We start from the raw sequence: 72,089 nt of genomic DNA on the forward strand, positions 1-72,089 counted from the left end.
AGTGCCATTTCTGGCCTTTTCTGTGTATGTGGTACTCAGGAATCGAAATGCATGCTAGGCAAGCACTCTACAAATGAGCCACATTCCCAGCCTCCAAATACTCTTAAAGATCCATTTTCTCCTTACTTTCCTATTCAAAATATTAGGAAAGACCACTGGCTGTAAGATCGTATTGTGTGAGTAAAGAGATGAAGACCTACTTGAAGTTACCTGTTTCTTATAGCAAAGAAACCAAGACAGAGGAGTAGAAATAGAATGAAAACAAGGATGAGTCAACTGCTTTCTAACACCCAAGGTTAGCCACTTGATATTAGTCAGCAAAGAGCACTTCAGCCAGCTTCAGACAGAAGACACTTCCCTTCTATTGGCCAGCCCACAGACAGAGGCAGAGGGCTGGGGTACTGGCCGCTTTTAAGGGTCATCTGGCTGGAACTGGCAGAATTCATGACTAGGCAAATCAACTGATTTAACAGCTGCAATGTGTTTGGGATATCATAGAAAAAAGGCAGCTACTGACCTCTTAGAAGCACATGTCAGGGACATGAAAAGGTATCAAGTCTCCTTACTAGGTAGTAATTAAGGCAAAGAACCATACACAGTGCAGACTAAGTGAAAAGTAGAATCGCCTCCTTCCACACGCTTCAAGCATTTGTGAGGCTTAACTAATGCATGCACATGATTGATGAGGCCATATTTAGCAGGAGTTCTTGTAAATCAGCAAGTGAAGAGGTTGTATAAGATAATCTGAGGCCTGGGGTAGAGCGCAGCAGTGCACCATCCCCAGTACTGGAGCCACAGTCACTGACTGACAGTGTCTATCCTTTATTTGTGTGGGTAGATGTGAATCCTGAGACTTGAACTCAGAACCTGGGGGTGCTGTCCTTGAGCTTTTTTGCTCAAAGCTAGGGCTCTACCACTTGATCCACAATTCCACTTCTGGGACTTTTACTTGTTAATTGGAGATATAGAGTTTCATAGGTTCCTACCTAGGCTAGCTTGATCTGTAGATCTCAGACTCCTGAGTTACAGGTACCCAGCTTGAAAGTGTTTCTTCTTTAAGATCACAGAACCTAGGCCAAAATAGCTAACAGATCTTTTGTTTTGGACAGGACTTTACAATGTAGCTAAGCCTGTGGATGAAATCTGAGGATCATGGTTCAAAGCCAGCCCAACAGACAACCTAACAAAACAAAAACAGCAAAAAAATCCTAGAGGGAGGTATGGCTCAAGGCATACAGCACCAGCTGTGAGCTAATCTTAGGACCAACTCAAAAAATACTGAAATTGGAATTTTGCAATAATAAATGGGGTGATTTGACAAAAATACCTAGAGAAGTTCTATAAACAACTAACAACAAGACATCACACAGGTGCTGCCCCGAGCTACATCACACGGCTGAGATGACCTGGGAAGACCATGGTTTGAGGCCAGCCAAGCAACAAACACAGAATTGGGCATTCCACGCCTGTCATCCCAATTCTGAGAAAGGCTAAGATCTGGAACAGTAGGGCTCCAAATCAAGACAGCCAAAGGAAAAAAATCCTGGGACTTCTTATCTCGGCAGAAAATGCTAGCCCTAAATGCAGTGAGAAGACAACTTATAAGAAGCTAAATCTGGAAAAATCGCTAAAAGAAAGCATGTGAAAATGATCCTTTTGTAGTATCACTGATTTCGCACACAGGAAAAAAAATGTGAAATATATAGGAAAAAATACATTACATTGACCTGAACTAAATGAAACTTTTTTTGGAGGGAGGGAGGTCATGGGGCTTTAACTCAAGAGACTGGGCACTGTCCCTGGGGTCTTTCACTCAAGGCTAGCACTCTAAGCTAGCTCTCTATCACTTGGAGCCACAAAGCCTCTTTTGGTTTTCTGGTAGTTAACTGGAGAGATGAGTCTGAGGACTTGCCTGCCGGAGCTGGCTTTGAACCACAACCCTCAGATCTCAGCCTCCTGAGTAGCTTGGATTACAGGTGTGAGCCATCAGTGCCCAGCTAAATAAAAACTCTTGTTCTTTAAAAACATAAATGGAAAATACACACTAGGAGCAAATATTTACACTTTGACTTTGTATGTCTAACAAGGGACTTACATCCAGACTGCATAAAAAATCTAAACAGTTCCATCTACAAACTAGTAAATACCCCTAACTGAACATAAGTAATGAAAAGATGTGAGTAAACGTTTCACCAAGAAGAGATGTACAAATGAACAAGAACGATGTCCAACATTCCTGGTCATCGGGAAAATACAAATTAAAATGACAGTGAGTTACTACCTTAAAGACAGAGAATCGGTGAAATTAAAAGAGCAAATGTTGGTAAAGATATAGAGCAAGCAACTAGACTTCTCCTATTTCACTACTAGAAATATAAATGTCACAACCACTTTGGAAAAAGAGTTTGGCAGTTTCTTGCCTTTAAATATACCATTACCATAAGATTCAGAAATTCTCAAAATAAATGAAAACACATTTACAGCAACATTTGCATGCAAATACTCACAGTAGCTTTATCATAACAACCTCAAAAGCAACACACATCCCTATCAACACATGGAAAGGATAAACAGCTTGCAATTTATTTTTCACTAGATACTATTTAATCCTTCACTTGGCCAAAATGAACAAATTGATACAAACAGCAATCCCAAAGAATTCTGCAGACATTGCACTGAATGAAAGAAGCTGGACTTGACAGTGTGTTGTCCCATTAGCACAAATTCTACAACACTACCACAAGGTATCTTAGTAAAACTGAGGCCGCTGACAGCCAGACCAGTTTACATGGGAGAGCAACTACAAAGACAACTTTCTGGGAAGATGGAAATGTTCTATGTTTCTGAGCAGAATGATGACTACATGGCACATTCATTTGCTCAAATCCATTGGCCTGCCAGGTGCCAGTGGCTCACATCTGTAATCCTAGCTACTCAGGAGGCTGAGATATGAGGCTCCTAGTTCAAAGCCAGCCCTGGCAGAAAAAGTCTATGAGACTCCTATCTCCAATTAATCACCAGATAGCCAGATGTGGAGCTGTGGTTCAAATGATAGGCAGCTTTGAGCAAAAAAAGCCAAAGGACAGTACCCAGGCCTTAGTTCAAGCCCCCAAACCAGTACGCAGACCCAGTCATGCGCACACACAGAAGTGGCCTGTATGCTGAAGATATGTGATTTTACTGCATGATGTCACAAGTTCAAATAAACACATTTAGCAGGAGCACTGTAATTTCCAAAGAGATAATGTTTAAAAGACAAACTTTCAGTACTAGATTTTGTTTTTGAAAGCAAAGCAAAACAAAACAAAGAAAGTGTGGTTGGGAATGTGGTTCAATGGTACAGTGCTTGCCTAGCATGAATAAAGCCCTGGGTTCAATTCCTCAGTACCACACACACAGTAAAAGCTAGAAGTGGCATCATGGCTCAGTGATAGAGTGCTAGCCTTGAGCAAAAGAAGCTCAGGGACAGTGCCCAGGCCCTGAGTTCAAGCCCCAGGACTGGCAAAACAAAAACAACAAAAACATCCCTGTGTATACTAGAGAAGAAAATGGAAAAAGAAACCCCAGCAAGAGTGAACAGAAGAACCCAGGTGCTTATCATCAACCTTGGGGAACAGAAGATAGGCAATATTCTACTACAAGCAGAACTTGGGCGTGCTCCAGAGCCATTGGCTCCTACGACTCTGAAAGCATGTAACCTCAGACTCCTGCTCTACAAGTGCAAGTGCTTGGACCCACACAGTGCAGATAACCCCAATCACCCATCAATGTGAACACTGACACTCTCCTTGCCCAAGAGACAGAACAGCGCTCCTGAATTGTGTGAGGCAGCCTGTCAACTGCTTTTTACATTTTGTCCATTTACATGTATCCTCAGTTTTCCTTCTTTTGTACTTATAAAAATACATCTCTGATAATGCTTTTGCAACTTGTGCTGATTGCTCGACCTTTTCACCTGTCGTGTGTAACGGCAGGGCGGGTCTGCTCCCGGTTCTCAGGGCCACAGGCCTCAGGACATGGGCAAAGCCAAGGAGCTTCGGAGAGTCCACAAGGGCCCAGAGAACCATGAGACCCTCCTCAGAATCCAGCATCTCTACTTTGGGGAGTGTTTATTTGTGCATCAAGAGAAATAAACAGACCCAGGGCCTCATGCATGCTAGGCAGGGGCTCTACAAAAGGGAAGGCTAACAAATGTCAGGGCTCTTTTCCAAAAATAAGGGAAAGGTGAGGTGCAGTGGCACATACTTGTAGTCCAACTATCCAGAAGGGTGAGAACTTCAAGGAGAACCCCTTGAACCCAGGAGTTCTAGACTAGCCTGTACAACACAGCCCATCCCAGGCTCCAAAGACAACCACCACCAAGAAAACAGATCTCAGCACAAAACAGTTTTGTCAACATTGATCAAATTTACTTGCTAGTGCCTTCACAGACACTAGAGAGCTATTTATTTGGCAGTTATAACGGCATCAGAGAGCCCAGAGGCACCAAGTAAATTATGCTACTGCTACCAGGTTATGTGGACAACAGAAGACACAAGTGCAAGAAATATAGAAAACTATCATTTTGTTAGGCGGTATTTCACCAATATTTCAAACAAAAATCAAAAAATGGCACAAACAAGAGACAAAAATTCTACACTTGAGTGGCAGCTGGTGTAGCTACGAGTAAATGATAACAGATTTGTGAAAAGCAAACTCAACCATCACAGTAAAGAATGAGCAGGGGCTGGGAAGGTGGCTCAGTGGTAGAGCGCTTGCTTTGCATGCACCACATAAGCAAAAAGAAAAAAGCCAGAAGTGGTGCTGTGGCTCAAGTGGTAGAGCGCTAGCCTTGAGCTGAAGAGCTGAGGGATAGCGCCCAGGCCTGGAGTTCAGGCCCCATGACCGGACCTCCCCCCCCCCCAAAAAAAAAGAAATTGCAGACACAGAGCCTGGGAGCTCATTTGCATATTATGCATTAGGGTATACTGTCTTATATGGACTAGGGGTAGATGCTATGATTGGCTAGCTATCCCTGTGCGATAAATATGTGCTAAGAGCACAGTTAGTAGTTACTCACTTGATATCCCTTCGCTGATGGCAGCCCTGAAGCAAGCAGGCAATCAGATCGTTGATAAACTCCACATCATCTCTGTGAAGAGCTGCCTCTAACTCCTGAGAGAGAAGAGGAAAGAGAGAGATTAAATACTGAGACTTCTTAAAATCTACACTACCACCAAAAGCACAGAGCCCAAGCAACAGAAAATGGCTGGTCAATGAAGCAAAGGGCTTGCTGCCATTTTCCATCTTCCCCCAGTTACTGCTGCAAGAGGAGCAATGAGAGCTTTCAGGTTTTTCCTAGAGTTTCTCTTATTGCCCCTACCATCCCCCCCATTCCTTTTGTCTACACTCTGGAAGACATACCCACAGTTCTTGGGGAGGGTTGGGGAAGACAGTAATGGGGGGCAGGGACTGAACTCAGGGTATTGCACCTGCTAGACCTGTATTCTAACACTTGAGCCCCAGTGTGTGTGGGGGGAAGGGAGGAGGTTGGGGAAGACAGTAATGGGAGGCAGGGACTGAACTCAGGGTCTTGCACCTGCTAGACCTGTATTCTAACACTTGAGGCCCTCTGTGTGTGTGTGTGTGTGTGTGTGTGTGTGTGTGTGTGTGTGTGTGTGTGTGTGTGTCGATCCTAGGGCTTGAACTCAGGGACTGAGAGCTGTCCTGAGCTTAATCTGCTCAAAGCTAGCATTCTGTCACTTGAACTCAGCACCACCTCCAGCTTTTTATGAGTAATTTACTGGAGTTGAGTATTAGGGACTCCCCCGCCCAGGCTGGCTTGGCAGCACAATCCTCAGCTCTCAGCCCCTTTTGCAGCTAGGGTTACAAGTGTGAGCCACGGTCGCCCGGCTCAGCCTGCTTTTTTGTTGGCTATTTTGGAGATGGAGCTTGGAAACGGTTCCCGGCTGACTATTTACTAACGGCAATCCTCCAGATCTCATCCCAGCCCCATGGCTGTGATACAGGTGCGTATTTCTTTTTTGCAAAGCCATGCTAGCTGTATAATCAACTAGATTGCATATTGTATAGTTTTCTAATTTAGTGGCAAAACAAAGTACAGGAGCATTAAAGCTTTATAATCAATTACAAGTACTCTTTGTTATATAACGGTTTCAAAAATAAACCAACTGCAACACTGTATGTTGAACTTAACAGAACTGGGAGGAAGAAATTTGGCAACTTTTACTTTAATGATGCTACTCCTACATGTCTAGAGGAGATTGCTGTTATAGGACGGCTCTTACATCATCTGGAGAGTAATGCCTTGGTGAGATGCATTTGTTTTGCTTACGTTTGCAAGCACTCATGTGTACAGTCTAGGGCCTGGAAATCCCTTTTCTGGGCCAACTGTATATCACACAGACTTTTTTTTTTTTTGGTCGGTCATGGGGCTTAAACTCTGGGCCTGGGTGCTGTCCCTCAGCTCTTCAGCTCAAGGTGAACGTTCTACCACTTAAGCCACAGTGCCACTTCCAGTTTTCTGAGTGGTTTACTGGAGCTAAGAGTGTCATGGACTACTCTCCTGCCTGGGCTGGCTTTGAACCGCAATCCTCAGATCTCAGCCTGCTGAGTAATTAGGAGTAAAGGCGTGAGCCACCAGCACCAGGAACAAAGACTTTTCTCTACGGCTTTCCCAGGTGAATTTCACTTTGCCAATCCTTCAATTTCGATGCCTGAACTACAGTAGCTATGTACTCTGCAACACATCTGCCTACGAGTCCCTCCTCTCCCAGAGTACATCAAAAGCGCAACTTGCTTGCTCTTAAGTGTGGCTTCCAACTCTGAAGAATAGTAGAGATGGGACCCAGGCCTTTGCACACGCCAAGTACTATTCCACTGATGTAAAGTCCCAGCCCAAAAATGCTCATTTTTCCTTAGAGGTGCTTAGACTGAAATATGTAATGTCTCCTAGAGTTTATATTATTACTAAATATATTACTGGCTCTGCCAAGTAATTCTAACTACCTAGGAGGCCGAGATCTGAGGACTGAACTTCAAAGCCAGCCCCAGACAGGAGTCCATGAGACTCTAATTAACCACCAAAAAGCCAGGACTGGAGCTATGGCTCAAGTGGCAGAGCACTACACTAGCCTTGAGCAAAAAAATCTCAATGACAATGCCCAGACTCTGAGTTCAAATCCTAGGCAAACGTGCACTCGTGCATGTGTGTCTACATACACACACACAGAGGACATACCAAATTAAGTTGTTTTAACAGCCACACTTGAGTACATAAGGCAAGAACCAGGAGGGTATTGCTCAAGACAGGACTGCCAGAAGTCTAACATAGGATATGCGTGATCTCTTAGAGACCAGACTTGGAAAACATTTAATGGTGATTTTATTTTTAAAAAATAATCATGATTTGGAGTAGAATGTAAGATGTGCATTAACTTTTTTGGCTGAGGACAGCTCCTGGGCCTGGCACCTGTAGAGAAGGCTTCAACCACTGAGCTCGCCCCCAGGTTCCCTAAATCAATATGAAGGGGGAAGAAAATCATAAATGATCTTCAATCAACTATTAAGTGAGACAAGAGGCTTCTCAGGCTTCTCTCTGGGAGAAAAGTTTACTTTCTTATAGGATAAGTACAATAGAAGGATACAGAGTCCGGACTGTTGGATTAGGAGAAACCAACAGGCCCATGCTGTCTTTCAAACAATATTCCAGCCCCTTTCCTTGCTTCCCATTTCCCCCCCACACCATAGGTCCTAGAATATGGTAAATAACTCAGTACAGTCTGTAGACAAACAGGTTCAAATACAAGACTGCCTTTTAAAACGTAATTCTACAATACTATGTTTAATATAACAGAATACCACCTGGAAATATACTAGGATGGGGGAGAGGCATGCAGGCATGGATGCACAAATGCAGACCTGAGTTATGAAGATGGTTAAATCATTAGGAGTGACATTGTCCAAAAAGAGATGTACTGTACTCATTACCTGACTTATGTAAATGTGACCAGTCACCCTTGTAACAACAATTTTTTTAAGTTATCATTAAAAATTAGAACCAAACCGGGCCTAGGTGGCTCACACCTGTAATCCTAGCTATTCAGGAGGTTGAGATCTGAGGATCAGGGTTCAAAGCCCACCTGGGCAGGAAAGCCCATGAGATTTTTATCGCCAGTTTAACCACTAGAAAAACAGGAAGTGGCACTGTGGCTCAAGTGGTAGAGTGCTCACCTGGAGCTGAGGGACAGTGCCCAGGCCCAGAGTTCAAGTCCCATGACCAACCAAAAAAAAGAAAGAAACTTTTGCAAAGGTGGAGAAATATTTTCCTGCCAAAGGTCATATGGCCTTTTATAACATCATTATGGGCCATACAAAGTTATCAGTACAATCAGAGCAGATACATTCCTGTCTCTCTGTCCCCTCATTTACCAACTGACTTCCTAGGCCTTCAATGGGCCACAGGCCAGACTTTCCCCATCTCTGTTTAAAGAGTAGTTTGAGTTGTGCAAGATGAAAAGCTCTGAGATGTGTTTGTTTCACAACCATAAAAATACACTACTGAATATAACAATGAAAATAATACTACGGAAACACACTGGTGGCTAATGGTAATTAATTACTGTACAATGAAAACTTGTTAACAGGAAAAAAGTCATTTTCATGATTTTTCTTTTTTCTTTTGGCTTTTGCTCTACCACTTTAAGCAACAGCTCCACTTTCTGGTTTTTGAGTGGTTCACTAGTGATAAGAATCTCATAGGGGGCTGTGAATGTGGCTTAGTGGTAGAGTGCTTGCCTAGCATGCACGAAGTCCTGTGTTTGATTCCTCAGTACCACATACACAGAAAGAGCCAGCAGCAGAGGTGTGGCTCAAGTGGTATAGCACCAGTCTTGAGCAAAAGAAGCTCAGGGACAGCACCCAGGCCCTGAGTTCAAGCTCCAGGACTGGCAAAAAAAAAAAAAAATTATAGGGATTTTTCTGCCCGGGCTGGCTTTGAACTGTGATCCACAAATCTCAGCCTCCTGAGTAGTTAGTGTTACAGGTGTGAGCCACCAGCACCAGACTAATGGGTTAACTTTTAATTGTAGCAATGATATAAATGTTTTAAAATTGTTACCACAATTAAAAAATACTTTTCACAGCAAGATGCTGTGTGTTCCTCACACGAAGTATGTGGTCTCCAAGGGGTGGTATGGACAAAGAAGGAAGGTAAATACCACCCGTGATACACAAAACAAATGCCGCACAAAGTAATATTACATTTATCTCATCTTCCTCTATGGAAAGAGAGCAAAGACTGAGGAGATACCAGTATCCCGTTTTTTGATATAAGGAATTTGAATTCTCTTCATACATAACCCACTGCTTTAAGTACGGATAAAACTGTCTCCAAAGAGAGTCCAGAGATCCAGGTTATTCAAAGCTTTACTACTTAAGGTTTCAACCCAGAGCTTAAGTCTTAGACTAAGGCACAAGGGACCCTCCTCCTAAAGACATCCACCCCAAACTTTTTTTTTTCCTCTTCTCACTTTCTCTCCTTGGGCCTTTTGTATTCTTTCACTGTGCACATTGAACTGTGAGCACAGAAATCTGAACTTTGCCAAGATGCTCAGGGACAGCAGAGGACAGGGAAAGAAAACAGCAGAAAGGGGTGAAAGAAGACTCCATTCCTACCACCGCTCTGTGGCTTCAGAGGAGCTGCGGAGAGTAACAGGATTTGCCTCTCTTGCAGCTGGCGCCACAGCTCATTAGGGAAAAGCCTGTTTAACGTGTGCACATGTACACACATACACACACACACACACACACACACACGCACACGAAAACAAATCTCTCCGGACTGAGCAAGGGGCACCCAGACTACCTCTGGGGGAAGGGGAAGAAGACAGCGGTTAGAAAACATGCCCACTAAGGATGAACAACTGCTCACTTTAAAAAGTCCTGCCCGCCTTACAGCTGGATTCCAGACCAAGGGCAGTCTAATGACATATGGAACATGAAATTTCCTTAATATAGCCAGTCACTCGACTATAGCTTTTCTTAAATAACACTCCAGACACTTTCCTTTTGTAACTCGTACCTAATCCCTCTGTAAGTTTTCTTTAACCTTTTACCAATTTGTTTCTTTTCTTCATCTTCCAAGAATCAATATACAGATTTATATTGCTGCCATTTAGTCACAATAATTCCTTTGAGTTTATTTAGAGGAGCGGGGGAGGGGGGAAGGAGTGGCTAAGGAATAAAGTCATGTTGGTTGTATTTGCTTTTGGAGTTGCAAATCTTCCTGATTTGCCCAGGACCGAGTACAATGTACATCTAGATGAAAGCCCCGTGTGGGACCAGAACCCCTCATGCACAAAGGCGGGGCAGCGGGCCCCTGAGGGACTCTGGCAGCTGCCGGCCACAGAGACTGCCTGGAGTGCCGGCTCAGGACATGGGAGGAAAGGCACACCAGCCTCCAGAAGGCACCCAGACTAGCAGCTGATGCTTTCTAACTTGGTACCCGTTAATTTAACCTCAAAGGCATGTGGCATGCCAATTTAGCAGGAATGTATAAATCAGCCGGAGCAACTGCACTGCCGAGGGGCCTGAAAGCAGCTACATGGGCAAACCTTTATCTGCGCAGCCCCCAAAGGCTAGCAAGTCTGTTCTGCTGCTTTGTATGCAGTGACCAGACTCAGCTATGTCACGGGCTACAATGCTGTGGAAACCAAACAGCTCCTTCCCGCAGTGTTGACTCAAAATCATCAACTGGAAAAATGTTAATTACACAATAAATGTGTGAAAGTAGAATGACTTTTCTGCAAAGGTTTAAATTAGGAATAGTGGCTACAAAGGCTGTTTAAAAAAGGTATTCAAAATTGCCTAATCTTACACACACACACACACACACACAAAATACCATGACACAAACAATGCCCAATGACTGAAAAAGCAGGGAGTGTGGTGCCTACCAGGCTGGGGTGGGAGGCACTAAGCTGGACAAGCATGGCTACACAGACGGAAAGGCAGATCCTAGCCAGGACACACATGCTCTGTGCGGGTCCAGTCAGACGTCTGCCTTCACCAGCCTTCACCAGCCGGCAAAGGTCTCCCATCGGGGCTGATGACTTTCCTGGGTTCCACATCTAAGACAGGAGGTAAAAATGGCACAGCTTCCTGGAGTCATTTGCCTTTTTGTTTTATTGTTGGTGCTTGTTGCTCAGAAACACATTTTCATTTTTTTCCTGCAGTTCTGGGAGGTAGCACCAGCACCCATAGTAGGTAGATGCTCTAAGATTATTTATCTGTTTAGCCAGTCCTGGGGCTTGAACTCAGGGCCTGGGCACTGTCCCTGAGCTTCTTTTGCTCAAGGCTAGCACTCTACCACTTGAGCCACAGCGCCACTTCTGGCTTTTTCTGTGTATGTGGTACTGAGGAGTTGAACTCAGGGCTTCAAGCATGCTAGGCAAGCTCTCTATCACTGAGCCACATTCCCAGAGTCATCCTCTCAAATTTTTGACTTTTAAAACAAAGATTGGGGCTGGGTGTTAGGGCCTCAAGCTACTCAGGAGGCTGAGTTCTGAGGGTCGTGGTTCAAAGCCAGCCTGGGCAGAAAACTTCCTATGACATATCTCCCACTAACCACTCAAACACTGGAAGTGGAGCTGTGGCTCAAAGCGTTAGAGTGCTACCTTTGGGGGGGGTAGGGTAGGGAACCACCTCAGAGACAGCACCCAAGCCCTGAGTTCAAGCCCCACAAATGAGAAAACAAACAAAGCAAAATAAAAAAAGGCTGACCAAACCCCAAACGTTTATCTATGTTTGGTCTGCATCTGCACCTACATTTGGTATGCACAGGATATTGTGAGGGACGGCAGGAAGGTGAAGAGAGAGCCCCAGTCCAGTTGTGAGAAGTGATAGGTTGGTTACTACTGGAGGGATGACAGTGGAATAAGCAATGAGAGATGAAAGGGAAGCATTTCAGAAGCACAGTCAATAGCTTGGCACCTACTTGTAGGTAAAGAAAAAAAAAAGACAAGAAAATTTATGTTGAGTTTTAATTCCGTCTAAAAACAGAGCTAGATAAGTGTAAACAAGGAAAAGGCTAGATTGGGGTGGCAGTGATAACAAAGAATTACACTGGAGATAAAAGTCCTCTCAGTGTATACAGTGAGATGTAATCGTGTAGTGTTGTACAGACAGCTGTTCACACCCAACTGAACCTCAGCTGTTCATGTCCCAGACTCTTGTGTAAGAATGAAAACATACGCAATCAGACGTGCTTCCCTAAACTGTGGAAAGGCACCTACGGTGCCTGGCACGCACGTGCACACACACATACGCATGCACACACACACACACACACACTGTGTGTATGTGAAGGATAAAAAGAGAACCTATTCTCACACAACGCTGATCAAGAATGAAAGGTTGGGATGGGATTCGGCTCAGTGGAAAAACACTTGCCTGGCAAATGTAAGGCCCTGAGTTCAGTCCTCAGCAATGGGGAGAGAGGGAGGGAGGGAGGGAGGGAGGGGGGAGGGAGGGGAAGAAAGGAAGAAAGAAAGAAAGAAGGAAGGAAGGAAGAAAGGGAGGGAGGGAGGGAGGGAGGGAAAAGAAAAGAAAGGCAAGGTAAGGCTGGCAATTCAATGGAAGGACACTAAAATGTTGGTTCTGTCAGAATGTCACTGTGGGGGTGAACAAGGAGCCGGCAGTGGACACAGGCTGACAACAGAAAGGCACTTAGTGACACACAAGTCACCTCCAAGAATGAAATATTAAAAGTGTTTTTGTTTGCATTTGTTATGTGCAGGTCCTGGGGCTTAAATTCAAAAGTCTGGGCACTGTCCCCAACTTTTTTGCTTAAGGCTAGCACTCTACCACTTGAACCACAGCACCACTTAAAGTCGTTTTTGATGGTTAATAGATCTCATGAACTTTTCTTTCCAAACTGGCGTCACACTGCGATCCTGAGATCTTAGTCTCCTGAGTAGCTAAGGATTATAGGCAAGAGCCACCAGCACCCAGACAAACCATGTTTTAAACTAATAAAATCCTATGCTTAGCTAGGTGCCACTGGCTCACACACCTGTCATCCTACCTATCCAGGAGGCTGAGATCCTCAGACCTCAGTCTGAAGTCGGCCAGAGGCAAGAAAGTCAATGAGACTCTTGTCTCCAATAAACCACTCAGCAAAAGCCTGAAGCATCGCTGTGGCTCAAGTGGTAGAACACCAGCCTTGAGCACAAAGAGGCTCAGGGACCACGCCCAGGTCCTGAGTTCAAGCCCCAAGACCAGCCCAAAAATACATAAATAAATACTTTTTTTTTAATCCTGTGCTTAAATTCTGGTACTGACCAGTCCCTTCACAGAACAATTGGTCACAGATGTTCACCAAGCAAACAAACTGGACATTAGTAGCAACCATTCTGAAAAGATGTGTGTGACTGGAGATTCTCAGGAATGCCTGAACTCCAACCAAGAGAAGAGATATGGAATGGTAATGTGAACTAGGAATCACCAGGATATGATTCTAACAAGAAAATGGTGCTATAGCCGGACGCCAGTGGCTCACGCCTATAATCCTAGCTTCTGAGGAGGCTGAGATCTGAGGATCACGGTTCAAAGCCAGCCCAAGCAGAAAAGTCCATGAGACTCTTTTTTTTTTGGGGGGGGGGTCCGGTCGTGGGGCCTGAACTCTGGGCCTGGGCGCTGTCCCTCAGCTCTTCAGCTCAAGGCTAGCGCTCTACCACTTGAGCCACAGCGCCACTACCGGCTTTTTGCTTTTTGCTTATGTGGTGCTGAGGAATGGAACCCAGGGCCTCGGACATGCAAGGCTCTACCACTGAGCCACCTTCCCAGCCCCATGAGACTCTTATCTCCAATTAATCTCCAGAAAACCAGAAGTGGTGCTGTGTCTCAAGCATTAGAGTGCTCTCCTTAAGCTGAAGAACGCAGGGACAGCACCCAAGACCAGAGTTCAAGCCCACAACCGACAAAAGAAAAAAGAAAACGGTGCTATAGTTTGAATCTGCAGTGTGTTCAAGGCCTAGCCCCCCCCCCCCCCGCACTGCAGTAGTGGAAGACGGCGGAGACTTTAAGGAGGGAGGCTAGTGAGAAGGAAAGTAGATGGGCAGGACTCCAGTCCTTTCTTCTCTCTCTCTCATCCTCTGCTGGGTAGGTAGGTAGTCCTGCCATGATGGACTGTTACACTACAGGCCCAAAGCAACAAGGCCACATGACTATAAACTGAACTCAAAAGCAAAAACAAATATTTTCCTCTTTTTTAAGTTTATCTCAGGTCTGGGACAGAATGCTAACTAATAACACAGATAGTATTGAAAATGTTAATATTAATGTCAGGTGTTGGTGGCTCAAACTTGGAATCCTAGCTACTCAGTACGCTGAGATCTGAGGGTAGCGGTTCAAAGCAAGCCAGACCAAGCAGGAAAGTCCACGAGACTCATATCTCAAACTCAAAGAAAAACAAACTTGAGCTGTGGCTTTCATGGTAGAGCACTAACCTCAAGTGAAAAAGCTTAGGGACAGTATATTCAAACCCCACAACCAGCACCCAAAGGAAAAAAAAAAACATGAAACCAGGCAATGACGGCTCACACCTGTAATCCTAGCTTCTCAGGAGGCTAAGATTTGAGGATCTCAGCTTGAAGCTAGCCTATGCAGAAAAGTCTGTGAGATTCTCATTTCCAATTGGCCAGCAAAAAGCCTAAGGCAGAGGAATAGCTCAAGTAGTACAGTGCCATTCTTGAGCAAAAGCAGGCAAGCAAGCATGCAAGGCCCTGAGTTCAAGCCCCAGTACTGGCACACAAAAAAGAAAAAAAGAATTATTAGAATCCAGATATGATGCATGCTATCTACACTGCCAAAAAGATCCCGAGATAAAAACAAAACAAAACAAAACAACTTGGCAGTGCTTATCCAACCTTATCCTGGGGGAGAGATGCTTTGTTGGGGGGCAGAACTATTTCATCAGACCTGGGAGAAATTATTCCCTCAAAACCAGTATCTTTTTAACACAATATATCTGACAAAGGCCTAATATTGAAAATATACAAGGAATAAACCCCATCCAAAGCTAATAAACCAATCACTAATGGTCTAAGAAGCTAAGGAGAGACCTTCTCTGAAGAGGTAAGAATGGTAAACAAACACAGGAGGAAATGCTCATCAACCCTGGCCATAAAGGAAACCCAAATCAAAACAACTCTGAGATTCCATCTCACCCATGGTGGACTGGTCAGCATTGTGATTTCAAACAACAAATGCTGGGGGAATGTGGGGAAAAGGGAACCCTACTGCACTGTCGGTGGGAACAGAAAGTAGTGTAACTATTCTGGACTGCAGTCTGGAGGTCAGACCCTCCCTACCACTCAGCCATAACCACTGGCCACCTACCCGACCCTCACCAGCCAGGATACCATACAGATACCTGCACATTCAGGTTCACTCCTGCATGACTCACAATATCCAAGCTACAGAAACCACCCAGATGCCCTACAAATAGCTGAATGGATCAAAATAAGAGGTACCTATACACAATGGAAATTTACACAGGCATAAGAATATTGCAGGAAACGCATGGCTCTAGAACAAATCATGTTAACTGAAGTAAGCCAAGTTCAGAGAAACAAACGGTGCAAGTCTTCTACCACATGAGGACATGATAAACTATACAGGACTCTAGTAGATGAATACACAGGCACATCAATATGTATCTGATCACATAACACTTACCAAAATGAGCTCCAGGAAATGGAAACAAGTGATTTGTTTTTGTTTTTGTTTTCTTTTTGTCTTGTTACTTCATGTGCCTTTGGGAGAGTAAAGCAAGGCACAGAAATAGAGGGACAGAGGGTGAATAAATGCAACAGTGATACTCACTAGACACTGTTGAAAATGAACTATATAACCTGTGGGTAGTTATGGGAAGGCAAAACTGAGAAAGTGCAGGAAGGGGTGACACTGTCCAAAAAGAAATGTACTCTTTACCTGCCTTACGTGACTATAACCCCTCTGCATATTACCTCTTTTTTCTTTTTTTTTGAATCAGTTGTAGGGTTTGAACTCTGGACCTGGGAGCTGTCCCTCAGCTCTTCAGCTCAAGGCAAGCACTCTACCACTTGAGCCACAGACCACTTCAGGTTTTCTGAGTGGTTTATTCGAGATCAGAGTCCCACAGACTTTCCTGCCCAGGCTGGCTTTGAACTTGATCCTCAAGATCTCAGCCTCCTGCTGGGTGCTGGTGGCTCACCCCTGTAATCCTAGCTACTCGGGAGGCTGAGATCTGAGGATCATAGTTCAAAGCCAGCCCAGTCAAGGAAATCCGTGACTCTTATCTCCAATAAACCAATCAGAAAACCAGAAGTGGCTCTGTGGCTCCAGTGGTAGAGTGCTCGCTTTGAGTTGAAGAGGTGAGGGACCACGCCCAGGCCCAGAGTTCAAGCCCCACTACCGACAGACAAAACAAAAACAAGCAAAAAAATTAAAAACAAAACACTAGTATCTTCTGATGCTTGATTCTGGTTAGTAAGCAGGTCTTACGTTAGAAATATAGCTTGTGCTGAATTGGCAGGTGTGAACATGAAAGCCACCAAAGGCACCCTATGTATTTTAAATAAATAGTCTGTCCCACAAAAAAGGAAAAAGTAGCATTTTTGTTTGAGTGGTGCTGTTGGTGGTTCTGGAGTGTTGAATTCAGGGTATTACACTCGAGCTCTACCAGTTGACCTACAGCCCTTTTTGCTTTGGTCAATTTTGGGTCTGGTAGAGGCTCAGGCCTGGTTGGACTATCCTCACAGTAGAATCTTCTCACCTCTGCCTTCCTGTAGCAGAGATTACAGGTGCTCATGTCGGTGATGGCAGCTCACTACCATATCTGGCACAAGAACTTTAACTTATAGAGCTCAGGGACTCATTTAGTCATCTGAAGGCAATTGTGATAGAGCAAGACACATTTAGCAGACATTCAACTAGGTGGATTATATAATCAGAGTGACCACTTTCAAAACAGCTGGTGAACAGATGATTTTGCTGGGGAAAGAAAGACTAGAGAAGGCAAAGTACACAGGACATAGACAGAAGGTTTGTTAACTGTTGTTTTTCAGTCAGTCATGGGCCTTGGCACTGTCCCTGAGCTCCTCAGCTCAAGGTGAGCGCTCTACCGCTTGAGCCACAGCACCACATTAAACAGGTTTTACACAACCAAGGGCAGGTGCTAGTCAGCCAACATTTGCTGAGCACTCAGTGGTGATGCAAACATTCTTACTGACTAAAGCTGAGTGCTCCCATGGACAAAGGACTTAACCAGACAAGACGTTTCCCCGCTTGGTGGTACTGGGGGTTGAACTCATGCTAGTGAGGAAAGTTCTCTTCTACTTGAGTCATGCCCCAAACCCTTTTTCTGCCTTGGTTTATTTTCAAGATAGAGTTTAGACCGGCGTGAGCCACAATCATCTTAATTGGGCTTCATATTGCCAGCATCTGCCACCAGGCCGAAGAAATGGTTGAGATGGAGTCTTACTAGCTTTTTAATGCAAGATCCCCTCATCTCCCTACGGTTACAGACTTGCGTCAGTACTTACCTGTGAATTTCAGGGGGGAAAATCATGATGTGCTGAAATTAGAATAGAAATCAGAAAGAAAGAAAAAAGAAAAGAAAAAGGGCTGGGAATGTGGCTCAGTGGTAGAGTGCTTGCCTATTATCCAGGAAGCCCTGGGTTCGATTCCTTAGCACCACAAACACAGGAAAAATGGGAAGTGGTGCTGTGGCTCAAGTGGTAGAGTGCTAGCCTTGAGGAAAAGAAGCTCAGGGACAGTGCCCAGGCCCTGAGTTCAAGAAAGGAAGGAAGGAAGGAAGGGAGGCAAGGAGGGAAGGAAGGAGAGAGGGAGGGAGAGAGGGAGGGAGGGAGGGAGGGAGGGAGGGAGGGGAAAAGGAAAAGGCAAGGCTTTGCCAGTACCACAGCAGCCTTTGTTCTGGACTTATCAATGAACTGCCTTCCTGGGCCTCCAGCCATTACACTGAGCCAATCACCCCTTTCTTCTGTCTCTCCTCTGCCTTCTTGTAACTGGCATTACCCCCTCCCCATCTCCTGCCTTTCTTTCTCCCAAATACAAAATGCCAACTAAATCGTTAGGTTAAGTGTATGGCATGCTTCCTTTCTGCATTTCACCACCATGGCTTCTGTAACACTTATTCTCTGCTTTCTTGTTTTCTTTTAAGCTCCTCAGAAGACCTACTCCACTACCTATTTTCAGTAAAAATGGTTAAAAACAACAAGAGGGCTGTTTCTTCTACAAACAGCCTTTTATTTCCAGTTCCTCCACTGCTGAAACAAAAGAAAGTCCTTTATTTATTTAATTTATTTTTGCACATTGTGGGGCCTGAACTCTGGGTCTGGGCACTGTCCCTCACCTCTTCAGCTCAAGCTAGTGCTCTAACACCTGAGCCACAGCGCCACTTCCGGCTTTTTTCTTTTTGCATATGTGGTAGTGAGGAATCGAACCCAGGGCCTCAGGCATGTAAGGCAAGCACTCTACCACTGAGCCACCTTCCCAGCCCCTCTTGTTCCAATTTTTAATTGGTCTTCTCATAAGTTTATTTCCCACCATCACTGATATCAGACATGCTCATCTGAAATGAGCAAAAGTACTACTTCATTACAGAAGGCAAGAGGAGGAAGAAGATAGCATAGGGCAAACAGCTGATCTACAGAGACAGGAAACACAGGGTAAACAAAAAACAGGTACCACATCACAAGCATTCCTCTCCCTCTCACCCAAGGGCACCTTACCCCCATGTGGTAGAGGCTCAGGTCAGAAGCACTGTTATAGCCCTTACCCTATCTCCCCAACTCACTCCGTGTGTTTCAGTGTGTCTCCCTCCCTCCCTTCCCTCACCCTGTCTCCCCATGAATGAACACCACCATTTCTCCCTGCTATAGTTAAATGTGTTGGGAGCCTAGTCCCTAAATCCCTGTTTCGATGGTGTTTGAAGGCACTGAGAGGCGGGTGAGGTTGGGAGTTTGCACACAGAGACCTGGGCACACAGGTGTGCCAGCTTGGAGTCTGGGAGCTCCCCACCTCCACAGCCTGACGCCAAAGGCCTCCAAACGCCGTAAACTCATGAGGTATCTTATTTACTAAAGCTTCAGAAAATAAACGTACTTACTACTTCATCCCCCACCTGTAAAACTGGGTGGGGAATGACCGGCTGGCCAGAGGGCAGATCAGGATAGAGAAATCAACTAGTCTGTGATGGGACAGACAGACACACGTGCTTCTGATGTGATTTTCTTTTGCTGTTCTGGGAAGTCTGCCAATATCTTGATCATTTCGTATGTTATAAATATCCAATGACCCTTGCGTTATGATTGCCACCACTTGCAATAAGATTCCAGCTTGTTGTAGCTTACAAGGTCCTCATGATCTAGTATCCACAAATTTCTGGTTCCAATTCCTGTTATTTCCCTTGACTTACACCTGGACTCCCTTCTCAATCCATTAAGTTGCTACACCTAAAATTATCCTGGCCTTCAAAACCTGTGCCCCTCACCCTAACCCCCTCCAGCATTTTGGAGATATTTGCATTACCACTCTCTTCCCTCAAAATTCTTCAGCCAACGGATATGGAATGCCATGTCATTCAGATGCGTGAAGGCAAAGCTCACTGGGTTCACTGCTGTGCATAATACACTCAATGCAAATGTAAACATACCCCAAAAAGACATTTGAATCAGAGAGCTACAGTCAGCCATGCAAGTATTAGAACTATTAAAGTTTAAATTTTTCTTTCTTTTCTCATTTTTACTACATAAACTGCCTCTTTATTTCTTCACAAGGAAAGCTACACACAGGACGTGTACCAGATTAAAAGGGAAGCCCTAATGCTAGGCGCTGGTGGCTCAACCTATAATCCTAGCTACTCAGGAGGCTGAGATCTGAGGATCTCGGTTCAAAGCCAGCCTGGGCAGGAAAGACCGTGAGACTCCTATCTCCAATAAACCACCAGAAAACTGGAAGTGGTACTGTAGCTCAAGTGGCAGAGCACTCGCCTTGAGCTGAAGAGCTGAGGGACAGCACTCAGGCCCAGAGTTCAAGCCTCACGACCAACAAAAAAAAAAGGGAAGCCCTAGAGTGTCAGGAGACAAGCATCAGACAACAATGTACTATGCACTGGAGAGCGTAAGGACAGACCTAGACTCAGTTCCGTTATTTATATCATGTATGTCCTAAAGACAGTCATCATTTATCTGAGGCAGTTTCCATCTTTTCCTAAGAGTTCTGTGTCAGCCAAGCACCAGCTCACTCCTGTAAGCCCAGCTATTCAGGAGGTTAAGAGCTGAGGATCATGATTTAAAGCCACCCCAGGGAAGCAAAGCCTCTGAGACTCCTATCTCCAGTTAACCATCAAAAAAGCAAGTGGTAAAGTGCTAAAAAAAAAAAAAAAAAAGTTCAGGGTCAGTACCTAGGCCCTGAGTTCAAGCCAAGACTGGCACAAAAGGAAGGAAGGGAGGGAGGGAGGGAGGGAGTGGGAAGGAGGGAGGGAGAAAGGAAGGAAAAGAAGAGAAAAGGAAAGAAAAGAGAAAAGGAAAGAAAAGAGAAAAGAAAAGGGGCTGGGAAGGTGGCTCCGTGGTAGAGCGCTTGCCTTGCATGCATGAGGCCCTGGGTTCGATTCCTTAGCACCACATAAACAGAAAAAACCAGAAGTGGCACTGTGGCTCAAGTGTTAGAGTGTTAGCTGTGAGCTGAAAAGCTGAGGGGCAGTGCCCAGGCCCAGAGTTCAGGCCCTGCAATGGACCAAAAATAAAAAAAGGGAAGGGGAAGATTTGCCAGACACTGGTGGCTCATGCTTGTCATCCTAGCTACTCAGGAGGCTGAGATCTGAGGATCCCAGTTCAAAGCCAGTCCAGGCAAAAAAGGCTTTTCTACCCATGAGACTCTAACCAACAACGAACCACCAGAAAACCAGAAGTGGTGCTATGGCTCAAATGGTAGAGCACTTGCCTTGAGCTGAAGAGCTCAGAGACAGTGCCCAGGCCCAGAATTCAAGACCCACAACCAACAAAAAAAAAGAGAGGGGATACTTTAAATTTTCAGGTAATTGGGCTGGGAAGGTGGCTTAGTGGTAGAGCACTTGCCTTGCATTCATGAGGCCCTGGGTTCAATTCCTCAGCACCACAGAAGGAGAAAATGCTGGAAGTGGGGCTGAGGCTCATGTGGTAGAGCGCTCGCCTTGAGCTGAAGAGCTGAGGGACAGCGCCCAGGCCCAGAGTTCAGGTCCCAGGAGCAACCAAAAAAAAAAAATTTTTTTTCAGGTAATTGGCAAAAAAGAGTAAGTAACTGGGGGATTGGGTATCTTGCTCGGGATGAGCACTTGCCTGGCAAGTTCAGTCCTCAGCCTTTATTTTTTGTGGGGGGCGGAGGAGGGAGAGGGAACAGTAAGTAATTAGCTGTACTATAAAGGTGAGCATATGAGAACTTTTTTTGTGCCAACCATGGGGCTTGATTTAAAATATTTTAAAAGTCTCTTAGTGTTCAATTATTTCTATTGATCATGAACAGTGTAACAACATCAAAAGAAAGGATACCTTGGTAAGTTAAAATGCACCCATAAGATGTCATATAAAAGCAAGCACTCGGGCTGGGAAGGTGGCTCAGTGGTAGAGCGCTTGCCTTGCATGCATGAGGCCCTGGGTTCAATTCCTCAGCACCACATAAGCAGAAAAAAAAGTCAAAAGTGGCGCTGTGTCTCAAGTGGTAGTGCTACCCTTGAGCTGAGGGACAATGCCCAGGCCCAGAGTTCAGGCCCGCGACTGGACCCCAAAAAAAAAAAAAAAGTAAAAAGAAAGCACTCCTGCTACAAACCTGTAATAACCTACCCCTGGAGAACAGAAAGGAATACAAAGAAAGAATAAACCTCCATTTCCAGATCACAATGACTAAATACAAGAAAGAACCTTGTGGGGAAAAATAAGCCACACTATCTTGAGTGTCTGTGTTCTAGTACAGAGTGATTACAGACCCAGTAAGCTGCAGTTTTAAAATGAAGGTTGAAACTGCAGTGGTAGATGAAAGGGGGCCTCTCCAACATTTGCTCTGGGTCTAGCGACAGCAGTTGGCTGGAGTCTAAGTTATCCTGCAGGGCTGCAACAAAGGGACAGCCCCTCCAGACCCTGGGTGAGACAATGTGATAAAGGACTGCTCTGTCAAGGGACCCTGAGATGGAGATGTCTAGAAGCAGAAGGGGAATGTATCTAATTAAGGGGGCCTGGGTGGAAGGGGAAATAGAGGAAGGCAGAGTGACTGACAGACAGGTGCACCATCTCCTTGTCACACAAACACCTGACCAGAAAACTTTAGGAGTAAACCCTGCAAAACCCCACATCACACAAACTGGAGCTTAATACTACCATGTCACAGGAGACCTAGTTTGGTCCCTCCCAAGTCACTTGGACGAAGGAAAACGTTTCCACCTTCCCAGACCTCTATTCTCTATCTCCAAGTCCAAACTTAAGAAAATACTGCTTTTTCGGGCTAGGAAGGTGGCTCAGTGGTAGAGTGCTTGCCTTGTATGCATGAGGCCCTGGGTTCGATTCCTCAGCACTACATAAACAGAAAAAGCCAAAAGTGGTGCTGTGGCTTTGAGCTGAAGAGCTGAGGGACAGTGCCCAGGCCCAGAGTTCAAGGCCCATGACTGACTAAAATAATAATAATAATAATAATAAATAATGCTCATTTGAGTTCTGGGGATGGAATTAAATACAAAGTCCCTTCCTTCCTTCAATGCCCCCAGCCCACTAAAGACTGCTGAGTCAGAACTGAGTCAAAGTACTGGAGCTCAAAGTTCATGCTCAAATTAAGGAAATATCCACTGACATTGAGAGAGAGAAAGAGAGGGAGACAGACAGACAGACAGACGTTAAATCACATGGGAGGCCCATCATTTCAATTCCTCTTCCCAGCTGTCATTGTTTACACAACTCTTCCTAACAGAGGAATAACCCTGGCTGGCTCCACAGGACCTCTGTGCTGGGGAGCTTTACTGATGATGACACTCAGTCAACACAGATTATGAATTCAAAAGTCAGCACATAAGGCATTTCCAATTGAAAAAAAAAATGTTATCAGAATTGACTGTGGTATAAATGCCAGCCTTGAAAACAGCTATCCAAAGAATAGTGAATCAGAGGGAGTTCCGGGAAGATGGCGGAGGAGAAGCTGGAATCTGAACAAGCCCTTGCATAGAAAACAGTTTCAGAGTTCCAGGGAACAGTCCCAAGCCAGAGAATCACACCAAGTGTGCCATCACAGGACAGAGAGTTAGTCAAAAGAGGGGAAGTCAAGCAGACACATCTGAGCGCCTGCCAGCAGCTGCCGCTGCGGCGGCAGGGTCGCGGCGGCGACCACCGCCGCGGGGGCATACCTGGGACTCCGGGACGAAGGAGCCAGACGCAGCGGACGAGCGGATTCTACTCAACACCAGCAAGAACCGACAAGGAGTGGATAACTTCATCCTGCACTTTGCAGACCAGAGAGGACCCAGCATCCAAGACTTGGGTGAGTAGAAGCCCGACTTCCTCACTCCTTCTCAGGGAGCAGAGGAGGGAAGGCCACCCCTCCCCCCCCAGCACCGGTGATCTCCATCTTGGATACCGACAAAGCTCGGAGGAGCGGCTAGCTCCAGCTCAGGCCTTGGAATAAAACGAGTCATTTAGCAGGTCACAAGAACTTAACGGCGAAGTGACCTCACAGACTCAGTTCCATCCAGGGAAAAGTCATCCAGCTCAGGCGCCAGCCATTGGAGTGGCTCTCCTCACCGGGTAACCAGAGCCAGAGGCTGCCCCTCCCTCTAGCAGCCACCACAATCAATTGAAAAACAGAAACCCTGAGAATGGCTCCAGGCTGGGTGCTGTGAGTTTTTTTCACAAAATAGCCCCAGGGAAAAGCTACTGTTTGTAGAAAGGCCTCAACTCTACCCAGAACCTAGCCTCATCACTGGATCCCCCTCTTTTGTGATTCTCAAAGCAGATCACCCTCCCAGTAAACTAACCTGGGAGGGGGATCTCAAAATCTTGGGTAAAGCAGAGCATTTTTCTGCCTGTTCCAACAAACTGACTTAAGAAACCAATCAAGCCACAGGACCTCAAGCTGACCAGAGACCCCAACCAGACTCTGGTTACAGACAAAAGGGAGATACAGGACTCTTCCCACCCCTCCCAGAAAGAAAAAAAAAAACCAAAGAACTTTTTTTTTTTCTTCTTCTTCTTTTCTTTTTTTGTTGTTTCGTTTTTCTTTTTTGTTTTTTGTTACCTTATATATATAAAAAAATTTTTTTCCTTTTCTAAAACTTTTATTAATCCTTAATTTTTGCCTCTTCTGAAAAAATAATTGTTCTCCAGTAACTTTTTTTTTTGTTCTCTTATAATTTTTATTTTAGGAATACGTGAATTTGTGTTTTCCTTTCTTTTCTTGTCTTCTTTCTCTTTTTCTTTCATTCTTAATTATCTTTTTGTTTTTTGTCTAGCTCTACTGAACTTCTGATCTTTTCTTCTCACTTTCCTAACCTTTCCACCTTTTCCTCTTTTGTTCTTCTTTATGTGACTTAACTCTTGTCCTGCACATCCTCAGATAAACCCGTAGTTAACTAGTAGACCCTATCCCCCATTGTGTACACACTTAATCCACAAATTTATTACTCAATTCAAAACCTCTGAGACTTAAATTCATTAATAGCAGTACTACCTCTTTATACCTATATAATTTTTTAAGCATTTTTTTAAAGTTTTTCACATCTCCTCTATGTCCCTCCCTTTCTCTAAACATATTCACATTCCTCTCTAAATAGATGGTCTTTTAATATCTATAATAACATTAATTTTTACGTTTCTATTTTTTTTCTGGTCTCTTTTCATTCCCCTTTCCCTTTCTTCTTTTTCTCTCTCTCTCTACTTGCATCCTACCCAACCTATTTCCTGCATTGTGATTAGGACATAGTTAACTCTCCCTGTGCCTCCCCACACCTATCTATTCCTATTTTTGAACCACATCTCTCCCTAACCCTAATAATTTCTGGATTTCCAAATTCTTCTCTGCGGTTCGAAGTACTTTAACATATAGTTGTTTGATGTCGAATAGATGTATCTGTTGAACTAGATTGTATCTGTAGACTATTGACTGTACAAATGCAAACTTTGTTTGATGGTTGCCTTAAGATAGTGTTCTAGCACAAAACTGGTGCTATCTTCATCTCAAATGGGCAGAGTAAGCCGGAAAAACACAAGAAAAATGGCAAATTCGGGAATCTCAATTCCCAATCTTGATAATCAGGGGTTAGAACAGATAATGAATAATCCAGAGGAGAGTTCCCAAATAGCTCTACAAACACTGCTGGCAAACATGATAAATGAGATGTTTGACAACGTACAAAGGACTCTGTATGAGCGTGATAGGGAGAGAGAGGAGGCATCCCAGAAGTTTATACAGGAATATCATAAGCATGAGGAAGCTACTCAAAAACTGGTACAGGATTTGCATGAACAACTTGAGAATACTCAAAGAGAAAGGGAGGAATGGTGTGAGCAGGCTGAGAACACTCAAAGAGAACTGCAGGAATACCAAGAACGGGAGGAAAGAGAACTGCAGGAATCCCACGAACGGGAGGAAGCTAATCAAAGAGTAATACAGGAATTGAGAGACCAGGTAGAGAACACACAAAGATCACGAAAGGCATTCATGGAATCCATTAACAAAGAGCTGAAGGAAGTCAGGGAGACCACAAAGGGAATGCTGAATGGAACCCAACAGAAGGAATGGGAGCCCAAAGAAACCATAACCAATCAACTAAGTGATTTGAGGACAAACACTGAACACCAAATTAAGGAAGTAAAGAAATTCATACAAGACCCAAAACAGAGCTTTAACAAAGAACTTTAAGCCATCAAAGCTGACCAACTAGAAGGAAAAGAGATAAAAAACAAAGTAGAGAGTCTTGACAGCAGGTTAGACCATGCAGAAGATCGAATCTCAGGGATTGAAGACAGCCTAGATATTACAGAGAAAGAACATACAACCATCCAAGACAAGTCCAAGAAATATGATAGATCTATCCAACACCTGGAAGACACCATCAGAAGGCCTAATCTAAGGATAATGGGTGTAGAGGAGCATCTAGAAACAGAAGTTAATGGCCTAGGAAATTTGTTTAACAGGATCCTAGCAGAGAACTTCCCAAACATGCAAAAAGATAGGCCTGTCCAGATACAAGAAGCCTTTAGAACCCCAAATAGACCAGACCAGAATAGGACATCCCACCGCCACATTATAATCCACACAGGACCAACTCAGAACAAGGAAGAGTTCCTTAAAGCTGTCAAGGAGAAAAGGGTAATCACCTATAAAGGGAAACCAATTAGAATCACCTCAGATTTCTCAGCAGAGACAATCAAAGCAAGAAGAGCCTGGAATGATGTATGCCATGACCTAAAAACAAACAACTATCAACCAAGAATACTGTACCCAGCTAAACTCTCCTTCATAACTGAAGGCCAAATAAAAACCTTCCATAGCAAAGAAAAATTGAAACAATACATCTCCACCAAACCAGCCATACAAAAGATTCTTAAAGATGTCCTACACATAGAAAACCAACAAGACCACAATAAAGGCCAAGAAACTGCACCCAAACTGAGAATCCAAGAACCATAGGAAGAACCCAGTTTTCGCAGCCCCCAAGAAGGTAGATAACATGGCAGGAACTCCCAAATACCTCTCAGTCCTATCTCGTAATGTTAACGGACTGAACTCTCCAATTAAGCGACATAGACTGCCTAGTTGGATTAAAAAACAAGACCCTTCTATCTGCTGCCTGCAGGAGTCACATCTTGCCCGTAAAAACAAACACATTTTCAATGTTAAAGGCTGGAACAAAATCTACCAAGCAAACGGACCCCATAAACAGGCGGGAGTTGCAATCCTAATATCAGATAAAATAGACTTCAAATTAAAATTCGTGAGAAGAGATAAAGAAGGTCGCTACATACTAATTAAAGAATCTCTCCTTCAGGAGGATATTACAATTCTAAATATCTATTCGCCAAACAATGGAGCACCCAAATTTATCAAAGAAACACTACTTTCCCTCAAATCCCATATAGATCCAAAGACATTAATTGTTGGGGATTTTAACACACCACTCTCCCCACTAGATAGATCAACTCGGCAAAAACTCAACAGACAAACCGCAGATCTAAACAGCTGCATAGATCAACTAGACTTAACAGACATCTACCGAACATTTCACCCAGCAGCATCAGAATACACGTTTTTCTCAGCAGCACATGGAACATTTTCTAAAATAGACCACATTTTTGGCCACAAAGCAAACTTGTCTAAATTCAGAAACACTGAAGTTATACCTTGGATTCTCTCTGACCACAAGGGAATAAAATTAGAACTCAACACCAAAAGCCACCAAAGAAAGTCCGGTATCACATGGAGGCTGAACAACACAGTGCTGAACCACAAGTGGGTCATGGGAGAGATTAGAAAGGAAATTCAAATGTTCATGCTATTCAACAAAAATGAGCACACAAATTACCAGCTCCTCTGGGACACAGCAAAGGCAGTACTCAGAGGCAAGTTTATAGCACTGAGCTCCTACATCAACAAATTGGAAAGATCTGAAACTAACAATTTAATGACACATCTAAACCTCCTTGAAAAAGAGCAGCAAGATAAACCCCAATCCAGTAGAGGGAAAGAAATAATCAAAATTAAATCAGAAATAAATGAATTAGAATCCAAAAAAACAATAGAAAGAATCAACAAAACAGAGTTGGTTCTTCGAAAAACTTAACAAAATTGACAGACCCTTAGCAAATCTTATCAGAAAAAGAAGAGAACATACCCAAATAAATAAACTCAAAGATGAGAATGGAAACATCACCACGGAAACAACCAAGATTCAGAACATTATGACGGAATATTTCTCAAAACTTTATGCTAATAAGTTTGACAAGTTGACAGAAATGGACCTCTTCCTAGCAAATATTGTCATGCCAAAACTAAACCAAGATGAGTTAAACTATCTTAACAGGCCCACATCAAGCATTGAAATAGAAACAGCAATAGGAGACCTCCCAGCTAAGAAAAGTCCAGGACCAGATGGTTTTACAGCGGAATTTTACAACGCCTTCAAACCAGAGCTCACACCAATTCTCCTCTAACTCTTCAATGAAATTGAAAGAGAAAGCTCACTACCGAACTCATTCTATGAAGCCATCATAATCCTCATCCCAAAACCAGGCAGGGACTCATCAAAGAAAGAGAACTATAGACCCATTTCTTTGATGAACATTGATGCAAAACTTCTCAACAAAATTTTGGCCAATCGACTTCAACAATTCATCCAAAAAATCATACACCACGATCAAACAGGATTCATTTCAGGGATGCAAAGCTGGTTCAATATACGCAAATCAATTAATATTATTCATCACATCAACAGGAGCAAGAATAAGAACCACATGGTTATCTCAATAGACGCAGAAAAAGCATTCGACAAGATCCAACACCCCTTTATGATGAAGGTTATGGAAAAATTAGGAATCCATGGAACATTCCTCAATACAATAAAGGCTGTATATGACAAACCTACAGCCAACATTATACTCAATGGTGAAAAACTAAAGCCATTTCCTCTTAACTCAGGAACAAGACAAGGATGCCCACTCTCTCCACTTCTCTTCAATCTAGTATTAGAATGCCTAGCCACAGCAATAAGACAAGATGCAAACATAAAGGGGATCCAAATAGGGAAAGAAGAAATAAAACTCTCCCTCTTTGCAGATGACATGATCTTGTATTTAAAGAATCCCATAGACTTCACTCCCAAATTACTCAAGCTGATTCAAAACTTTGGCTAATTAGCAGGGTATAAAATTAAACCTCAAAAAACAATGGCTTTTCTGTATGCCAACAATGAGAAAAGTGTGGCTGAAATTAGGAAAGCAACTCCATTTGTAATAGCCCCACAAAAAATAAAATACCTAGGAATTAACTTAACTAAAGAAGTGAAGGACCTCTATGATGAAAACTTTAAAATCTTGAAAAAGGAAATCAACACAGAACTTAAAAAATGGCAAAACCTCCCATGCTCCTGGATTGGAAAGATTAACATCGTGAAAATGGCAATACTTCCCAAGGCTATCTACAAATTCAACGCAATACCTATCAAAATTCCACCCTCATTCTTCAAGGAAATAGAAGAGGCAATCCAAAAATTCATATGGAACAACAAAAGACCTCGAATAGCAAAAACGCTCCTCAACGGAAAGAACACTGCTGGAGGAATATCAATACCAAATTTCAAACTCAACTAAAAAGCCATAGTAATCAAAACAGCTTGGTATTGGCATAAGAACAGACCTCAGGACCAATGGAATAGAATTGAAAACCCAGAAATGAACCTACAGTCCTATAGCCATCTAATCTTCGATAAGGGAGCTAAAACAATAGAATGGAAGACAGACAGCCTCTTCAGTAAATGGTGCTGGCAAAACTGGTTAACTACTTGTAGAAAACTAAAGTTAGATCCTTATATATCACCCTGCACCAGAATCAACTCCAAATGGATCAAAGACCTTGAACTCAAAGCAGACACTCTGAAAACATTACAGGATGGAATAGGAGAAACCCTAGGTCTCCTTGGCTCAGGCTGAAATTTTCTGAATAGAGACCCGGAAACACAACAAATCAAAGAAAGGTTGGACAAATGGGATTGCATAAGGTTGCAGAGCTTCTGCAGGGCAAATGACATAGCTAGCAAGATCAATAGAAAGCCCACGGATTGGGAGAAGATCTTTACTAGCCATACAACGGACAAGGGTCTCATATCTAAAATATACTTGGAACTCAAAAAATTAAACCACCCAACAACAAATCCTCAAAGAAACAACTGCCCAATAAGTAAGTGGGCGAAAGACTTAAAGAGAAGCTTCTCTGAAGAAGAAAGAAGGATGGCCAATAGACACATGAAGAAATGTTCAACATCCCTAGCCATAAAAGAAATGCAAATCAAAACAACATTGAGATATCACCTCACTCCAGTTAGAACAGCAAAAATTAAGAACTCTAACAACAACAGATGCTGTAGGGGATGTGGACAGAAAGGAACCTTACTTCATTGTTGGTGGGAATGTAAACTTGTTCAACCACTTTGGAAAGCAGTATGGAGTTTCCTCAAAAGACTTCACATAGAACTCCCCTATGAGCCAGCAATCCCACTTTTGGGCATTTACCCTAATGTTTACAAACAAGACCACACTAAAGCTACCAGCACAACTATGTTTATTGCAGCATTATTTACCATAGCTAAGATATGGAACCAACCCAGATGCCCCTCAGTAGATGAATGGATCAAGAAAATGTGGTATATATACACAATGGAATTCTATGCCTCCATCAGAAAGAATGACATTTCCCCATTTGTTAGGAAATGGAAAGGCTTGGAAAAAATTATATTAAGTGAAGTAAGCCCAAAGAAATGTAGGTCCTATGGTTTCCCTTATTTGCAATATCTAGTATAGGTATGAGTCAAGCGGAAAAAGTCAGAGAATGTGATGTTAGGAAAACGAACCCTCAAATATGTATTTTAATGTTTTTGTTTCTTTCATGCATGTGTTTCTAACGCATTTATAAGATTATTTCTTTGTTCCTTTGTATGTCCCTCCCCCACAGTGTAACCCCCGCTTTCACTATATTTGATGTCAGTATAACATGTGGAGGAGATGGGGACAAACAAGTCGTTTAAGGATTCAGGTGGACCTGTTGCAACAATGAGAAGTACAAAATGTCATGTCAAAACCAGCTTTACAATGTCGGTGTGTGGGGGGGAACGGGTTATGATTGGGTGGGGGGGAGGGGGGAGGCTGGGAAGGGGTGTGAAGGATAAACAAAGGAGGAGGCTGCAATGCTTGGTAAGAAATGTATGCATTATCCTGCCCATGTAATTATAACCACTCTGTACAGTATGTTCTCAAATAAAATCAAATTAAATTAAAAAAAATAAATAAAAATAAAAAAATAAAAAAACAACTAGAAAAAAAAAGAATAGTGAATCATTCATCATGCAGTCAGCATGTGATAAAAGCATAGTAAAGCAAGTTTACTAAAACTGCATGTTCAGGAACAAGCAAGCAGCATGAAAGAGTCCTTCACTAAGTAGGGCACGAGTGGCTCACGCCCAAAATCTAGCTACTCAGGAGGCTGAGTGAGATCTTGAGGATTGTGGCTCAAAGCCAGTCCTGGCAAAAAAGCTCTGTGAAAGTCATTTCCACTAAACTACCAAAGAAGTGAGAAGTGGGGCTGTGGCTTAAGAGATAGAGCACTAGCCTTGAGCAAGAGCAGCTCAGGGACAGCGGTCAGGCCCTGTATTCAAGCTGTACAACCAACCAAAATAAAGTATTATGTATTAAAGTTACTGTTACACAATAATAATATGTTATATTATTGTGCAGAAAACTTTAAAAGCCAAATTGACCTTTACCTGCAATTAAGTACAATATGACAGAGTGAAGAAGCTAGAATTTACTTCGGGTGTACGGTTCCCTTTGAAGATTACTGTTAAAACTTATGCTCCCAGGCTGGGAAGGCGGCTCAGTGGCGGAGTTCTTGCCTCACAAGCATGAGGCCCTGCGATCAAATCCTCAGCACCACAGAAAAGAAAAAGGCCAGAAGTGGCACTGTGGCTCAAGAGATAGAGCACTGCTTTGAGCTGAAAAGCTCAGGGACAGCGCCCAGGCCCAGAGTTCAAGCCCCATAACCGACAAAAAAATAAAAAAATAACTAACTAAATAAACTTATGCTCCGGCCTGATCTGTTATTACTGTAGGTTCTGAACATCAGATTTAATAACTACACACCAGCAAGGTATTTATACTCTAATGGCATGTGACAACCAGGAGAAAAAAGAAATCACTATTTTGCTGGATTGAGATGGATTAAGTTGTTAGTTTCTTGAGGGTGAAAAAGAGCTAATGAATCTATTATAGGGAGAACATATCTGTGGCCTTTCTAGAATTTTAATGGATTAAAAGAAAAATGACCTCTCAGGCTAGCTCAGGCAGGAAAGTTAGATACTTGTCTCCAATTAAGCACCAAAAAACCCCCCCCAGAAGTAGAGCTATGGCTCAAGTGGTAGAGGGCTAGCCTTGAGTGAAAAAGCTCAGGGACAACACCCAGGCCCTGAGTTCAAGCCCCAGGACTGGCACCAAAGAAAACAGTGAGTTCCGGTTCATGAGCTGGCATTCCTAATCACAGAATCTCAGAACTTCAAGAGATTTTATTGTTCAACTAATCAGAGTCATCCGACGCATAAGAGACTGCAAGAGACTAGCAAGCAGAAACGTAAGATCTGGTCTACAGTTTTGTCTTTTAAGTTTTCAATTGGTTGTCTGATGTTGAAGGGAAAAAAAACTTGTGGAAAGTTTATATAAAAAAATGAGTCCTTCCCATCCCTTGAAGAATCAGTAAGCTCTAATTCTGATTCATGGTGGTTCATGACAAGATCCCATGGAGGCTAATGAGTGTCTGGGTTTTTTAAAATGAAAATGTACACTCCATTTCACCAACTAATAATACATCGGGCCTACTCCCAAACTAGATCACCTATCCAGCTCTGTGGGTGAGTTTTCACATCCACAACTTCAATAATGGGAAGTCATTCTGAACTGTGCTCAGTATGTTCTTTTCAAGTTAAACAGGTATTCATACCCCTTTCTTCCCATATGGTCCCTCTCCTCCTCAAGCCCTCTCCCAAAACAGATACTTTCTTTCACCTGTAACACTAAGGAGTAACACAACAGTCTTAAGATAGGACACTCAGCTGAACGCCAGTGGCTCACACCTAAAATACTAACAAATAAGGAGGCCAAGATCTGAGGATCCTGGTTCAAAGCCAGCCCCGACAAAAAAGTCCATCAGACTCTTATCCTCAATTAACAAGCAAGAAGAAGGAAGTGGAGGTGTGGCTCAAGTTGTAGAGTGCCAGCCTTGCCAAGCAAGAGTGTGAGGCCCTGACTTGAAGCTCTAATACCAACACACGGTATCATGCAGGCGTGGGGTTTTTAATCCCGGGTATTAAAATCTGAAGCAGCAGCCTTGCCCAGAGAGCAGGCCAAGTAACAGGGAAGGCTAATCAATCACAGCTTGAAGACAGGAGCTGGGGAGTGAGGGAAGAGGGAGCCGGCCAGAGACAACCAAATGTGATCAACTACCAGGGCTGAGAGTAAACTGACTGCTGGAGGATTGTGAAGAACAAGGGGCTAGGATACACATGCCAGATGAGGAAGGGAGAGAAGACATGCAGGAGGAGCAGGGAGCTCAGGTGCAGAGAGGCAGGGTCACTTCTGGAGAAACCCACCTGCATGGTTTCTTGGGAAGGCTCTGCTACAGAACGTGAGCTGGGCGCTGGGGGCCTGGCAGTGGTTTGAGGATCACAGATCAAAGTCTGGGGGAGGAGGGCCTCCAGAGCTCCTGGAGCTGGAGCCTGTCTGCATGTGTGGGGGGTGTGAGCGTGAGCATGGTAGGCAGGACAGATGTCTCCTTCATCCAGGAGGGTTTGTCTAAAAAGGAGGCAAGAGCTTTATCAAGCCCGGGACGTGAGTGAGACGCGAGTGGCAAAGCACCTAAAATCAGAGCCTTACCTCCAATTAACCAGAAAAAAGCTAGATGGAACTGTGGCTCAGCGGCAGAGTGCTCGCCTAGCATGTACGAAGCCCTGGGTTCAATTTCTCAGTACCACATACACAGAAAAAGCCAAAGGGGCGCTGTGGCTCCAGTGGTTTAGAGTGCTAAAAGAAGCTCTGGGGGAGGGGGGAGCTGGGAAGGTGGCTCAGTGGAAGAGTAGCTTGCCTTGCATGCATGAGGCCCTGGGTTCGATTCCTCAGCACCGCATAAGCAAAAAGAAAAAAGCCGGAAGTGGTGCTGTGGCTCAAGTGGTAGAGTACTAGCCTTGAGCTGAAGAGCTGAGGGTCAGCACCCAGGCCCAGAGTTCAGGCCCCATGACTGGACCCCAAAAAACAAACAAACAAACAAACAAAGAGGCTCTGGGACAGTGCCCAGGCCCTGAGTTCAAACCTCAGGACTGGCAAAATTCAGTTAAGTTGTACCTTTAGTCAGGCATTATGACATGCGTCGGTAGTCCCAGCTATTCAAGAGCCAAAGCAGAAGGGTCACTCCAACCTAGAAATTCAAGTTGCCAGTCTAGACAGCATGGAAAGACTCCACGTTCTGTAGGCACCAGTACAAGTGAGTACTAAATGAGTTAACTGACCATCATACTAGAATTCCTTACGCCCCAAATAAGAGACAATGTAGCCGGGCGCCAGTAGCTCACACCTGTAATCCTAGCTACTTAGGAGGCTGAGATCTGAGGATCACAGTTCAAAGCCAGCCTGGGCAGGAAAGTCTGTGAGACTCTCATCTCCAATAAACCACTAGAAAACCGGAAGTGGCACTGTGGCTCAAGCTGTAGAGTGCTCGCCTTGAGCTGAGGAGTGCAGGGACAGCACCCAAGCCCAGAGTTCAAGCCCCACAACCGACCAAAAAAACCAAAAAAACTGTCAGTAGGCACATTTCAGAAACTAAACATCAGGGGCTGGGAATGTAGCTTGGTAGGAGAATGTATACTTAATATGCAGAAGGCCTTGGGTTCCATTCCGAGCACTACAAAGAGGGGGGAGGGAGAAAGGGAGGGGATGTTACAAACTTAATCACATTGTTAAGATCCAATGGTGAGGCCCAGTACTTGTATTTTGCAGAAGCCAATGTTTACGCCTCCACATTTCTAGTTATAATAGGTAAGAACACCAGTACTAGCCAACACTGGTGGTTCACATCTATAATCCAGTCGACTTGGAGGCTGAGATCTGAGGACGGAGCCAGTCCCCAGCAGGCAGGCAAATACCGGTGACCGTTGCTAAATTAACCCGAAAAAGAGTGGGTATGGTTCGAGTGGCTGAGCTCCAAACCAAAGCAATGAATCCATTGACAACCAAAAACTCCTAGCTACTTAGAGATGAGAGAATCTCGGTTCAAAGCTAGATCAGAGAGAAGACTTAGACTGGATCTCCAAATAGGGAGCAAAAGCTGGCTGTAGCTGGTGGTGGTAGAGTACCAGCCCAGTGGAGCAAGACCACCACCAGGCCAGTCTGGACCACAGCACTGCCATGCGACACACACCTGCATGTGCATGGGCCCTGCCTTCTCTACAGACTCAACCTAACCATAAACCTCCACTGATGTCTTGCTTTTGTTTTCTCAACATTGTTTTGTTCCTGCATCAGCCTTCACAACCTGCCACAACCTTGACAAGTTTCTAATGAACTTCTTTTTCAAGAGAAGGCTGTTTTAAATTTTGACATGTATTTAGCAGCGGTCTGGAATTTACAAGATAAATGGAGAGCCTAATGTCAGCCTTCAGATTTCCCTATCTTGTCTTACAGCTAACATTTCAAGTATGTGATCGACGGTAATAATGACTTGCAGGGAAACCTACGCTCACATCCGATGTGCATTGCATCACATCCTTGCGCTCAGGGGAGCTCCAGATGGACCCTTACACTAGATTGGACAGCAGGGACTGATGGACTTGTTCCAAAGCATTAAGCCACCATCTGCAGCCTTCTGTTAATTCCCTCCATCTCATCTGTTCCATTCTGAAATCTTTTTATATACCCATTGCACCAGTAACCAAGATTTGTCCTGCACCTAGCTCCTTCCCATAAGGCAGAAATAAATATAATATTATTCTCAATTAAACAATGTTTCCACATTATTCTTTAAATCCTAAAACATTACTCTGTATTTAACAGCAAAAGTACCATGCAAGGCACTTTAGAGTACAATACTCGGTCGGAACCGAGCCTAAAATTATCATTTTAGGCCATCTTTGTTCTGCTGCTAGGCTTGGCTCTCTCCTGGTTCTATTCTCAATTCAAGCCACGATATGTTGTGTGAGCTGTACATTAAACCCAAATTATTTCTAACATCTTTTCCGTCTCTTACTGTCTGCCGGACTCCAGAACGTGTTGAAGTTGCCTGTACACAATAAAGAGCATTTAACGTCAAGTGAGAGTCCAGCAATGACGTCACTGTATGAGCAACCCCAGAGCTGGAGGCAGAGATGGGATGTAGGGCTACTCAATCCATCAGGACAACCTCAAGTTTTCAAAGACTGCGTAGGCTACACCGTGAGATACTGTTTCAGATAAAATCAATCAATATATACAACCTGCAGTTCCTGGTGGTTTTTGTTGTTTTTCTGTGTATGCATGTGCACACCAGCACATACAAGCACACATGTGCATTATCAGTACTGGGGCTTGAACTCAGGGCCTTTCACTCAGTTCTTTTGCTCACAACTGGCGTTCTATCACTTGAGACAAACCTCCACTTTCTGCTTTTTGCCTATTATTTGGAAATAGAACTCTCACAGATTTGTCTGCCTGGGCTGACTTGGAACCATAATTCTCAGATCTCAGCCTGCTGAGTAGCTAGGATTATAGGCAGGCATGTGTCACCAGGGCCCAGCTATTGCTTCTTGCTTTGAGACAAGGTCTCATTACATGGACTAGAATTCACTATGTAGTAGCCTAGGTGAAGCTCATACTCACAACCCTCCTGCCTCAACTTCCCTACTAACTGCGCTGGGATCACAGACATATACCTACACCCACAGTGATCACAGCTCTGCTTTTAGGAAATTATTTCTTTCAGTTGTTCATTCATTCATTCAGTCAGTCAGTAAATATTTTCTGAGTCATCATACAGAGAAGATGACAGACAGATTCTGTGGATATAAGTGTGAAGGAGATAAGATCCCTGCTGATAGGACCCATATTATTAGAGAACCATTTTCGAGAGAAAACAGACAAACTGAAGAGAAAAATCAGGAAGAAATGAGTTGGCAAAACAGGGAGAAGGTGAGATGTGAATGCTATTTTAAGCCTGGTGACCATAAATAAGAGATATCAGTAATGACTGAAGCTTATGGGTGGGAAATACTATTCTCTTCATTTACTTTTAATTTTTTATGGTGATGGGAGTGGGGATTGAATTCAAAGGCCTCATGCTTGCCGGGCAGGTACACTAGCTTCCACATCTCAGTCCTTTTTCATTTGTGCTACTTATATCTGGTTCTTGCTTGCTGCCTGGTTTTGTACCTGGGCCCCAATAGTACTGCACTAACTGGGAGATGATGCGTACCACCAACACGCAGCTTCTTCAGGTGAAGTAAGTAAGCTGGGTTGGATTCCTCAGCATCCCACACACAGAAACAGCCGGACGTGGCACTGTGGTTCAAGTGGTAGAGAGCTAGCCTTGAGCAATTGCAGTTCAGGGACAGTGTGTAGGCCCTGAGTTCAAGCCCCAGGACTGGCGATGATGGTGATGATGGTGGTGGTGATGATGATGATGATGCAATTAGATTGTATAAATTGCTGGGAGCAGCTCGGGAGATTCACATTCTAACCAAACTCCAGACAGGAGTATTGTAGAACAGGGTTTCTCAAGCTCATCACTGCTGGCATCTGAGTCAGAGTTCTGTGTTTTGGAGGGCTGCCTTTATGGACTGTAAGATATCTGGCACTACCCCTGGCCTCTGCCGTCAGCACACACAGACTTTTCCAGAGTGAGAAAAATACTCCTGCCTCTAGACGGTGCCAATCACCTTGTATCTGTACTTCTGTCAGAAGAGACCTGGCTTCTCTGTATCTTGATAGCCCATCTATATGAAACAAAGGCTGGCTGATTTTATGGTAAGGTCATCTTACACCCAGACAACTTCTGTTCTCAAAGCCCAGCCCAGATTTTGCTCAGCACATTATCTGTGCCTTTACAGCGTAAGGCTTTTCCCTTTCATCAATTACTAGCACCTGAAGGACTGTATGCAGTTTTACATTTGTATTATTTGTGGACTTATACTTCCTATGGTGCTTCCCTTTAAACCGTATGAAACATTCCCCACATACACACAGCAGCCTGGGCAGCCAGCTAGGAAAGGGCACACAGCTCTGTACTTGTTTGTATGCCTGGTCCTTGGGCTTGAATTCAGGGCCTGTTGTCCTTCAGTTTTTGGTTTTTGTTTTTCTTTGTTTTTGTTTTTTTTTGGTCGGTCATGGGGCTTGAACTCTGGGCCTGGGCACTACCCCTCAGCTCTTCAGCTCAAGGCTAGCGCTCTACCACTTGAGCCACAGTGCCACTTATGGCTTTTTCTGTGTATGTGGTACTGAGGGATCAAACCTGGAGCTTCATTCATGCTAAGCAAGCACTCTACCACTAGGTCACATTCCCAGCCCTCTCCTTGAGTTTTTTGTGCTCAAGGCTAGTGCTGCTCTACCACTTGAGCCACAGCTCCACTCCCGGCTTGTTCTGGTAGTTAACTGGAGATAAGAGTCTCATGGATTTTTCCTGCCCCGGCTGGCTTCAGGAAGGGGACCCTACAATTGAACTCTTCAGTCTGCCAAAATGCTAACTATGTAGGAAATGGAACTAATTCAGCTGTTTCTGGTGTTTTTTTGGGAAAAGAAAAAGTTCAACACCTTCCCAAACTTGCTCCCAGAGTGAGTTCTTTCCAAAGAGAAGTTTTAGCCCTCCCCTCCTTTCCTCTGGTGCCACAGTGACTCAAATACCCTTCCTCAAGTCATCTTTGACCCCTCAATGCCCAATGGGTGTTTTCCACTGTCTTTCTCCTGTGTCTCTCTTATTACTCAGCAATACCAATCCTGTGATGGGGAGCAGAATCACTTTTTTTTTTTTGGTCGGTCGTGGGGCTTGAACTCTGGTCCTGGGCACTGTCCCTACGTTTTTCATCTCAAGACGAGCACTCCACAGCTAGAGCCACAGCACCATTTCCGGTTTTCTAGTGGTTTATTGGAGATAAGAGTCTCACAGACTTTCCTGCCTGGCAGTGATCCTCAGATCTCAGCCTCCTGAGTAGCTAGGATTACAGGCATGAGACACCGGAGCCCAGCAGAGCCAAGCAGAATCGCTCTTATCTGAATACTTACTGACTTCCATCACTGAGCCACCACACCTACCAGGAGCTTAGGGGTAGAGAAGAATCTGCAGTGATTACTGACATTTTATTATTTGCAGCCAGAAAAATCATACTTGATACACTTCTGAGTTCAATGTGCACAGGGTCGATCATCTAGTTCTACCCAGTGTTTCAATGGCAAATGACCTTTCCTACTCTGACGATCTTCTTTCACTCTGTTCTGGCCCAGCAACCAGTGCTAGATTTAACCTACACACAGGGCACACAAGAGTTCTTAGTCTAGAACTTTATAAGTTTTCCCACTACCTGAAGAAACATGACTAACAGCGAGCTGATATGCAAGGCTTACTACAGCAATGCCTCTGTGGTCTCTCTCTCTCGACCTCTTTTTCTACCGGTCTGAATAAGGAAATAACTCTGATCCGGCCAGCTTTGCTAACTTGCACACCATGAACCCCTGAGTCCCGGAAGCTCTTCACTCATCATCATTGCCTCCCCCTGAGCTACTGGTTGCTTTATAGATATAACATGGGTTTTCTACTATATTGTAACAGATCCTTCTTGATAAATTTCCCAAGGCAACAGTAATAATCCGTACAACTTTAGCATTAATAATGAAAAGAATGGAAAAGATTTTTTTTGGGGGGTCCGGATGTGGGGCCTGAACTCTGGGCCTGGGCGCTGTCCCTCAGCTCTTCAGCTCAAGGCTAGCGCTCTACAACTTGAGCCACAGTGCCACTTCCGGCTTTTTTCTTTTTGCTTATGTGGTGCTGAGGAATCGAACCCACGGCCTCATGCATTGCAAGGTAAGTGAGCACAAGAGAAAGATTTTTTAATTCCATTTTTACTTTAAAAAGCTGCATATTGGCTGGGAAGGTGGCTCAGTGGTTAGAGTGTTTGCCTAGCATGCATGAAGCCTGGGGTTTGATTCTTCAGTACCACATACACAGAAAAACCTGGAAGTGGTGCTATGGCTCAAGTGGTAGAGAGTTAGCCTTGAGCAAAAAAAAAAAAAAAAACAAAAAACTCAGGGACAGTGCCCAGGCCCTCAAGTCAAGCCCCAGAACTGACCAAAAAAAAAAAGTTGCATATTACAGAAATGGAAGTACAGGAATAAAGATGGTATCTATCCATCACTAACATGAAAACTCCAGTCAGGAGGCTGTCAAGTAGATCCTTTTCCCTCCTGATCCCAGCATGATGCAAGCTTGTGCCGTTTGTAACACATGGGGATTGAGAAGAAAGGTCAGAAACAATAGATAAAAATCAGTACATGTGTAAGATACTCACTCAAATCAGTACCAGTCTAGGAGTGGGAAACTTCTCATTATGGCAACCTGAGAAATCTTTGAACACCTTTCCCTCCATAAAGGTGTACCAAACGACTCCAGGAAATAAAAAAATTCTTACCCATAAGTAGGATTATTTACAAAAAACCTTTCGGGAAAAGAGAACACACAAAATGGAAATGGAAGAAAGGATTTAAAGTAGATCTGTTAATTTAACAGACTTTGTCAAGCAAATCCACCATCCCTAGTGTGCTATTTATTGTGCCTAATAGAACCAACACTCGAGTAAAAGGTAGTCATTAAAAAGGACTGGTCAGAAGGGGAAAACACAGCAAACAAGCCAGCTTAAAAAGTTTCTCAATTTTAAGTGAGTTACTCTGAGGGAATTATCTGGAGGTGACTTTAAAGTTTAACATTAAAATATGAAGAAAGGATCATCATGGCCCCATCACTCCCCTATTTTCACTTTTTTTGGGGGGTGGGGGGATGTTATGGATGGTCGGAGGGGCATGAAAGACCAGGCGCAGTCTGCTATAACGTTAGGTTCAGGTTACCTACTGCCAAGTCACACAATTACTCCAGAAAACCTGCCTAAGGAATGTGGGCTGCCTGTCAAGGTTACAAGCTGTCCACTGCAGTGTAAGATTTACAAGAAAGTGACATCATGTAAACTTCATAAAGGTCGCATGGTGTCAGGAACTTTAAACAAGAAAATAAATACTATCCTCCATCTAGTTTTGTATACTAATTTCAAGTCAGCATACATAAATACCACACAGCACACAAGAGCATTACCTTAAGGGGTCACTTGCTCTGTGAAGAAAACACTGCTTTTGGCTGTGAAAGTAACTGATTTCACAGGCTATTTACACAAATTCTAGGATTTTAGCATCTTAATGCAGGCCAGAATTCTACCCCTCCTCCACCAACCCCAAAGCAAGTCCCAGGACATCAGGAGAAGAACACAACAATGGAGTGAAGAGAAAACAAAGGCAGGGGGTTCAAGACTTAACCCCAGCTGAGACAGAGAGAACAGCATTGTGGCTCAGAGGGCGAATGCTTGCCTGGCAGTTGCAAGACCCTGGATTCAATACTCAGCACCAAGCCTATGGCCTTCATCTGTAAGTACCAAATGAAATAGCCCAGACAAGACTAGGTGATAGGTGCTTCCAAAAAAGACAAGAGCCACGGGTAAGAGGAAAACACTGCCTTGATGTTCTGTAATATGTTCCCTCAAGAAGCTCAAACTCTTCGCACAAGTACACTAGGCTGCCTAGGTCACCACCACAATGCCATCCTCTTTAGAAACCATCTACCCATGGTAGATACCACCTTGGTATCTTTGCCTGGAAACCCAACAACATTCAAGAAATCATGAGTGATTATTAGAGTTCTGTCATTTTGAAACTGATGAGAAAATGAATGTGTTATGTGTCTGGAACACATATTATCACCACCACCACACGTGCATGCACACGTGCGCGCGCACACACACACACACACACACACACTCCAACTCAAGTCTTGAACTTTTGCAGCTGAGCTGAGCCCCCTCCCAGGTCCACCAGGGCACCCGCTCCAGGGCTGACAAGAGTGCTGGTGGGCAATGGCAGCCAGCCTGCCTCAGAGGCCTTTATAGAAAGAGTCAGGCAGCTTCACATCTCCCTCCCTACTGCTCCAAAACATGCTTCTTTAATGATTACCAAAGAAAAGAATAAAACCTAATATCTGTTTCCCAGGTTTACTGACCTGTACAACCGCTGACAGCATGCAAATCTGGAAGCCTCGCAACTTCCTTCAATTTCTCTAAATGTGAATACTGAAGAGTTTGAAGGGGGGGAGCACTGTTTTGTTGTGTAGAGCCAGGGACGCTCCTCGGTGTGCACCAGTCCCCCACCCCCGAGGACATCTCATGTTGGCATCTGGCTTGCTTTTACATGGATGTGAATTCTGTCTTGCTTAATTTTGTGGAACACTATCAGGACAGCCTAAAATACAACTGGGTGGCTCAGTACAAGCGACCATCTGCCCTGTGACCAGGTGAGGCTCAGGGCTAGATTCCTGGTGTGCTAAAAGGTCCAGAATGAAGACTGGACAAGCACAAGAAACACGCATGTGCAGCGCAGAGAGGCGGGGGAAGGGGGGGGTGCCACCAGCCAACTGGGGTTTCCATCTAGCTGGTGTAACACACACCCTTCTTTCAGGGCTCACGTCACACACGACCATTCTGCCACATGCCCTGTCCCTGAGCTCACTCTGAAAAGGAACCACAACTGGACTGCAGGTCATCTCTCTGCCATTGAGTCTGGGTTTCAGATGGCTCATCCGTGCAAGAATTTTATGTTAGATGAACTCTAGGTATTTCACAGACCCAAAATTCCATGATTTTAAGAGTGTTTTTGAGCCATAACAAGCATGGTGGAGAACCCTGGTCAGGATCCCTACCACCAAGTAACGTTCTACCAAATGAAACCTACAAATCCATCCTCGGTGCATCTGAACTAGGGATTTTTCTTCTTTCTGTTCAATGTCCAAATTACTTTTAAAATAGCTTCCGAGGCTTAAAGATTAACCTTTTCCTCAATTAGACCTAAAATTGTGAGCAATTCTGGAGGACAAATGTCTTAAAACTATCTTTTGCCCTTCTTTCACTCCTCTTTGTTCTGTTGTATTTGAGATCCTCATACATAGAACCACGAATAAAACCCAGGTCTAGTTTGTGGCTTGCCTATCCTCCGTGCTGCAACCTCATGTATGAGACTGGGACCTCTCCAGAGAGCGATGTCACCCACCCTCATATTTTCATTTTTCACTGGGTGCTGTTCATTGCTTTTTTGTTGTTCTGTCTTCATATTAGCCTCTAGCAAACACTAGTCCACATTTGTCGAAAACATGGGCTCAGTGTCTTTCTCAGTAGTTCTTACTGTTAAAAGAGCAATGGTCTAGGCCGAGGAGGTGGCTCGGGTAGAGTGCCTGCCTAGCATGCATGAAGCCCTGAGTTTGATTTCTCAGTACCACATACACAGAAAAGGCCAAAAACGGCTCTGTGTCTCAAGTGGCAGAGAGCGGCTCAGGGACAGAGCCCAGGCCCTGAGTTCAAGGCCTAGGACTGGCAAAAAAAAAAAAAAGGAACAGGCTCAGGATCTTTGTGATTCTTTCCTCAGCAATGCTATTTTGGGCCAGATACACCTTTTAGTGAGGAGCAGCACCATAAATTAAACTACAGTGACTAAGGGATGGGCCTTGCTCCGTGTACCCCGCTGGGCTTTATATCTTACAACCCATTGACAGACTTCATCCAGGACTTACTGATTTGCTTATTATCTGGCTCATTCCACAAAAAAGGAGGCAGTTATTTTTGTGTTGTGTTTACAAGTTTCACAACAGCACCTACTCGGCCTGCCTAACACACAAAGGATGCTTTATAAATATTTGCTGAAAGAAACATCAACTCTCCCTGCTGTAATTCTAGCTACTCAGGAGTCAGAGGTCTGAAGATCACAGTTCAAAGCCAGTCCAGGCAGGGAAGTCCATGAGACTTTTATTTTTGCCAGTCCTAGGACTTGAACTCAGGGCCTGGACACCGTCCCTGAACAACTTTGGCACAGGGCTAGCACTCTACCACTTAAGCCACAGAGCCACTTCCAGCTTTTCTGTCTGTGGTACTGAGGAGGTGAACCAGGGCTTCAAGCCTGCTGGGCGAGCACTGTACCACTAAGCCACATTCCCAGCCCCTCCATGAAACTCTGATCTCCAAGGAACCACCAGAAAACCTGAAGTAGTGCTGTGGCTCAAGTGGTAAAAATGCTCACCTTGAGCTCAAATGGTAAAACGCTCACCTTGAGCTGAAGAGCTCAGAGACAGTGTCCCAGGTCCTGAGTTCAAGCCCCAAGATTAACCACAACAACAACAACAACCAAAGAAATAGGAACTCAGCTGGATGCTGGTGGCTCATGCTTATCATCCTAGTTATTCAGAAATCTAAGAACTGAGGATGGCAGTTCAAAGCTAGCCTCATCCAGGAGAGTCCAGGAGACTTTTTTTTTTTTAAATCAATTGTGAAGCTTCTTAACTCTGGGCCTCCCATACTGTCTTGATCTTTTTTGCCTAAGGCTAGAGCTCTACCATTTTGGTTTTCTGGTGGTTCACTGGAGGTAAGAATCTCCCAGATTTTCCTGCCTGGGCTAGTTTCAAACCTTGATCCTCAGATCTCAACCTCCTGAGTATTACAGGTGTGAGCCACTAGCACCTTGTGGAAGACAGCTAGCCTTGAGCAAAAGAGCTCAGGGATAGGGGGACAGGAGAGAGGGGAGGGGTCAGGGAGATGAGGGGAGGGAGACAGGAGGGGAGGGAGGGAGGAAGAGAATGAGAGAGAGAGAGAGAACAAGCACAAGAGAGAGAAGAAACATGATCTTGCCCCTGTACTCAGTTTCAGTAGAAGGCTTAAAAAAGATCTTCTGGCCAGGTACTGGTGGCTCATGCCTATAATCCTAGCTACCCATGAAGCTAAGGCCTGAGAATAATAGTTCAAAGCCAGCCAGGACAGGGAAGACTGTGAGACCCATCTCCAATTAACTACCAAAAACCATGAAGTAGAGCTGTGCTCAAGTGGTAGAGTGCCAGCTGTGGCCAAATACTAAAGGACAGTGCTCAAGCTCCAGTACCAGCATACACAAAAGAAAAAGGAAAGAAAGGGAGGAGAGGGGGAGAGAGGAGGGAAGGGAAGGAGGGAGGGAGGGAAGAGAGAGGGAGGGAAAAGAGGAAAGAGAGGAGAAAGACAGAGACAAGACAGGACAGGACACCTGGGCTCTGGTAGCTCATGCCTGCAATCCTAGCTACAAAGCAGGCTGAGATCTGAGGATCATAGTTCAAAGTCAGCCCAGGCAGGAAAGTCTGTGAGGCTCAGGTGGTAGAGCACCAGCCTTGAGCAAGAAAAGCTCAGAGGCAGCACCCAGCACCAGTACAAAAACAAAGGCCAGTATGTTTCAATTAAAATAGTTTCCTGGGAGTGCAGTTCAACAGTACAGCACCTGCCTATCTAGTACACTACAGACCTTCTTTCTTGATCCCTAGTCCTGCCAGGAAAAAAAAAATACGTTTCCTCACTCAGTCCACTAAATCTAGTCATCATGAAATGAATACCCTAATCAGGGCTCACTTATTATTTCCTGTATTTGAGGCCTCTTAAACCTTTGATTGAAGAACCTCCTTCAGAATTGATTAAAATGTTAAACCACAAACATACTGCCAGCAGATTGTGTATAAGTATACGAACTCAAAAATCTACCGCTCATCCTTTGGCACCATGTTTAGGAACTGTTGATTGTATTTTTAAGTTCCTCTTAACTTTAGTCTTTTTTGGGGGGAGGGGGGTGGGCAAAAACTAAGGAGCCAGTCTTGGGGCTTGAACTGAAGAGCCTGGGCACTGTCCCTGAGCTGCTTTTGCTCTCTACCACTTGAGCCACAACACCACTTCTGGCTTTTTCTGTGTATGTGGAACTGAGGAGTGGAACCTAGAACTTCATGCACACTAGGCAAGCACTCTACCACTGAGCCACATTCAGTACTTATTTTAATGTGCAAATTCATGGCTTGTGCTCCCAGTAAGGAGGTAATCCAAGGAAAGACCAAGTATAACATTCAGGACTCAGCATATTATACTCAGGTGATCATGTGGTTTAGGTAAGGGACTTTAAACCACATAAAACCACAATCAGAGCCCAACACCAACCAGTGGCTCACAAATATAACCCTAGTTACTCAAGAAACTGCCGGCTGAGAATCAAGATTACAAGCTAACCAGATATACCAGCAGAAAAGTTCAAGAGACTTTTATCTCCAATTCACCAGCTCCACTGATAGAGAGCCAGCCATGAACAAAAAAGCCTAGTTAAGATTCAAGGCCCAGACTTCAAGCCACAGTACTAACCAAAAAAGAAGAAAGAACTAGAAAGAGACACAGCAAACCTAAAAATTAGGTTCTCAAAGGCAAGAAGCTCATTAAAAGATACAAGAAAGCAATCAATTAATTTTCATTATCCTGCTACCATAAGAACTACATAAATGATTCTACATGAACATTTCCAGTTCCCTTGGATCAGACCACTGAAAAATCTCCCTTATCAAGTAAGGCACTAGTTTCTGAGAAGACCACTTGGTTAGGGGAAAGTACTAAACCTTTGAAGAAGAGACCAATTAACTTTTCTCTTTGGAGTCAACAAAACTTAGCCAACCTAACCAATAAAATATTAAGCAATTACACAATGCTAGATTAAATAGTATACAAGTTGGGCAACAAGCCGGGTGGCTCACACCTATAATCCTAGCTCCTCAGAAGAATGAGATTTGAGGATCATAGTCTGAAGCCAGCCTAAGCAGAAAAGTCCATGCGACTCTTTTTTTTGGGGGGGGGGAGGGGTCCGGTCGTGGGGCCTGAACTCTGGGTTTGGGCGCTGTCCCTCAGCTCTTCAGCTCAAGGCTAGCACTCTACCACTTGAGCCACAGTGCCACTTCCGGCTTTTTTCTTTTTGCTTATGTGGTGCTGAGGAATTGAACCCAGGGCCTCAGGCATGCAAGGCAAGCGCTCTACCACTAAGCCACCTTCCCAGCCCCCATGCGACTCTTATCACCAATTAACCACCCCAAAATCAGAAGTAGAGCTGTGGCTCAAAGTGGTAGAGCACTAGCTTTGAGTACAAAAGCTCAGGGACAGCACCCAAGCCCCTGAACAAAAAATAAACAAACAATTGTGGCTCTGAGCTAGTTTTTTCTTTTTCTGGTCAGTCTTGGGGCTTGAATTCTGGGCATGGGCGGTGTCCCTCAGCTCTTTAGCACAAGCCAGCGCTCTACCACTTGTTCCACAGCTCCACTTCCGGTTTTCTGGTGGTACACTGAAGCTAAGAATTTCAGGGACTATCATGCTGGGACTGTCTCTGAACCGAGATCCACAGATCTCAGCCTCCAGAGTAGCTAGGATTACAGACATGAACCACCAGCACCCTGCTCTGATCTACTTATTAACTGCCAATCTTCTGACAGGACCGTTATGAGCCTAACTGATATTATCTACTTCTATATAAAGCACATAGTAGGTACTTAATGATGCCAACGATTTAATTCAGTGTCACTAATCCACTGTATTAACCACCCGAATACTTCAGTCTCCTCTGAAAAAATACTTACTGTATGATACAAATACACTGTGAATATATTTAGGAACTTATAAATATGCAATAGGCTACAATGTTACAAGTTTTTAATCTCATGGGTGATAGTGGGTTATTTCAAATTTTTACGTTTTTTTCCTATAATGTTCAAGCTTTATATAATTTTATTCATTTGTATGTGTGCCCATACTGGGACTTGAACTCAAGGCTCAGGCAATTATCCCTAACCTTCTTTTGCTTGAGGTCAGGACTCTTATTACTTGAGTCGAAGCTCTACTTCTAGCCTCTGCCCCCCTTTTCTAAAATAGTTTATTGGAGATAAGAGTTGCATGGACTTTCTACCCCAGCTGGCTTTGAATCACTATCCTCTGATCTCGGCCTCCTGAGTAGCTAGGATTACAGGCATGAGCCACTACCACCTGGCAATTTTATGTTATTATTTTTTAAACCACAATTAAACAATGCAAAGGATCATTAACCGTACACTCACAGATTTCTGGACTGATAATTACAAACACTTTATTTAGGGCACAGAAACATTGAAGTCCTTAGATATATCTCCAAGCCAGGTGCTGGTGCCTCACACCTGTAATCTTAGCTATTTAGGAGGCTGAGATATGAGGATCACAGTTCAAAGCCAGCCTGAGCAGAAAAGTCTCTGAGACTCTTATCTCCAATTAAGCACCAGAAAACAGAAGTGGCGCTGTGGCTCAAAGTGGTACAGCGTTAGCCTTTAGCTCAGGGGCAGCACCCAGGCCCACAGTGGAAAGCTCCATGATCAACCAAAAAAAAAAATCTCCAAATGATAAGAGGCTAAGGAGTTTAATGGTAGAAGCCTCGCTAGCATGAGACCATGTGTCCAATCTCCCAGCTCCCAGCACTAGGGCAAAAAAAAAGTATGTTGCCTTTCCTGAAGAAATCCTCTATATTCAAGGCTGCTAACGAAGTAAAAATATTTTTAGCATGCCAATATAAAAACATCAGCTCTTCAGGGCTGGGAAGGTGGCTCAGTGGTAGAGCGCTTGCCTTGCATGCCTGAGGCCCTGGGTTCGATTCCTCAGCACCACATAAGCAAAAAGAAAAAGGCCGGAAGTGGCACTGTGGCTCAAGTGGTAGAGCGCTAGCCTTGAGCTGAAGAGCTGAGGGACAGTGCCTAGGCCCAGAGTTCAGGCCCCACGACCGGACCCAAAAAAAAGAAAAACAGAAGCCAAGGCCTTGAAGATTCTATAAATCCAAATGTTCAGCCAGGTGATCAAGAGTTAAAAAGAGAGGAAGAGATCTGTCCCACAGGTGAAAACTGGCTTCCTTTAAAATAAAATAAAATAAAATAAAACAAAACACGGGCTGGGAAGGTGGCTCAGTGGTAGAGCACTTGCCTACCATGCATGAAGCCCTGGGTTCAACTCCTCGGTTCCAAATACACAGGAAACGCCAGAAGTAGCACTGTGGCTCAAGTGGTAGACTCTTTTCTCCTATAGCCATGCCAGGCTGACATGTTAGCTACTCTGGGGCCTGAGATCTGAGGATCACCGATAAAAGCTAATCAGGGCATGAAAGTCTGTAAGATTCTTACCTTCAATTAACCACCAAAAAGCCTGAAGGGGAGCCTTGACTCAAGTGGCAGAGTGCTAGCCTTGAGCACAAAAGTTCAGGGACAGCACCCAGGCCCTGAATTCAAACCACAAGAATGACACCAAAAAAAATTTTTAAGCCAGGCTGGAGGCAGAGCTCAAATGTTAGAGCTCCAGCAGTGAGGAAAGAAATTGAGAGGCTGTGAGTTCAAGCCCCCATTAGAGAAGAAATGATATCCAACTTCTACCTGGTATTATTCACCATTTCTATCTTTTTTGCGGGGAGGGGTCTGGTCGTGGGGCCTGAACTCTGGGCCTAGGTGCTGTCCCTCAGCTCTTCAGCTCAAGGCTAGTGCTCTGCCACTTGAGCCACAGCACCACTTCGGCTTTTTTCTTTTTGCTTATGTGGCGCTGAGGAATCGAACCCACGGCCTCAGGCATGCAAGGCAAGTACTCTACCACTGAGCCACCTTCCTAGCCCACCATTTCTATCTTTTCAAGTTGCTATACATTACCACTGTAGGGCCTAGGACCTAACCTAGGAATCTTTTCTTTCTTTCTTTGCCAGTTCTGGGGCTTGAACTCAGGGCCTGGGCACTGTCCCTGAGCTTCCTTTTGCTCAAGACTTAGCACTCTACCATTTGAGCCAAAGCACCACTTCCAGCTTTTTCTGTTTTATGTGTTGCTGAGGAATCAAACACAGGACTTCATGTATTCTAGGCAAGCACTCTACTACTAAGCCACATTCCCAGCCAAACTTTTTCTTAAAGTCAGGCCAATAAACTATTTGATATTTTTTAATTACCTAAGAAAAATGAGAATCAATTACACTGAATCAAACTGATTAGTGTCCTCAGTTCTTCACAGTTGAGTCAAGTTTGGTAGACAACTAATTTAACATTTCTCAACTTTTGAAAAAAAAAATCTCTACTTAAAATATAGCCATATAGCCCATCATCCTAGCTCCTCAGGTGGCTGAGATCTGAGGATCATGGTTTGAAGCAGCCTGGTCAGAAAAGTCTGTGAGAAGACTCTTATCTCCAATAAATACCAAAAGTCAGAAATGAAGCTGTGGCTTAAGGGGTAGAATACAAGCCTTGAGCCAAAAAAAAAAAAAAGCAGCAGCTCAGGGGTGTGGGTGTGCGTGCACGTGCACACGCACACGTGCACACACGTACACACACACACACAAAGGGGGGCATATCAAAATAAATACACATGATCTACGATAGAGATACAAGTACCAGAGCATTAAGTAAGTAGGTTACCTAACGTCTCCAAAGAAAAAGAAGTGTGAAGAATACTTACAGGGCATACATGTTGGAATCTAAATAGGTATCTGAGGTGTTTTTCAAATTGCATATATTTTAAGTGAAAAGAAAGTTACTCCCAAGGAAGACTAGAATTAGAAACGGTCACTTCGGGTGTCTGCACCAGTCACTGTGTAAGCTACAATCACTTCTCATTTCTCCTTTAAATATACTTGACCTCTTCAAACAATCTGCATTTCTCTTTAGGAAGTGAGCCCGCTAACACTCAGAACCCACACACGTGTAGGACACAGGACAAATCACTCCCAGACTGCTGGGAGCATGGCTGTCTTCAGGCTGAAATGAGTTGACCTCTTCTTTTCCATCCACAAAAAGGGGGCAGGGGGACCCGGTGATGCCTGCCGTTTCCCTCCAAAGGCTCTCCTGACCAGGGGTCCTCTCCATGGTCTCTTGGAGCCCCAGGAGGGGGTGCGGGGTGCGGGGTGCGGGGCCCGGCGGCCTCCATAGAGAGACGCAGCCCTGATTCGCTGGCCTTTGTCAGGGTCTTTTTTTTCTGCTGACCCACTAAGGAAATTCAGAACATTCGGGAGTAACTGTCAGAAAACAAACCAACCAACCATCCAACCATCCATCCATGCATCCATCCATCCATCCATCCATCCATCCATCCATCCATCCATCCATCCATCCATCCATCCAACCATCCCTCCTGCGGACTTCAGGCTCGTGAGCCTTGGCTGCCCGGATTCTAGTGACCAGGCTCCCACCAAGAACAGGGAAAGTCGTTAGAAAAATCACCTGGTACCACAGCCCCCTTTCCCTCCCCTCCCCCCACTCATTCCTCCTCCTCCCCCTCCTCTTTCTCCTCCCCCTCCCCACTCTGCCAGAGGCAGCCAGCAACTTCCCCACATTGTCCGGCGTGCCCCGGGAGCTTGGGCCACCAGCGCCCAGGTCCCTGGGCCGGAGCTTGCCTCCCTGGCTCCAGGAGCACGGCTTCCCCTGCCGGGCCGGGCGCAGGAAGGGGGGGAACATCAACATCAACACAACAACATCAACAACAACACAACAACAACAACCGCCCACAACACAAAAGCCGCGCAAGTTTCCAGCCCCGCGCCATCCCCACCACCCCCACCTCAGGCCGGGCTTGGTGGGAAGAGATGGCATCTGACTTTCCCCGCGGCCCCAGGAGCCCCCCACCCCCGCCCCGCCCGGAGTTGGCGGCCAGGCCCCGTCGCCGCCGCCGCTGCCTCTCTGGGGGCGGACGAGCTCCAGGCGGCCCCGGCTCGGCCCCAAGGGGGCTGGCGGCGCTGCCCGCTTGCCCGCCCGCCTGCCCTGCTCCCCGGCGGCCCTGGACCTCGTGCGGGCGCTGCCGCCGTAAGTCCCAGCGGCACGTGGAGCGCCACCCGCACTCGCCGGCGGCCCTGGCCCCGGCCCCCACCCTCACGCCGCCGCAGCCTTGCTCCAGAACTCCGGCGCGTCCCCGCCTCTCACCTCGATCTCGAAGTCCGGCAGGCGAAAGGTGGTGCGGAAGAGCAAGCAGAAGTGCACGATGGCCGGCACCTCCCACCAGGAATGGAGCTCGCCCAGCCCCACCGCGCCGCGCTCCTCTGGGTACATCGCCGCGCCAGCACGCGCCCGCTCGCTCGCTCGGTGGCTGCCTCCGGCCCTGCGGAGGCGCCTCAGCGCCTCGCGCCGGCTCCTGCCGCAGTGCCCACAGCTCCGCGCGACCTGCGGCTGAGGCGCTTGGCTCGGCAGGGCCAGGCCATGGTGAACCGCTTCGTGGCGGGCCGGGGGGTGGGGAGGCGGCTGCGACAGCGGAGGGGCCAAGTCTCCAAAAATTAAAGAACACAAAGCAGCTATTCCCCTATGGTCAAACAAAACAATATTTGAAACAATCCCAAGAATACTAAAGGCAAATTTTAAGTGTTCAGCTTAAGACTTTCACAGTACTTAGTTGAATAATTTGAGTAAATATTTCTTCTGATATAAAAAGAAAAACTGAAACACAGAAAAACATTTTCCATTGCTAAATATCAGTATTATTTTTTAATTAATATATTAGGGAGAAATCATGTATCATAAATTAATTCCTATTTTGATAATTGAAAATCTGTAACAGAATGAGAGAAAATGTCTTCATCTTTACATTAAGGAATCTTTGGATCTCATTTATGTTTTTGTCTTTTTTTTCTTTGACACATTTTAAATGTCCAAGAAATGGAGGAGGTGATTAAGACCTGCCAGGAAGGTCCAGATGAATGTGTTTGTGAAGTAGCAGTCACAAATAGTAACCCAGTGGAAGAAAGAGTGAGATTGATAACAACTTTAACTTGGGCTCAACTCATAAGCTTGAGCTGATGAGGAATAATGGGAACTCTTTAGGGATGAGCACTGAGGAGTTCATTGAGTGTCAGGACATGCTTCTCTATAGTGAGCCTGATGAGATGCATGCTGCATATACAACTGGTGTGTCTCCTGTAGTTGAACAATCCTTCAGATATTCAGAGTATTTTAGTCAAAATTATGCGAGTCCAAATGAGCTGCAGTATTTTGAATTTGGTGGAGAAGGGAAGGTATTAAACTCAGAGACTATATTCTTTAGCCATAATTGGGTCTGTATGGGAGAGACCTCCTATAACCATAGTGAATATAGAGAAGACTATGATAAGTCTGCTCTCCTTGCCCAAGAGATACTTCAAGGAGGGAGGAAAACACCTGAATGTACTTTATGTGGAAAAACATTCTACGTAAGACCTGTAGTCACTACACATCAGAAAATGTACAAAGGAGAGTATCCTTGTACATTTAATGAATGTGAGAAGTCTTTCAATAAGGAAATGCACATTAGAAAACCTGAGAGCAAATATCCACAGAAGTCCGATGAGTATAAGCAATGTACAAACTCTCTCTCTCATAAGTCAGACTTGACTTTCCAACCTCAATCACCTATAGATTGGAAACCCTTTGAATATGAGGAATGCAGGAAATTTTCCACCCAGAAGTCAGGTCTCAGCAGGCATCAGAGAACTCCCAAAGATGAGAATGCATGCATGAATGCAACAAATGTGGAAAGTCTTTCATACAAAAGTCATACCTCACTTTGCTTCAGCGAACACACACAGGAGGGAAACCTTATGAATGTAACATATGTGGAAAATCTTTTGCCCCGAAGACACATCTTACTGTCCATCAGAGAACACACACAGGAGAGAAACCTTATGAATGTCAGACATGTGAAAAGTCCTTCACCTGGGAAGGCAAACCTCCAGAGACACACGAGATTTCACACAGGTGAGAAACCTTTTGAATGTAACAAATGTGGAAAGACTTTCAGACCGAAGTGAGACCTCACTTTGCATGAGAGAAATCACACTGGAGAGAAACCTTATGAATGCAACAAATGTGGTAAGGCTTTCAGAGGGAAGTCACACCTCACTTTGCACCAAAGAACACATACAGGAGAGAAACCTTATGAATGCAACAAATGTGGAAAGACCTTCAAGTGGAGTTCACACCTTGGCATGCATAACAGAATTCACACTGGTGAGAAACCTTATGAATGTAACAAATGTGGAAAAACCTTCACCCGGAGTTCACACCTCAGCAAGCATAAGATAATTCACACAGGTGAGGAACCTTATGAATGTAACAAATATAGATCTTTCAGGCAGAAGTCTTCTTTCACTTCGCATCAGAGAACACACACAGGAGAGAAACTTTATGAATGTAACAAATGTGGAAAGTCTTTCAGGCACAAATCAACCCTCACTTCGCATCAGAGAACACACACAGGAGAGAAACCTTATGAATGCAACAAATGTGGAAAGACCTTAAAGTGGAGTTCACACCTCAGTTGGCATACGAGAATTCATACAGGTGAGAAACCTTATGAATGTAACAAATGTGGAAAATCTTTCATCCAGAGTTCACATCTCAACAAGAATAAGAGAATTCACACTCATGAAAAATTGTATGTATAAAATAAATGGAAAGTCGTTCACCTGGAAGAAAACTCAGTTTGCATCAGAGAACCCACTCAGGAGAGAAACCTAATGAATGGAGCATATGTGCAGTCTTTCACCCAGAAGGCACAGCTTATGGCTCATCATTGAACACACATAGGAGAGAAATCTTATGAATAAAACAAATGTGGAAAAAATTTTCAAGAAGTCACACCTCAATTTGCATCAGAGAACATACACAGGAGAGAAACCGTATGAACGTAACAAACGTGGAAAATCCTTCACCAAAAAGGCATGAGTTGGTGTTAATAGAACACACAGAAGAGAAATCTTATGAATGTTATAAATGTGGAAAGGTATGCCTTCACCTGGAAGGCATACCTCAGTGTTCATCAGAGAACTGAATCACACAGGAGAAAAGAAAACTAGTGAATACACCAAATGTGCAATGACTTTTAAGCAGGTGTCAGTCCTCAGTGCATCTGAGAACATATAAATAAATGAGAGAAATTCTCAGCATAATAAATGTAGAAAAACATTTAGCTGGAAATCTTATCTCTACAGGTATCAGAGACCTGGTAAATGTAAACATTAGAGGAAATCTTTCAAGCAGAAGTCAGGCTTTAGTAAGCATCAGCACTCACAGCAAAGAAACCCAATGCAGGAAAACACTTTTCAGGAACTGCTGCAAATTATACAGAGAAGCTCTTCATGGCAGAAGTAAGCTAGGTGTAATGGGAAACCATTCTTTCCTTTTTGGGGGGGGGTTCCGGTTGTGGGGCCTGAACTCTGGGCCTGGGCACTGTCCCTCGGGTCTTCAGCTCAAGGCTAGGGCTCTACCACTTGAGCCACAGCGCCACTTTGGCTTTTTTCTTTTTTCTTATGTGGTGCTGAGGAATCAAACCCAGGGCCTCAGGCATGCAAGGCAAGCTCTCTACCACTGAGCCACCTTCCCAGCCCGAAACCATTATTTCCTATTGGGCACTCGCTGAGCCAACATTTCTCATCTTCTTATTGTGATGAGTGTGGATGGTGTCCTTGAATGTTATTCAAAAGATTTGGACACAAGTGATGGGTGTTAATTTCTTCCAGGCTTGAGAAGTAATTAAGAGAGTGAAGTTGTTGACTTGTGTCTTTTACAATATGGAATAATTTGTCAAGGTGATTTTATAAAGTCAGAAATAAGAACTCTGGCCCTTTGAGATTGGACTCAGATCATCCTCCAAGGTGGTTTGGGGAGTCATAGATGGGAAAAGACTGTTATGATTTCAGACAAGGACATAAGAGCTTCGATTTCTCCACTGCTCCACTAAAGTATCCCACTGTATGTGCGCTCAATGCGTTATAACACAAGTGACTTACTATTTCCAGTTCAGTGTTTGAATAGAAGATCTGATGGAAGATGCCACTGTTTATTACAAAACATGCACAATTGTGAAATTTTTCTCTTCACCTTTTGTCCTCAAGTTCATGAAACATTCAGAAAACAGGGAAAGGCACACATTTGGGGATATATTTGCTTTTTGTATGGGTACAAGTCCTGTAGCTTGAGCTCAGAGCCTAGGCACTGTTCTTAAGCATTTTTGCTCAAGGCTAATGCTCTACTATTTGAGTCACAGCTTCATTTCTGGTTTCTTTGGTTGGTAAATAAAGACAAGAGTCTAAACCATTTGGTTTTGGATGAGTAACCCCAAAATAACTTCAGTGCTTCCTTTATATTGAATTAATCACTGGTAATGAGTCACATGTGATTGATTCACCCTTAGTTCATTCTGTTGTTCTGTTGAGTGAGTTGTTATAATAAACCAGCGTGGATAATATGAAGAGCTTGTGTTTTTTTACTTTTCTGGAGGCTGAAAGTGGAGTTCTGAGGATGAGTCTATCATCACTCCAATTTCTTTCCCCAGCTCCTTTCAGAATATTTTAAATTAGGGAAATATAAAGTTTCATAGCAAAATTTCTAATGAAAATTGAGTAGTTTAATTGAATTTGGTAACATTTAAAAATATGTGAAGATGTTGCAGAATTTTTAAAAAGGTGAGGAATATAGATGAACACTGAGCAGTTCCATATGTAAAAGCAACATTCAGAAGCTCCATATGAATGTATCTCCAGAGCAACAGCACAGATTTCCCATTTCTCAGGACTTTAGATAGAAATATCCTGAGAATATTCCACCTATTCATACACATAAACCTCTTGGCTCTGGTGACAGGGTGGAAAGCAAGACTGAATCATCTTATCATGTTGGTAAGAGGTCATCAGAATGTTCACATTGAAGACCTGCCATCACACTGTTTGCCATGGACACTATTGTTTAAAAAAACTACATGTTATACTAATATGTATGAAATAATTTTGAAATGACAAAAATTGAGCAGCATTTGAAAAGTACTTTCATTGATCATGAAAATTTCAGTGTGAATTGAGGATAAAGGTGATGTAAGAAAAATTAAAATCTACCTCAATTGCAATATCAACCTTACCAATTTCTACTTTTGTTGAGTTTTTAGTTTTTAGTTTTGTTCAGTTTATAGTTCTAACATAAAAATTTGCAATTATTTCAAAGACGTGTGTATACATATACATTATATACATAATATATATACATAATATACATACACTTTGGAATAAGTATATATACTGCTTTGGAATAAGCAGATTACATTTCATTCATTAGAAATATTAACTCAGTGCTATTTGTAAATCAGTACAAACTTCTCCAATCATTTGAATCCACCCAGACTCCTCCATAACACATTTCAACTTATCAGACCTTTAGCACAATCATTGTCTCTCCCGAGGAAGCCTATCTAAGGAGGAGCCATTGTGCAACAGGGCACAAGACCCATATCAGGACCTTAAAAACAGGCACACAAATGAGGAAACCATTTACTGTGTGATCAATTCTCAAAGAATTCGTTATCTGTAAGATTAAATTGTTTGGAATTGAAAACCAAAGAAATGAAGATCTCTACAAACAAGGGGACTAAAAAGACAGGAATTTAGTTCATTCCAAAAAGCAGCTGGGCAACAGTGGCTCACGCCTGTAATCCTAGCTACTCAGGAGGCTGAGGTCTGAGGATCCCGGTTCAAAGCCAGCCCGGGTAGGAAACTCCGTGAAACTCTTATCTCCAATAAACCATCAGAAAACCGGAAGTGGCACTGTAGCTCAAATGGTGGAGTGCTAGCCTCGAGCTGAAGTGCTGAGGGACAGCGCTCAGGCTGAGTTCAAGCCCACGACTGACAAAAAAAAAAAAAAAAAGCATAGTTCAGCTCACTACGAATAGATTTTTTCTGACACATTAGCGCTCGAGCAAGGAGTCCTTGTTCTACTCAGCTTATTCCTCCCTTACAACCTGCTATGTGTCTGAAACCCACAAACTGGAAAACTTGGTCATTAGGAAGTATTCAAGGAGGTCTTAGGACTTAAATCAGCCAGTCACCTGTGGCTCACACCTGTACTCCTATCTACTCAGGAGACTTGAGAGCTGTGCTCATGGTTCAAATCAGCCCAGGTAGGGAAGTCATGGAGATTATTATCTCCAACTCACCATCAAAAAGCCTGAAGTAGAGATGTGCAAGTGCTAGAGTGCAAATCTTGAGGAGAAAAAGCTCTGGGAAAATACCTGGGCCTTTAGTTCAAGCCACAGGACCAGCACAAAAACAAACAACAAAAACCTTACTAAGTACCACAAATAACCAGGTACAGTGTAAATAAAAATATCTAAAGCTGCTGGGTACAGGTGGCTCATGCCTGTAAACCTGAGATCTGAGAATAGAGCTTTGAAGCCAGCCTGGGCAGAAAAGTCCATGAGACCCTCCAATTAATAAAAGCAATTCAGAAGTAGAAGTAGAGATGTGGCTCAAGTAGCCTTAAAAGAGAAGCTCAGGGACATCACCCAGGCAGTGAGTCCAGTCACTAATATTGGCATATTTGACTGTGATGTATGAAAAAGACCAGCTGTGGTAAGTGCATATGTTTGTGCAAAACTACACTCTTAGATGCAGAAAATGAGCTTTCTGTGATATGGTTGTGGAGGTATTTCATGTTTACTTCTTCCACTAAATATTCTATTTCCTTAATAACCAAAAGCCCATTTGATTTGAGGACAGCAATGTACTCATTTTAAATAACATTAGTGAGGTGTGATTGGGCAGGTTATAATTTAAACCTTAGGTGGAGAAGACAGGAAGTTTACTAGTTTGAGAGCAACCCAGGCTACATACTAAGGCCTGCCTCAAATCTATGTGTCTGTCTATCTGTCTATGTGTTTTTTTGTGAGTGGATGTGTATATGTGTGTGTGTCCACATATACAAGCATGCGTGCATACATAACCACATAAATAAAATACTGTTTGTTTATTGTAAAGAATGTTCATAGCCATGGTTATCCAGGGAATGTGCTTAATTTTTTCTCTTTCTCTGTATACATGTAGATATAGGTACAAATAAAAATAGACATAGTTTTGTAAACTGAGCATTTGAAAATCACGTTGTTTTGCATTGCAACTGATATAAAAGGAAAGAAACTGATAAGCCTTTTGGCTTTTCCCCTCTAAGCCTAGATACCCATGAAGCTGAGATCAGAGGATCAAGGAATAGAGCCAGCCTAGGCAGAAAAGACTACAGAAGGAGCTATAATTAAGCAGCAAAAAGCTGAGTTGGGGCATGGCTCAAGGAATAGAGAGCCAGCTGTGAGCAATGAAACTGAATAAGCATGAAACCTGAGTTCAAACTTGGGTACTAGCCAAAAAAGGAAAGAAACTAGCGTTAGAACCAATTAAATATAAAAATCAGGTATCTGGAGAAGAAAGTGTGCATAGGTTTTAATGTCATGGAAATCCTCCAGCTTTTCTATATCAAGCCATAGTGTAAGGCCTTTAGTTATTTGAACGGTGTTATTACAGATTTTATTAAATCTAGAATTAAAACATGGCCTAATAGACTAGAGCAGAGGACAACATCAGCTGTACATCTGAAAAGTGACTAATGATCAAGATACAAAGATTATCTAAACTCCCAAAGAACCAATAATCCAATCAATAAATAGGCAACTGAACTGAAGAGACAAAAGAGTGAACTGAGCTCCAAAGAAGTACAAATAAGTACATCTGTAGATGAAGCAATGGTCAGCATTCTTGGCCATAAAGGAGGTACAAATTGAAATGACATTGAAATTTCATCTCACTCCAGACAGAGGGGCAATCAGCAAGTACACAAACAAGAGCAACTGCTAGTGAGGATGTTGGAAAAGGAACCTTATACCTATTTGTGTGAGTATAAATTAGTGCAAACACTTAGGAATGAAGTGGTATAGAAGTGCTTTAAAAAGCTAAAAATAGAAGTACCATAGGATCTAGTAATACTACCCATGGACATACATCAGAAAGAATTTATGTCAGGATAGAATAGTGTCATGTTCACACCCATCTTCATTGCTGCACTATTTCTGGTAGCCAAGCTATCAAAGCAGTTTAGGATATTATAGTTGATCAGTGCATAAACAAAATGTGACTTACACATGACACATAGGCAGTTTATATCTGGAATCTTATTCCATTCTGCTCCCAATAATATGATGTCAAAGCCATCAATATCCAGATTGCTGAGGCAAGCAATTATTTCTCCTGTTGTGTAGAAAGGAAAACAACTCCCAAAGGGTATTGATATATGTCTGAGCCTTAGTGCTAGTCAGTTAACCAGTCAAATTGCCACAGTGAAATGTAAACTACCTAGTGAAGACTGTGAAGATTTTAAAGAAAGTGGAAATGATTCAGAACTATAGAATATTTCATGAAATTCCAAGCAATTAGTGTATGTTTGTTCCATGACCAAATGAGTAGATTTTTATTACTGAAAGTCAGGAATATGTGCTGGAGTCCTGACCACACAATTTGAGGACTAGCACACTTTCTGATTAGTTGTACAATCATTGCTTGTGTCTTTCACTTTAATGCAAAGAACCACATCTCAACTTCCATTTTGATATTAAGGGGTGATAGTACTTCCCATCCTAGTAGGCAGAAGGACTAAATGAAAAAATAAGCAGAGTGCCTTTCTTTACAGGGGTTGAAATTTTAGATTTGCAAAACACCAGGAAATGGGTATTTGAAAATGGTGAACAAATGAAGAGTAGAAGAGTGGGAGAACGTAGTCAGCAATCCATTGTATATCTTATGTATGTCTTATGAAATGAAGAAGAGTGAGAGTATGGTTTGGGATGTGTGGAATATTGAAATGTGTGACATTGATCAAGATTTTATATTTTGTATCCATGACTTGTGAAATAGCAACTCCTCCATACAACTATTTAAGGATGATAAAAGAATATGAAATCTGGCATTGATACATAGTGTACATTTATTCAGTTATAAACAGCAAAGACATTATACCATTCATTGGCAAAAGGATGCAACTGGATATTAACTTGTTAATTGAACTAAAGTAGGTTTTTATGCCAGTCCTGGGCCTTGAACTCAGGGCCTGGGCACTGTCCCTGAGCTTCTTTTGCTTAAGGCTAGTGCTCTACCACTTGAGCCACAGCACTATTTCTGGACTTTTCTGTGTATATGGCATGGTACTGAGGAATTAAACCCAGGGCTACATGCATGCTAGGCCATCACTCTACCACTAAGCCACATTCCCAGTCTCTGAGTTATGTAATTTTTGAGAACGTCAAAGATCTTACCACAAACCTCATCCTGTAGTAATATCCACAGTTAGACTTTAGAAGATTTCTGCCTTTGTATTAAAGACTTAAATTGTAAATTAGATTTTCAGATTTCCAATAACCATTCAAGGAATGTTACAATATATTGGTCTGTGTTACAGAACATACTGAATCTTTAGAGGGCCAACATCTCTAGGGGTGTTTAATACAACCCTAAGTCCTGACCCTGAAGAAACTGTTCTCCTGAGATCTTAGCATTCAACCAAGAAGCTCCAGTTCCCTGGTAATCTTGACCATAATCTAAAGGACAAAAGTTCTAGAGAGCAGGATGGTAGGTGAACCCTGATTCCTTCCTGACATGAACCTGAAATAATGCATCTCAGTCTGTGGGAGGGATAGAAGCTGGGATGTGGAGCACAGTGGGCACTGGCCACTGTGTATTTTCTCTAGACCCTCAGGAACCATCCAAGCACTCTTACATCTTTATGTTTGTGCACTGCTAGGTCACTTGTCACCCCCCCCCCCCCATTATCACAATGTTTGTTCTGCTTCTTTGTAACACATCATACCCTAACTTCTCTTTTCTGTCCCCTCCATGAATTTTGAAGTTCATTTAACTTTTTCACGTCTCTGGATCTCATACATCCTTGCATGAAGTTCACAATCAGAGATCTCAGCACTTTGACAAGGCCATTATCTGTGGCACCTACAGCCCAACTCTTTTGGCTCACTTGTATATGAGCTATAAACCAAAGCAAGCAATTTCTTTATAGTGCTCAGTCTAAATTAAACAGACTTTGTATGGAGACTTCATTTGGTGTGGCAGAAGTTGGTTAGGCCCCTAGGCTGGGCTAGAACTCAAAAATAGAAGGTTCTGGAAGGAAAATTTTGGTTTGGTGACAGCTGAGGAGAAGATGGAAGTATTGATTGAGGCCTTCATGCAATAGGCAAAACCTGAAGGTACATTTGGACAGGGGGAGAAGCCAACAATAAGACCTCTACTGCCCATTAGTCTGCTGTCAGTGCAGCATGATAACTCCAGCATGGGCCAAGGGGCCAGTGGGCCCACGCAGGGCACAGGGGCCTGTAAGACCAGCAACCTTTCCTCAGGAGTCAAAACTGATTTCAGGACTGACCCAGGGGCCTTTGGTTGAGTTCTCTCAAAGCTTTGTGTTAGAAATGAATTATATGACTTGAAGGGGAGGAAGTTGAGAGGGGAAATCCTAGGAGAGAATGAGGGAGAAGTCGCACTCTTCCAAAGGAAATGCACTTTTTACCTGACTTATGTAACTGCATTTTCTCTATACATCACCTTTACAATAAAAAATAAAACAAAAAAACCTGCAAAAAGGAAAGCTGCAATGCCGTTGTTGATATGCCCATTTTAACGATTATTAGAATCTGACCCTCAAGCCATGGGCTTAAAGACAGCTTTTATTTCATCAATATACATTTGTTGTCATGAGGGGAGAGGTTGGGTTAGGAAGGATGGGGGAGGATGTTGAAACAGGTGACATTGATCAAGATGGATTGAACTTATAAACTGCTTTGAATAATTTCTTTTTTTTAAAACTTTATTCAAGATGTTGACACAAATGATCCCCCAAAGTAATATAAATTTTGACACTTTAAAAAAGTCCAGATGTGAAGTTTCAAAAAATTTCAATTTGAAGCCAAAAGTTAAACCAATTCCTAATAATATGATTTTCCTTCTTAAATTATATTTTCTCAGACAGATTACTTAGTATTTTTGACATGGTTATTTGGACTCATTTTAGTTTGGCCTGCAATTTTAGGTTCTAACTTTGTACCTATCCTGAATATATCTTATTATAATTAAAAATATAAATCCAGAAACAGCAACAACTCTTCCTTATAGAAGAATTCCAATTATTAAGTATAAGGGAAATAGAAAATCACCATCAGAATACTACTGTTTTAAATGCCACAAGCAAGATCTGCCAATTCATAAAAATAGTTGCAGAAGTGTAAGCAGAAACAGGACAGCTGCATAGTCTCAAAGTATCTAGCAAATATTTAGTAATTATAAAGGAAAACATAGCAAGCATACAAAAGAAAATCCAAGCAAACACCATCTTAACATTGCAATCAAGATTAACAACACCAGAAACACATTAACACATTAGGTATCCTGTTATGTATAGCATGCTATCACAGATTGGAAGATAAAACAAGAGACATGGCAACTCAGTTCAAGATGGGACCCTGGATGGGATCCTGGAACAGTAAGAGACATTAGGAAAAATATCTACTTTTAACTCTACTAAGATAGCATTGTAGCAAGGTTAATGTCTTGATTTTGACAAGTGTTCTTCAGCAAGATATCAAAACAAGACAATAGCTTAAGAATATACAGGAATTTACTACTTTTACAATTCTCCTATAAGTCAACAATCATCTCAGAAATATGGAAAATAATTTTAAAAAGATAGACACACTCAGCCAGGCGCTGGTGGCTCACGCCTGTAATCCCAGCTACTTAGGAGGCTGAGATCTGAGGATCACGGTTCAAAGCCAGCCCGAGCAGGAGAGACCGTGAGACTCCTATCTCCAATAAACCACCAGAAAACTGGAAGTGGCGCTGTAGCTCAAGTGGTAGAGCGCTTGCCTTGAGCTGAAGAGCTGAGGGAGAGCGTCCAGGCCCAGAGTTCAAGCCCCATGACCAACTAAAAAAAAAAAAAGATAGACACACATTTATATGTGTACATAGCATATACACACATATAGCAAGTTAAATAATCATGTTCTCTTCTGAATCAGTCATTGGCTCACTAACAATGTAACTTTAAGGTTCTCCTGTTCGTTATTCTCACATTTAACTACGTAATTTTCTTAGAAAATCTTTTGGCTATACTAGGCCAAAACAAGAGAATCATAGAATAAGATTATTACATTATCTTGCAAACTCATTCATCACAGCTGTTAAGACCCAGCCAATATTTTTAGAACATTTCTTCTCATCACCTAATATCTTCTTTATACAAGTACTTAAAAATAGAAATATAAATAAAATTTTTTATTGTCACAATTAGTTTCTGAGTTGGCAGATAGTGAAATGGTCAGCCTAGAGGTTTCACTGAGCTACATAGAGCACACTATACAGGGCCAGGTAGCTCATTTCCCTTTCAGTGCATTCAGACCTTTCCAAGATAGATCTGATATGTTCACTTGTGTCCAAGCAAACATACACTATGTTGTTACCTGGTGGAAATGATCCACTGATCAATATTTATTATCCCTAAGATTTATATTCCAAAATTCATAGGAAACTGCACAAGACACCCAGAATGACCAAAGCAAGCCATATGTGGGGGGCAGTATTGGAAGTATCACAATTCCAGACTTCCAATTTTGCTATCGCTCTATAGTGACAGAAACAGCTTAGTAATGGCACAAAAATAGGCCTGGAGAACAATGTAACAGTCTAGAACACCCAGAGGTAACCTATATACTTACAGCCATCTAATACTTGACAAGGAGTACAAAAATGTAAGTTGACAAAAAGATCATCTGTTCAAAAAATCAGACCAGGGAAATTGAATATCCATATGCAGAACTGAATGCCTCTGTCATTTTTTACTACTATCAATTCTAAAGGTATCAAAAACCTCAATGTAAGACCTGAAATCTTGAAATTACCTTACAAGGAGTAGGAGGAATATGTGAACTCATGGACATAGTGGAGAAATTTTTGAGTAGAAGTCAGGGGTTCAGGAAATCAGAGAGAGAATTGACACATAGGATTACATCAAGCTAAAATGTTTCTGCACAAGAAAGGATGCACTTACTAAACTAAATATTAGCCTATGGAATAGAAGAACTGTGTTAACTGTACAGCTGACAAGGACTTAATATTGAGAATATACAGAAAGGTCAAGAAATTAAACCCTCAAAAAAGAAATTATCTGATCCAATAAGTAAATGGGCAAACAAGCTAAATAGTTATCAGAAGTAACAATGGACAATAAACGTGTGAAAAAATGCTCAATATCTCTGGCTACAAAGGAAATGAAAACCAAAGCATCACTGAGATTCCATCTCACCTCAATGGCAATTATGAAAAATAAAAACAACAACAGTTGCTTCTGGGGATGTAGGAGAATAGAAACCCTATTACATTGTTGGTGAGAATTTAAACAGGTAAAGCTTTCTCTGGAAGTTTTTAGATTCTTCAAAAAACTAAACCTAGGGGCTGGGAATGTGGCTTAGTGGTAGAGTGCTTGCTTTGCATGCATGAAACCCTTGGCTCGATTCCTCAGTACCACATAAACAGAAAAAGATGGAAGTGGGTCTGTGGCTCAAGTGATAGAGTGCTAGCCTTGAGCAAAAAGAAGCTCAGGGACAGTGCCCAGGCCCCGAGTTCAAGCTCCAGTCTGGCAAAAAACCCCAAAACTAAAGACAACACCCTAAACCTAGAACTGCATTATGATCCAAATATACCACTCTTGGGCATTTATCCAAAAATTACAAATCAGGGTACAGGAAAGTTATTTGCATACCTATTTCATTGCTAAACTATTCATCACAGACAAGTTATAGAAACTTCCCAGATGCCTCCAATGGACAAATAGATCAGAAATGTACTCATTATCTTGCCCATGTAATTGTAACCCCTCTGTTCAGTATGTTCACAATAAAAAAAAATAAAAAAAGAAAATAGAACTTTTGGGAAATACATATTTCACACATATCTGCAGAGAAATGTGTGAACCTGGAAAAAAAATAGGTTTAGTGAAGTCAGTAAGGCTCAGGAAGACAGCAAGGCTTAAATTACACACACACACACACACACACACACACACACACACACACACACACAATGAAGTATTGTATGTGCAGGGAAGGATTCTAATATTGCAACTCCACTGAACAACTAACAGTTTAACATAATGACAACTAGGAAGCTGCAATATGCCTTGGTAAGGGAAGGGACTGACATCAAGGGGAGATGGTCAGACAAAGAGAGGAAGGGTGGGTTAATGAAGTCAATATTCAGTGAATGTAAATGATCAAGGTGAATTGGAATTGTTGTGGTTGGGAGAGATAGGGAGAATGATAAAAGGCGTGACATTGATGAAGATGCACTGTACTCACAAACTGACCTGTAGAATGGAAACCCTTCATACAAATTCTTAAGATAATAAAAGGAGCTTTTGGATAAAACGATTTTGTAGGGTAAGCATTGTCCCAAAGGATTTTCCTTAAACAAAAGAATGACTGAGCACCAGTGGCTCATGTTTGTAATCTGAGCAACTCAGGAGGCTGAGAGCTGAGGATCTCGGTTTAAAGCCAGCCTAGGCAGGATGGATTTGGGCCTTTTATGTCCAATTAACTATCAAACAATCTAGAAGTGGAGCTGTGGAACACGTGGTATATGGTTAGTGGTGAGCAAAAATGCTCTCCTCCCTCCCCCCCCCCACAGAGAATAGTATAGAACAAAAAGTTACAATAAAAGTTACTAAGTTTTTGTTTTTTTTTTTGGGTCCGGTCGTGGGGCCTGAACTTTGGGCCTGGGCGTTGTCCCTCAGCTCTTCAGCTCAAGACTAGCGCTCTACCACTTGAGCCACAGTGCCACTTCCGGCTTTTTTCTTTTTGCTTATGTGGTGCTGAGGAATCGAACCCAGGGCCTCATGCATGCAAGGCAAGCACTCTACCACTTAGCCACCTTCCCAGCCCAAAAGTTACTAAGTTTTACAGTAAAGTATAAGGAGCTCATAACATATTTGTGTGTGGTAAGCTATAATGCAAGAGTTATCAAAATGATATTTTAATTAACACCTCATTCTATTTTTCTATATCATAACATAATTGTGTGTGGTAAGCTATAATGCAAGAGTTATCAAAATGATATTTTAATTAACACCTCATTCTATTTTTCTATACTAACGAGGCTATCTGAAGAACACTGTTCTGCCATTAATAAATATTTTCTTAAGCAACTGATTTTAAGGAAGAGTTTTTTTACTTAAGCAAAATAATTGTATCTTATCACACGGTGAACAACTATTATTTTAAGTGATTCTAACATACTTTGTGCCCTGTATCTCTGAGAAAAAAAATTGTAGAGTGATATGCTAAATATTGCTTGCTCTCTTGTATGTTTAATTCATTTCTGTTCCCCAAGTTAATATAAGCCTTGTATGCAGGAATAAGGAAAATTCTTTATAAATCTACTACCTTCTGAGTTAAAGAGGTTAATGAACCTTGCTTCTTAAATTTCTATGCGTTTATTTATTTTTATTAACTTACATATATAGGAGGAAAGGATTCATTGTTACTTTCCATGTAGGTTTATAATGTGTTTCATTAACCTTACCCTTCCCCAACATGTATTCTTACCTGTAACAACAGGGAGATAAAAAACCACCTTAAAAACTCTCCCTCTTTGCAGATGACATGATCGTGTATTTAAAGAATCCCATGGACTCCACTCCCAAATTACTCAAGCTGATTTGAAACTTTGGTAAAGTAGCAGGGTTTGAAATTAACCCTCAAGAACTCTACTGCATTGTTGGTGGGAATGTAAACTTGTTCAACCACTTTGGAAAGCAGTATGGAAGTTCCTCAAAAGACTCCACATAGGGCTGGGAAGGTGGCTCAGTGGTAGAGTGCTTGCCTTGCATGCATGAGGCCCTGGGTTCGATTCCTCAGCACCACATAAGCAAAAAGAAAAAAGCCGGAAGTGGTGCTGTGGCTCAAGTGGTAGAGCGCTAGCCTTGAGCTGAAGAGCTGAGGGACAGCCAGCGCCCAGGCCCAAAGTTCAGGTCCCACGACCGCACCCTCCCCCCCCAAAAAAAGAAGACTCCACCTAGAGCTCCCCTATGACCCAGCAATCCCACTTTGGGGCATTTACCCAAATGATCACAAACAAATCTATACTAAAGCTACCAGCACAACTATGTTTATCACAGCATTATTACCATAGTTAAGATGTAGAACCAATCCAGATACCTCTCAGTAGATGAATGGATCAAGAAAATGTGATACACACACACACACACACACACACACACACACACACACACACACACACACACACACACACACACACAATGGAATTCTATGCCTCCATCAGGAAGGACATTGCCCCATTTGTTAGGAAAGGGAAAGACTTGGAAAGAATTATATTAAATGAAGTAAGCCAGGCCCAAAGAAACATAGGTCCCATGGTTTCCCTTATTTGCAATAAAAAAGTATGTCTAAGGCAAGCAGAAAAACTCAAAAGCTATGTACATATGACCATATAAGATGATGTTAAGGGAAATGAACCCCAAGACAGGGAACAAAGGATCTTTTCTTTCTTGCTATTGTTTTTAATGTATTTAAAATGTACTGTGTTTTTTTTTTTTTGTTTCTTTGGTATGTTCCTCCCCCATGGTATAATCCCTGTTTTCACTGTATTTGATTCCAGTGACCTGCATCTTGTATATACACTTTTCTGATCTGGGGAGGGGAAGGAAAAATAATGCTTAAATAAGGATACAGGTTGACCCATTGTAACAATGAGATGTATAAGACACTATGTTGAAAATGAACTTTACAACTTCACCCAGCGGGGAGCCATGGGGGGCGGGAGGGGAGTAATTGTGGAGGTGGGAAGGAACAGATGGTAGAGGAAAAACAAAGAAGGAGTCAACACTGCTTGATAGGAAATGTACTCATTACCTTACTCATGTAACTGTAAACCCTCTGTAGTATTTTTACAATAAAATATGTATTTAAAGAAAACTACCCTAATAGACTTCAAGACTAGTATAAGAGACATTCCTTCTAAATTGTTTTTCTCCTAATTAGATCATAAGATGTCTTTTCTAAACTGTCCCTTCTAAACTGTCATTTCACTCCAACTTTGGATAAGAACTACTGGGACATCACATCCAGGCAACAAAAAAGGCCTCTAGGGACAAAGCTTATTCCAGTGATGAAGAACCATTCAGATTCTAATAGTATGGAAATAAGCTTTGAGACAGGGGATGTTGTCAGATTCCAAATGGAGTCATTTCTGTCATACATTTCAAAAGTAATTCAGCCAAGAGATTGTAAAGAAATGGTTGATAAGCATGGTTTTCTGAAGCTAAAGCTTGTCAACCTTTCAACTAGCCAAAAATCAGAACTTTAGCTTTTTCTATCACCCACTATTTTGATGAGTATCAGAAACCCAGATACCCCCACCTAGGTATGGATACACTCAGCTTCTTACGGACAGGATGGTGGTCCTACCTCTGTTAATATGCCTAAAGATTGCATAAGGCATAAGGACAGAAATGGATAATACAAATTTTCCCATTTGATTTATAAAATCCTGTCACTTCAGGCAAGTTGAAGGCAAGTTTTACGTTCTAGAATTAGGAAGTATTTCCATGAGAAGGCTTTGATTTTGAAAAATGGAAAAGAAACCACAAAGAACATTTTCCACCTGTTTTCTTCAGGCAAAATTATATTTCATAGTCAATATATCAGACTGGTATACTTTCAAGTTCTTTAAAGTAAAAATAAGAAACCTTACATCTTTTCAGACAGAGGATGAGGAGGACTGCAACCCACAACTTCATCTTGGGAGTAACAGAGTTTAGAAGAGTAATTGTCCATGAAAAGTTCGTTGTTGTTGTTTAGTTTTGGGTCTTAAACTCAAGGCCTAGGCATTGTCCCTGAGCCTATTTGTCCAAGGCTAGCACCCATGAGCATATTTTAATGCTAGTATCAGGGCCCTGATTCAGTACTAATAAAATTCTGAATTACAAAATGAGGACACCTGGATACAAGTGCCTGAAAATCTTGATTCGTAATTCTCCTGTTGGGTCTGAGACTACAGAAGTGGCTCTTATTGATTGGGATCAATTCCTACATTTCCTTCACTCCCAGAGACTTGCTCTCTCATCATTTGGAGGCCACTGGACAAGGACTGATTTGCAAGATACTTGAGTCAGGCAAGTTCTATGCCTGCTGTGTGAGCAGAAGGTACAAATTCAGCTAAGACATGAGGTGGAGCCAGAGGGTTTGCTTGGGATTATGTGCAGAAAGTACACAACTAAGGGCAGAAATAGAGAAGGGACAGGTAGTTTATGTACTGGAGGACCCTCCTAAGGCACTGGATTTAGCCTCTTGGCAAAGACATGAAGGAGCTATGCAAGCCTGTTGGTTCAATCACTGGAAAAGAAGTTCCACACCTAGTGAGGTAGAATGCCTGAGTTGTGATAGTGGACAGTGTGAGAGATGTGAAGTCCCTTACAGTGCTGAGCAGAAATACTTCTGACAGGTAATGTTGGACTCCTGCATAAGAGAGGTGATTCTGAAGACAGCCTTGTGCACTGTGTGTTCAATTGAGCAATACAAGTGTGATGGCCACCAACAGCTAGTCCTGTAGGTCATGACCAGGTGAAGGTGCAGGTAAATATGTTTGATAGAGTAAAGGATGAAAGGTCTATGAATGATATAGTACACTGGTGTGGTATAATACAGAAACTATGTGAGTGACAAATGCAAATAGGATCCAGGACAACTTCCATTTGAATGGAGACAAAGTTAATTAATAAAACATAGCAACAACAGGACAAATCATGTCCCCTACTAAGGAGGATTGAATCTCTGTTGAGGTCCAAAGCCAAATCCTATGACTAAGTTTCCTACAGAGATCAATTTGTGCTGTTCAGATGAAAGGCTGCTCAGATGAAAAGCCCTTTGATAAATATCATGAAGAAAAGAAACAATGTTAATGTTTTCCTTTCTAACATTTTATTATTCAACATAAATATATAAGGAATGTAAACTTAAACATTACAAATAAAATTTTATGCCATCCTTATTTACTCATAGTGAATATTACAGTTTCATTATGCTGAACTCTTTTTGACAAGCACTTATGTAATTTTTCTACTTCTCATGAAAATGTAAAAAGTCAGTAACTTAATATTGATTTGATATAATTGGAAACTACAGTCACTTTCATGAAATGAAATATCACAAATAATCTTACTAATGTATGACTTGTACCAGGAAATTTGGCTTCTCTAAATGTTGAGAATTTTTAGTGGTATTTCATAACTGTGACAACAATTAGTGAATTTCCTATTTTTAAAATGTGCATTTTATCATACCTTCGACTAAGAATCTGTTGAACACATTTCTAAAATGCATAACTCTCCAAAAATAAGTTTATGGAAGCATGGATACAATTTTCAAAATATTTAATCCTTAGCTAAGTCAATTCTATACAGAAAATTAGATATTTTGAAGGAATATTAAATAATATTTTCATATTAAACATTTTGAAATGGTTACCACCATAAAGCTAACACACTTAACAAAGCACATACTTATATGCATGTGACGAGAACTCAGAAAATTCAAGAATGTATTTTTAATACATTTTTATTGTAAAAATACTGTACAGAGGTGTTATAGTTACATGAACAAGGTAATGAGTACATTTCCTATCAAGCATTGTTACCTCCTCCTTTGTTTTTCTCCTACCATCCCTTCCCTCCCACCTCCACAACTACATCCACCTCCCACCCCCAACCCTTTCCCTGCTAAAATTGTAAAGTTCATTTTCAACATAGTATCTTGTACATCTGATTGTTACAATGGGTCAACCTGTATCCCTATTTAAGCATTTTGTTTTTTCCCTTCCCCTCCCCAAATTAGAGAAGTGTATATACAAGATGCAAATACAGTGCAAATACAAATACAAATACAGTGAAAACAGAGGTTATACCATGGGGGAGGAACATAAAAAGAAACAAAAAAATCACATGGTACATTATAAATATGTTAGAAACAATAGCAAGAAAGAAAAAACCACTTGTGTCCCTGTCTTGGGGTTCATTTCGCTTAGCATCATCTTATATGGTCATATGTACATAGCTTTTGACCTTTTCAAGAATGCATTTTTGATGCCTTACTAAGCAAATCAGTTGGGGAAAAGGAAATAAAAACAAATTATAAATTCTTGACAGTAGGTTAGGCCATGCAGAAGATCGAATTTTGGGGATTGAAAATAGCCTAGATATTATAGAGAAAGAACATACAACTATCCAAGATATGATAGATCTATTCAACATTTGGAAGACACCAT

General features: G+C 42.9%; 1 long non-coding RNA gene across 1 annotated transcript; it reads left to right on the top strand.

The window, feature by feature from the left end:
• The first annotated feature begins 35,749 nt into the window (after positions 1-35,749).
• LOC122126973 lies at positions 35,750-59,415 on the top strand. The gene is made up of 3 exons (XR_006151053.1): positions 35,750-35,760; positions 48,785-48,794; positions 59,331-59,415. It is a non-coding gene; the product is annotated as an uncharacterized LOC122126973 (long non-coding RNA).
• Positions 59,416-72,089: the final 12,674 nt, after the last annotated feature.

Source organism: Dipodomys spectabilis, unplaced genomic scaffold, assembly GCF_019054845.1.
Source record: "Dipodomys spectabilis isolate Male_0828 unplaced genomic scaffold, ASM1905484v1 ptg000295l, whole genome shotgun sequence".
Classification (NCBI taxonomy): domain Eukaryota; kingdom Metazoa; phylum Chordata; class Mammalia; order Rodentia; family Heteromyidae; genus Dipodomys; species Dipodomys spectabilis.